We start from the raw sequence: 72,089 nt of genomic DNA, 5'->3' as shown, positions 1-72,089 counted from the left end.
CTGCCTGGTTTCTGGCACAGTTATCTAACATGCCCTCAGGCGGTTATCTGTAGTATTTACATTTTTTACCAACTTATCAAGAGGAAATCCAATTGTTCCTAATGACAGTCACACTGTGTGTCCCCCATTCTCATATACAGGAAAGTGTTTATTACCCATTTGTAGTAATTAAGGCACTGATGTTCTATGGATCCATAAAGCCAACATCATTAAGCAAACAAAGGCACTTCCCCCCACCCCAGCTTATGGCTGCAAAAAATATTTAAAAATAAAATCTTATTTATAACACATAGAAAAATTTGAAGAGCAAACCACTACTGGCTGATCTCAAGTATTCTTAGAATTGGAAAAAATAAAACAAGTCTGTAAAATAATTCTTTTTCTATCGTTAGTTGAAGAGTAAAGAAAGAAGTAAAATAATTAGCTGGCCAAAACCAGAGAGATGGTGTTTGACTATGGCTGTCTTTCTATATTTGTGCTTTTCCTGTAAAATGGTTAAGCAAACTGCTTAGCAAGTTATCTGAGCAAGGCAGAAAACCAGGATGGGAATTAAGTACCTGCATTAAACAAACATAATTAAACCCACTGCAGCCACTCAGACCAATTGAAAGCCAATGTAGACATGTCTAAATTAACTATCAAGTCAGGACCTGAAACCTCTACGAATAGGAGACACATCTTTCAACACTTGAGAGGACTATCAGGATTCCAGCACATCATCATGACAAGATCCTCAGAGAGGTCAGGTGAAATCCAAAAGCCAGGGAAGTCCACGGGAACCCTTGCACTAAACTCTGGGTTTATCCTACATCTTCACTCTCTGCAGCAGCACTGCACAACCACAGCACTTCATGCAAGCATCAGTTTTATTTCATTACTTCTTATTCCTGTGGAGGACCCCCAGCCCACCAGCATTCTCCAGCAGAAACTTGGCTCTTCACTTCTGGAAATGCTATCTTGCTCTACATCACATCTTATTATATTTTCTCTCTTGGCAGTGCTAAGCTATCCACTGCAGCACATGTTAAATCAGGACTGGAATACTTTACAAGTATTTTCTTCCCCCAGCCATGCAGTAAAACAAACTCTGTTCCTCTGCAAACCCCTCCTGTAAGTGCACATACAATTCCAAACACAACAGCCACAGTCATTTTTTGACTTGCAGAGCTGGAGAAAGTGGGAGTTCACATCTTCTCATGGTATAGGGTTTAAATGAAGTGTTGGGAAGAGGTGTCTCGCTGGAGCTGTACAAAGTTTTGAGAGAGGTGACCAAATCGTAGCAAGTTTGGGTTTCAGTGCAATATGTAAAACTTGGACTGCATTTTCTGAAGTCTGCAAATCTTCTTGGCAGATTTGAGCTTTAGCTCAAGCAGATCTGGACTGATTTATATTTTGTTTGAAATGATGCCCAAAACTACGATTAAGTAAGATTTCCACCAAACGCCTCAATTCAGCTCAGTGGAGTGGTCTCGTTTCTCCTGCAAGATGAGCCCTAATACATTCCCTCTACAAAAGCAGACAGATATGCAGAGAGCTTCTGCAGGACATGGAGATGACCAAAAAAGAGGCTCCAGAGCCAGTGATGTATCACCCAGCGCTCAGCCCAAGCGTCAAGAAGCGACACAGTAAAACAGCTTTGCACAAATTTCTCCTGATTAATAACCCAGCTGAAGAGCAGCTCTTGCTTCATCCTCCAGATTTGAGCAAAGTACAGTGGGAGAAAGAGGTTTGGTGTTTGGGAAGGCAGTTTCATAGCAACATTCTTATTTTATTTTCCCCTTTGATAACTGAGGGAGCAAAGCACAAAAAACCAGGGGCTCAGTTGGAACAAGTTAATGAAGTGAGCACTAACCTAATCCAAGAGGGAACTGCTGGCCAGGGCTTTACCCCCACTACGAAGGTGGACTTGGATCTTATAAACACTTCCCAGCTCTTCAGTCAAGGAGGTCTTAAGGAAAAGGAATATTGTAGGTGTGCAAACAATCCAGGACCCTCCAGGATGAGGAATGGCAGGGACAAATATCTCCAGGGCAGATTTTACCTTGGCAGCTTTATAATACCTTCTCTGTTAACCCCACCTGCAGCCTAATGAATGTAGACACCACAGGGAACACTGACAGGAATAAAAGAGGTATCCTGCTTTCAATTAGATTTTAGCATGTAAGTTATGGGTAATCACATGTAAAACCCTTCCAAGATAGATCCCAAAAGAGTTTAAGACCCGCCAGCAAACTTTAAGGGTGATGGTACACTTAACTTGGCTTTTAGGACTCACTCTAGTGGTGGGGTCTTCTTTAGGATGTTTAGGACTTACTGTTTCTTCATTCCCCTGCTTCATAATATGCTGCTAAAAGTCCTGGTTTGTGTTAAATTTTTTTAAAACTGGATCTGTTTGGCACTTTAATGTCATAATGCAAAGTCTACAGCAGAAGTTGAATTACTAATTATCAATTTATATCAAATTTTATTTCTATGAAAAAGGCTATTTGCATATTTATTAGATACAGTTTGCATTTGAAATTGTATGAAAAGTTATGCCTTAGAGTCCTGTAACAAAGTTGGATTTTATATTATCAATACATAGGGGGAAAAGAACTAAAATTAGTTTCTGCAATACCTAAAGGAACAGGTTATTCAATCCTGATTGAAAATATAGTTACAAAACACTATTTTACCTTCACATTTTAAAGCACTATGTTGCATTAAGAGAGTCTTTGCAGTAGAGTGAGTTTTACAAAAAGTTTCTGTGTTCCTCTCTCCACAATCTAAAGGTTAAATATGGGGGTACAACTGGGAACTAAACATCCAGCTAAGTAGTTTTCTGGATAGAAAGGTGGCTCAGAACTAAGAGCACCTCTAAGTGCATCTCAGCTTCAATATTAAGCAGGAGTTGCAATTCCAGGCAAGAATTTCTGCAGTGCTTGAAAATCATAAAATTTGGTCCCTCAAAACCTCCTCATCTCCACAGGTGAGCAAAGCTTTCAGTACCAAACAGAATCCATGTCAGAATCAATATGTTATCAAAGCTGTTGAGATACATCCAGTATAGAAATGAGCATTTATTCTTAGTTGCTTGTGCTTCCTAAAGAGCAGTCCAAGGTTCATGTGGAGAAGAGTCAATACAGTTCTAATATCCCAGTGGATGAGCATCTCTTCCCATCTCCAGTAAACCATTCAGGGGGAAAAAAATCAGTCTTATTTCGACCTGCTCCGTTTCTCAGTGGGGACTTTCCCCTCTGCAAAAGCCTCACAAGTTTATGTTCAGAGTATTATTAGTAAGCCATTACCCTAATCCCCCACCTCACTGACACCCTGGGCTGGGGCACTGTGCTGCAGGAAGGGAGATGGGAGCTTCATGTGCCACATTTTCTGCCTTTACAAACAGGCAGGTGGTTTCTATTTATTTTTTTAAACTAACCTTCACTTATCTGTATTTATCCTGACCAAGTCACATCTTTACAAATAGGAAAAGAAACACTTTTATTCTTAAACCAGAGTTAAAAAAAATCACACCTGCTTTGCTTCAAATGCTCAGCATGGTATTGCCAGTAACAGCACTTAGGAACATAACCACTCAAATTATTTGCTATAATGGTGCCACACTATAGTTCCCAGGAGAACTGGAATTGCTGGATGTTACAATCTCCACAAGGAAGGAAATGCTAGTGTGGTGCTTACGTGAAAATTCACTGGATTCCTCCTCCCAGGGGAATAGTTTCCCCCTGTGATAATGGTAAACATAAAACACATTGAATTTTAGGACTGATGAAAATAAAATCGGTGTGAATAAATTATTGTTTATGTAAAAATGCACAGTCAGGACATCAACTACATATGTAAGGCCATAAAATTTTAGTATCTCACTGTTGCTATAGCTATTGTCCATCTGTGGCCACATGTATTTATCCTCATCACCTACAAGGCTCATGCCTGAGCACTGCATTTCATTATTTAATGGAAAATGAAGTACAACTGTTTCAGGAGTAAGCTGTGGGTTGTTGTATGTGCAGTCAGCAGACCCACTCAATTCACAAGGACACTGCACAATACGTTTCCCAGTCATCACTAAGAATTTAGAACAAAGAAAACATGCTCTACCAGAAAATGGCTTCAGCTTGGTTTACAGTCATTGCCCTTCCTCTTCCTCTTCAGCTGAATCTCTCCTTCAACTGAAAAAAATCTTCAGAGGTACAGGTCATGCCAGAGATGATACACATGTGGTAAGGAAATCTACTTTGAAGACACATGGTAATGCTTTATAAGCAAGCTAATGACACAGGTTGATGCATCAACATGACAAAGGCTTAATGTTATTTTTAATAAAGGTCCTGGTTTCTTGTTGTTTCCTGGGAAAGCAGTAACAATTTGAAAGGCAGAAATGGAAAAACTAGTAGGTCTCAACAAGCGAAATACACTGTAAAACCTTCCTTCAAATTGAGAGTCACTATTAGAAAAACACACTTCACACAGAAGTTTCTGGAAGGCTTCAGATTACCATGACAGATGCGTGGATAGAGGTAAAAAATGCTTTTGACAACTTTTCTTTTCTGGAACTTGATTCAGCCAAAGCATCTCAGCACGTGCTCATGAGCTTTGCTGACCCGGAGCCCAGAAGTGACGTCCCTTTGAGAGCTTCCTTAGTCAGCCCTCCTGTGGGAGCCTCTCCCCTCCCTCAGCCCTCACACATGTCATGACATGTCCCTGCAGTGCTGGGGACAAGTGCAGGGGGCAAGATCTCTCTGCCAGTGCCCCACAGCAGCAGCTGCACCCCCTGTATTCCAAACACCGCCCTCTGAACCAACCCCCCGTTACTGCTGAACAAGGGTGATGGAGCTACTGCTTGAAAATCACTGAACAAACACCTTAGAAATAAAAGCTGTCTGATTCTTTCTTGTTGGCATTTCAGTGGCACCACCGCTGGCTCACTACCCTTCTGCGTGTGGCTGAACTGGTTATTTTGACCCGCAAAGAGAAAGTTCAGCCAGCTCTGTGGTGACTGCAAGTTCCTTGTGTTCTCTACTGTGTTACTTACTGCAAGTACACACTGAAAGAGTTCATCTGGGGGAACAGACTCACAGGAATTTCTGGTGTGCCACAGTGCTCAAATGAATCAGCCCCAGTATCTGAATTTTTCATTTAAAAAAAAAAAAATCCCCTAATGAGACAAACATTGCCTGTGAACTCCGGGCTGCTCAGGCACACAGAAAGACTCAAACTTTTCCCATCTCTCTCCCTCTCACCTCTGTCTCCCAAAAGTCAGAGTTCTCCAGTAGGTTACTTTTAAAAAAAGGAGATGATTTAGTGTGACAGGCACTTCTAGGGTTGGGAATTTTTAGTCTGGGTGGATTCAGCATTGTTGTAGGTCATAGAACTTATCTCAGAGTCTGCTTCCTAAAGAGAAAAAACCCAGGCTGTTGGAAGGTGTGCTGCACACTCCTCAAAGCAAGATTTAAAAAACCTCATTCCATTGATCAAGTAGTTAACCATCAAATAACACATTTAACAGTCTAAAGGGGTGATCCATAAAGAGATATAAAGAAACTGTAAGAGGAAATAATACCATGACCTATTGCTTAACACTGGCAAGTCAACACCCATAACACTTGTTTAAAGCCCTGGCTCAGCTGGTTCCTGACAGCAGCACTTATTGAGTGGCTGCAGCCTCATTCCCAACCACTATCCCTTAATACCTGTCCAGACACAGCCCTCTTTTTGTGCTATCATTTTAATTGAATACTAAAAACTAATAGTTCACTGAATGCAAGATTTACTATAAGACATAAAAGTAAAATGACAATAAAGTCATACACATAAATTAAGAGAGAAGCCCTGTAATCTAGTCTGTACCAACACTGTATTTTCTCTCCTGTCTCTGTCTCATTCTTCACCTTCTTTGAAGTACAGTAAGTTACCATTATTGGTAAATATTTATATATAGTTCTGCAGTGTCAAGATACTGACAGTTAATATAAGCCATCCAAAAAATGTTCCCACCTTCCCAAGGCAAAACAAATATTTATCATATATGCCTTTTGAAAGCTTATGCCTTTCTGGGAATGAGTTTTAGGATTATCTTTATTCTTGTCTCAGTAACTTCTAGCTGAGGAAACTAGAACAAATTAGGACTCTGTAGCCACGTTCACACTAGCTAAAATCAATAGCTTTAATTTTCACATTTAAACCTACAATTTTCATCTGACAGGCTCAGCAGGTTTTAACGCACACAACAATTTACTTTTACTGTTTTAATTGTTTTTAGTCAATCACTTTTATTGCTTCTCTGCATCTGACTAAACAAATTAATAGGGCTATGTTCATAAATGATTACTTTGTGAAATGACTTGATAGATACATTTGCCAGGTTCACCTTCAATTACTGCCAACATTAGTAATATTTATACCAAAATGTACATTTATCCATGTTTTATAATTAAGTGAGCAACAGAAGCAACAATAGGAGGAAAAAAAATCTATTTCATGAGCACCATAGTATCAAATTTCATCTTTCTAAGTCTTCCCCCCCAGGCCAGATGAAAACCAACAAGACCTGCCTGCACAGTTGGCTGAAAAAAGCCCTTCCTGGATCACAAAGTCAGTCTACTCCTGACTAGAGTCTGACACAATCCTCTGATTAAGGAAAACACAAAGAATATACAACTCAATGGTCAGGGTGATACTGTTACAGAGCATCAGAAACCTGGATGAAATTCTTTGTATTGTCCCTTAAACAGGGGCAGTGAGACTCCAAAAAAGGCTTTGTGCTCCCTCCTTGTCCCCACCCAGCTCTGGTGTTTGGTGAGGTCAGAGCTCACCAATAGGAATACAAGAATATTAACTTGAACACACTGCAGGGTAGGGCTATTCATGGCCAAACTTGGAATATTTGGTAATCCACTAATCAAAAACACGATATATTGCCACAAAACTGGAAATAACAAGAAGTTTATCTTTGTGAATGCTGTCAGTCCTCACTGACACTGAGCTACGAGGACCTTCACCCAGAATGCTCAAAACCCTGGACTCTGGATCTTCTTCGTCAACTCCTATTTTGTTATTTTATCTAATGAGAGAAAACACCATAAAACCAGAAGCTGAAGGGCCCACCAGATTCAGCCAAATTCAACACTCTTGGCTCTCCACATACCCAGACACAGCCCCCCAGCAGATAATTCAGTGCTTCACCTGCAGCTGACATGCCAGTTCTTCTTCCTACCCCACACCTGCTTTATCACCAGCCTGGGGATTCTGGGGGAGTCTGTCCATCCTTCTCAATGTTTCATTTTCCCATGTGAGTGAGTAAATACTTAAAGCTCTCCCCCCATCTTTACAGAGCGTGTTCTTTCTTCCAAGCAGTCACCAGAGTCCTAAACCAGCTGCTGCTTTTGTGCAAAAGCTGAAAACTATTCCACACTGGTCAAAACTGCTGACACCAAACTAGTTTTTCATTTGATATTCCTACCTAACATCATTTGTATTTGATTTAGACCTTCACTGAACACGTGCCCTCACAAGGGGTCTGGGTCTTCAGCTGTAGGAAACTGATAAACTGCATAGTGTGATCAAGTGGCTTTTTACTGTTCTTTTACAAACCTGCATAATATCTCATATGAAAGAGCCCTGATCTCTGGCTGAGGCTGCCAGGTACTTCATGAATATAAACTCAATATATTAATTGTGTTGGTCCTTAAGCTACCAAGCCTACACACTACTGTAACATGAAAAATCACGAAAAGCTTGTATGAAAAAAAAAGAAAAACAAAGAAAAGAAAAACAAAGAAAAACAAAAAAGCTGAAAAACAAAAAAAAAGGAAAAAAAAGAAAAACAACAAAAAAAAAAACCAACCTGCAAAGAAAAAGCCTGTTTATTTCCTGAGGTTTGTGCAAAATTATCATTAGGATTTGTTTCAGTATTTCCATATTACTTAAATTAGTTCCCTAGTCTAAATACACATCATTTTAGGTTGCTTGGTATTAGACAGATGCTTGATTCCCCAGCAGGTTTCACAAAGCCACCCCCTGCTCCCCTCCCTGCAGTGAGGTAACCCAGCTGTTCCATAATCCTGTCTTTTTATCATCAGGCAGGACAGCTCTCTCCAAAATGTCAAACTGGGGGCAGCCACCTTGCTTGGATGACATCCCCCAGAGCATCTCCGTTGTTCAGAACTCTTCAATAAAGAGCCAAAGATTAAAAAAAAGGCTAAATCAACCAATCTTCTGTCCCAGATTACCCAAGCTGCTGCTGCTCAGGACAGAGACGAGCAGGAAGAACAGATAAAGCCAAAGGTGGATCAGCCTCTCCACTCACAGCCAAATATTTCCATTTTTATCAAAGCCAGCCCCCTCCCACCACTATATTGCAGCAGAGAAGTGATTCACAGAACCAGTCACAAACCCGGGCACATCTCTATTCCCACAGAAAAGGACCAGCAGGATCTTAGCCCTGTGTGGCAGCTCAGCACAGCAGCAGCTTCAGCTCATTTCTCAACTTGCCTCGAAATGGTAACAAACTGCATAAAACCAGTCACTGATTTTACTGTTGGCCCACAGAACTCCTTGCAGAATGATTGAAATGGTGTCCAAGAGTGACCCTGAATTCCTTTGTACCACACACACACACACACACACACACACACACACACACACAGAGTACTGCACTGATTCATTAAAGATTTTCACATGGCCCGGTAGATTTCATATTTCTATCAACTAATGATATAATTTCACTAACACTGGTAAAGAATTAGTTATAGAGTATGATTTCAAAGGCTAATCTTCAAATAAGGGCAAGGTACCCTTGCTGCACCCATGGATTGCAACAGCAACCTGATAGAGCTGATCAGATCAGCTGGAAGCTTTCAGTGACCAAAATCTGCTGTTTCCCTCTGTGCACATCAGAGCATGATGCTCTCTCATAACTTTTGGGAGAAGTCCTTTACAAACAAATGTTGAAATGCTGTTCAAGCTCAGTTGTTCTGCAACAATACCTGAAGACCCCAATGAAGCTCAGGCCTTACTGAGCTGGCCATATTCTGCAGCAAAAGCCTGTAGGTCCCAGTCAATCCAGCCTAAATAAACAGAACAAGCAGGAAGTGGGCAAATAAAAAGATAAATTAGTTCACCCCAGATCACATAGAAAATCTGCATCAGAACTAAGAATGACACCTGATTTCCAGGGTCTTACTGTCAAGATCATCCTTTCTCACTCTAAAAAAAAAAAAAGCTTCTTTAAAAAAGCACGAGACACCAGCATTACTATCAAGACCTTCATTGTCTTTTCAGGAGGAAGAGCTACACCAAGAAACAGCCTCATCCATGTGTTCTTGTTGGGGACAGAAATCAACACTTAAGCTTGCTGAAGTTTATGAGAAGTTCACTGCTTGGCAAGATCCTTTCTTCCATCTCAACTACTAAAATGAAAAATACTTGATATTATGTACCATGACCACCCCACACACACATTCACTGCACTTTACAAAGATGTTACAGAGTGTATTCCCAACAGATATATAAATATATTAGGAATGCACCGTTTTCCTCCCTGCTCTGAACTCGTGTGCATCACACAGTTCACTTTGCAGCCACCAAAAGAGAGGAGAAAGAATCACATCCAGGCTATGAATCGTATCAGCCCTTTGCAATTAAAGACATTGAAATTCTAAATCCCCAAAAACAGACTTTGAAGTGATACAGTTGCTGACTACATCTGCTAAATACTCTTTTGCTGCCCTTCAAACGTGCTTCCCATTTACAAGCTCACAGAAGCGACTTTACTGCCAGTTCCTCCATTGATGGCACATTTTATTGACAAAATACAGCTGAGCCACCTAAAGCAATTTCAGCTGCAGAATAACCTTTCACACAAGAAGTTAACCAGCTCCTCCATCCATTTGCAGTAGATTTAGATTAGCAAACACCACACAGACACATTCAGGTCCTTTGAACAGCCAGTTGATGGCTAAGGACAGGGGAATGTTAAACAGTGTTTCATGCTCTGGGTTCCGGGAAGCAAAGCCTTCTGTGCTCAGAATTAAGAGGTCTGGATTCCCACTCTGCCACAAACTGTTTCATCTCCCTGTGCTTTTTCTACCCCATCTCCAGTTTCTCCTTTCCTTTGTCTTCCACCTCTCCTGCATTATAATTTTTCTTGTTACACTTCTACAAATATTTGCTTAGTTTAAACAATGCTGATTAAAAACAACAACAACAAAAAAAAGCTGTCCAGTCTTCCCACAAGCTTAAAAAGCACCAGATGTGCACAAGCCTGTCCAGAGTGCAACCACTGGCACTGGGGTGGTGCTTGTAACAACCAGCCAGTCAAAGGGAGGCTGTGCAGCCACGGGCTGACAATTCCCCATCATATAAATACTTTCAAAGCAGTAGACTCCAACACAAAATTACCCCTCTCTTTCAAACACAGTTGTATAAAATATTTGGTCTGTATGACTTATGGAAGAAATCACATATCTTGAAACATGCCAAGACTTGGAGCTCCCTGTTAAAGAAGCTTGCTAGGAAGTTTTAAAAGCTGCTTTTATTGTCAGGCTTAATTCTGCATTCCTGTCAAGTCTGTCTTCAAGTGAGTTTGTCTGATCAAAGATCTTACATTTGACCTCTCAGAGTTTGTCCATAGATCACTCCAAGGGCTGGTCTGCTACCAGCTGCTCCCAACATCTGTCCAGTGCTGGCTCTCATGCCCTGTTCAGTTTAGCCTGTGCTAAATAATTCCAGAGGTGGGTGGGAAAGGAGAGAGACAACAGAGAAGCCCCTCTCCCACAGGCTCACACACAAAGCACACCCCACACCAGGCAGCCTGATGGAAGGAGATAAATTGACTGACAGATCTGTCCCAGTGCAAGTCCCAGGCAGAGATTGCTCAGAAGTGCAGCAGGGTAGCATTTGGAACTGAACTGCAGCTTTCCAGAGAAAGATTGGACATGCACAAGTGAAAATCCCCCCTCCATGGGCCAAGGCCCTGCGCTGTCAGATCCCACAGCTCAGCTCCACTCTCAGCCTGAGAGCACACCCAGCACAGCAGGGTCAGAACCACAGCTCCCAGGCTGCCACCAACTGCAGGACATGGTACAGCTGAAACAGGGATGTATCCCTGAGAAGGAGGTGCTTGCAGAAACCATTTTACCCATGGGAGGCTGGCTGACTTCGCTCAGACTTTTAATTAACCCCGTGCAAAAGAATTCAGCACTCCCATCTAAGACCTTTTTATGGTTCATAGATCAAACCCAGTTTGTCCTGGGGTGCACACACAAGTTGAATCTACTTCTGTCCCAGATGAACTTTTTCCACAGCTCAGTTGGAAAGTGCAAACCTGGTCATTTATTCCTGCAGGTTGAGAACTGACCAGAATCAGAGATAAAAATAACATTAAAAAGAGATCAAAGCCAGCTCTGACAGACACCACAGAGAAATTAACAATAAATACATGACTTGCCCTGGCCACAAAAGCACACAGAGCAAGAGAAGTCCTTGTGCTCACAGGTAGCCTGCACCATCACATCTGGTGGCTGGGGGGCTTGATTCTCCTCACTATGCAGCTGTTCCAGAGAGCTCAGACACTCCTTGCACTGCTGTTTTGGAGAGCACAGCTGTGTCATCCTCTCAGGCACTTGGGAATGGTCCTGTGCAGGGCTAAGAGTTGGACTCAATGATCCCTGTGGCTCCCTTCCAGCTCAGAATATTCTGTGATCAAACAGCCTGGAGTAGGTCTCACCTGTCCATCTGCTTTTAACTTTTAACTCACCTGAATAAAATTGAATTTTTAATGCTCTGTGTTAATGACACAGTTCACACATTTCTGTGTGTGCTTCACCTCCCCCAGAGGTCACCTAATGCTTTTCTTTCTATGCAACCCAATGGCAACACAGCAGTCCTGTGTCAGCCCTGAGAAACCACTACAAAACTGCTTGCCAGTGTCTCATGAGAAGGAGATACTTCTGTTGGAAGGTGAAGTGTTATTGATTGCTTTGCTCATTAACAAAGGCTGATCAAAGCCCTGCTGGTCCCTGAAGTTGTTGCACTCTATAAAAGCTACTGCAGCTGTCTAAAAGAAGACAGTGCCTTAAGTCCAAAGAGCCAGAGCACAACAGCAACTTCTCTTCTTATCCATTTGAAAACAAGGCAGGAAGGCAGAGCAGTCTCTGGCCAGGGGTTCTCATCACTCCAGAATTGCTTAGCCCAAATTCAACTGAAGTAATTTCAAAGCTGGACTTCCCCCCTCCTTCCCCTTTGGAGGGGAGTACATCCACCACACACACTGGTCATTACACAACCTCCACAGCCCTTCCAGTTCCCACAGGGCACAAGGAAGCCTGGGCTAAAACTCCCCCCTTTGTCAGAGGGCAGCTGACTCTAGGTCCTAAAATTACAAGGCAAATTTTAAAAGAGCCCTATCACCTTCCAAAACCCACACCTTTAATTTGCTAGATCAGTATCCCAGCCATTTTTTTAATGTATCAGATGTCACCACATCACTTTCCCTCTGCTCAAAACAGATTTCCTTTAATTAAACTCAGATTCTACTAGGAGAGCCATCCTTACCTGCAGAGAAACAGCAAAACCAGCATCCTCTCACCTCTGCCACAGCCTCTTTTTATCCCACTCCTCTACTCTAGATTGGGAAGTCAGTATTGCTGCCAACTGTCAGAAATCCTCCTTGCTGAAACACATCAGCTGGGACTAGTGCAGATCCCTCCTACCCACTCATGTGAAGGGTTGATTTCAAAGTCCTCAATTTTTCATTGAGAAATTGCTTTGGGCTTTCTAGTTTCACTTGCCTTACTGCAGAAAACTCACAAGCCTATTTTATACACACCTGAGGTTTATTGCACCACAAGAGAGACACATCAATATACAGTCCCTCTTTTGGAGATTTCTTAGGAAAGTCCAAAGATTAGGTTAATGTTTTCCATAAAATTCCTAAATTGGAAGTTCATGTTATTAAGTAAAAATGCTGTAAGAATTTAACGCTGTATAAAGGTGAAGTTCCCACTGTAAACATTTTAAATGATTGGGGAAAAAATATTTATGTTTAGAAGCTGGTTGTTTAGAGTAACTCAGTTCCAAAAGGTCACACCTCTCCATACTCACACACAGACAGCTCCATGTGCCTGTGGAGGGCATTGAGCCCACCCGAGGAAGCCTGGCTGGTTCTGGGACCCCAGAGGGCTCTGCAATAATGCCCTGGTAAAGCCAAACCCCTGTGCCTAGAGAACAACCCCCTTTACAATCACAGAGCCAAGATGTGTGTTTTCCATGAGTTGTTTTAGCAGCAGCACTGCCAGCTCACTGAGCTCTGCACTTAGTCCCAGTCTTTGCCACACACGGGCCCCTTTGAATGCCCAGACTCAAACAAGGCAGGCAGGACCTGCAGTCAGAGGGAGATCTGAAGAGGAGGCCTTTGGTGAAGGGCACACGGCTCTTCCACTGAGCTGAAAGTCAAAGAGAATGCAGAAAGGAATAAATAATCAAAAGAACAGAAGTAGAAAGAGTCTTGTAAGACTCAGAGAGGCACAGATCTATTCTGATAGTCCTATAGCACTAGGAAAACAAGATGATTCTTTTGTTGTTTAAAGTCAATTTTGTTCCATTACAGGGGAAGGAGAGCCTCATAATAACCGTGGGGTTTTTATTTTCCACATTATTTTAATTTATCCCTTGTACAAGAGAAGAGACAAAGTTGTGTGTGTTCAGGAAAACAAAAAAACAGCGAGTTTGGGCATCACCCACCAGCCCAGTGATCAGAGCAGTCACCTGGTCAGGGAAAAGATGTGTCAACCTCCTGCTCACGGGATTGTTGAGGAATTTACATGGATGACTTCCCAAATAAACCGTGGAGTGCAGCAGACACTGACCAGGGATGTCCCAACAACAGAACATCCGAAGGCAAGGTCCTGGATGTGGTGACTGCCTGGAGAGAGGCCCCTGTGACAGGGACTGTCACTCCTTGGTAAGATTCCCAGGGAGATAAGTGACGCCAGTGGAAGGCAGGAGTCTCTCTGTCTCCCACATAAGCAGTCATTTAGTTGATGGAGAACCAGCATCTCCTCAGCATCTTTACAAGTTGGTAATAAAATGCCACACAGGCCCAGGAGTTCAGGAAAGAGCAACTGAAGTCACTGGGAGTCATTGTGAGCAAAGGTAAAATATGAAACACTTGAGAGAAGTGGCCCCAGAGGGAAAGGCTTGGCACTCAAAAATAGGACAGTTAAGTATATCTTGGAAAAATGGGATGGAACAGAGAGGGTTTCTGAGGAACATCAAAGGAAAATAAACAATCCTGAAAGGTAAGTACATTGGAGAGTGGAATTATCTTAAACACCTACACAACTGAGAGCTATCACCTCTGTTCTGAAACCTAGAAGTCATGTAGTCCACCCTGAACCATAGGGCTGGGCTCCATCACAGGGATGAAGTGAGGGAGAAGCGCTTTGAGAAAACTGGGTGAGCTATTCCAGCGCATCACTTATCCCTTCAGCTACCCAAACACCTGGACTATTTCCCTCTGATCATCTTAATCCGTGACTTCTTTTCCTAAGCACGATGGGCAAAGAGAACAGATCATGCAGCACACAGAGCTGAAAAGCTTCCTGTTATTCACACGGATTTCACTGAGATCTCTTTCACAATCTTGGACTTGCTACAGTGTTTTGTGAGATTTGTGGGACTGCAGAGAGAATGATCACGGGGATTAGAGGCTGGGAAGTGATGCAGGTGTGGAGCACTGCATCCCTTCCCCTGATTTCCTGACAAGCTATGCCAGCAGCACCCTCACCGTGGAATTCCAGACAGGATCAGTCCCTCTCAAGGGAACAGATATTTCACCTCCAGCCCGTCGTTCCCTGCAGATACAATAACAAAGTTATGGTGCTTTCCAACTTCGGACAGGGAAGAAGCAGAAACTTTTGCAGCTCCCATCTCTCAGGCTGATGTTCCTGTAGCATCTCAGCTCCCGTTTTCCTGCAGTGTGAGGTTTGTCTGTTCTAAAGCTCCATCTCCTGGAGCCACGGAATTAATACAGAAATGGCTCAACTTTCACTGGAACAAGGGTGTAAGTTTAAGAGGAAAGCTTGCAGAGGTGGGAAACTCAAAGGGGCAAGTTTGAAGGTTATAAAGGTATCCCTGATTTCTTTAATGTGGAAGACTATCTGATCTGTGGATTTATTCTCTGGGCCCTCAGAGCAGGGACCTGTGACAGGGGTGCTGTGGCAGCTCCTTTGATGCCTCATCACATTCCACGTTGCCGAGGCGGCCTCTGCCGGCACTTGGTTGTCACTGTCAGCTGTCCCCGACCTCTCCTCCCCTTGGCACACCGAAACACGGACCTGCCGAGCAGCCGGGTCACGTCAGTCATCGGGGTTTCCATTCCAGACCCGCAGCTCCGGCGTCTCGAGTTCTCCCTCGTGCTCTGCCCCGTGTCCGGAGGCAGCTCCGCATCTCAGGTTTCTCATCATGGGAACGAGCTGGCACACAAGTTCCTTGCCTTGCTCCCCTATCCAAGGAATCCATGTCCTTCCACTGGTGTATTGACGTGTGTGAGCTGTGTGACATCAACACCAGGACCACGCTGTGCTGGGCTCAGTCTCCATTCCTGTTATCCCAGTGCATCTGTCGGTGCCGCTGAACAGGATGGTCCAAACCCCCACTGCCGGTTGTGTCCGCAGGGAGCAGCACATCCACAGTCACCTGGAAACACAGGACTGTCTCACAGAACCACACAATGGTTCAGGGTGGGAAGGGACCTCTGGAGATCATCCAATCCCCCTGCCAAGGCAGGGTCACCTGGAGCAGGTGACACACGAACCCCCAGGTGGGTTTGGAATGTCTCCAGGGAGAGAGGCACCACGCAGCTGTTCCAGTGCTTTGCCACTCTCAATGTAAAGAAGTTCTTCCTCATGCTGAGGTGGAACTTCTTGAGCCTTTTTTTATGGCCATTGCTCCTCATCCTGTCACTGGGCACCACTGAACAGAGTCTGGCACTATCCTGGGACACCCACCTTGGAGATATTTATATGCACTGGTGAGAGCCCCTCTCACGCTCCTCTACCTAACCCAAAAACTCCAGTCTGCAGCAGACGAGTTGCTGGCATTAATGCTTTTGGGCAGGCTGTAGGAATCCTGGGAATAAGGTGCCTTGTGTCTCAGGACCTGCTCACAAACACAGAAACACAGACAAGATATTCCGTAAACTTGTCACCACTGCCAGCCTTGGGAGGGGCCCAGGAGCAGAGCAACCCCCCCCACACAGGTACAGGGAGCACAGGTGGTGGCACAGTCTCTGTGTGCCCATTCCAGAGCCAAACCTGTCAGTTAAACCATGCAGACACTAAAGCACATTATATCCAGAAGGAATTTGCTGGCATGAATGTCCTTGAAGCGAGAAAGAGGATGAAGAGCTGCCTAACAAAAGTTTACATGACAAAACATGGGTCTCCAATTGGCAACAGAGGGATATAACTGGGATGCTGCCGGCAATTCACACCTCATCCATGACTGTCTCACTGAAACACACTGATCTCAGACACACAGAGACACAAATAACCTTTAAACTCTTCCTAGAACTGCTCCATATGAATAGAAAGCCAAAGGATTGCAGAAGGGTGTTCTGTACAGTTGCAGTCAATAGAAGGCATCCATTCCGGGAAAAATCTATTTTTTTTTTAATAAATCACTGTGTTGCCACTTAACTATTGCAACAGAAAACCCATATAATTAAGGTTCTATCAGGCTTTGGCTCTGGTTTTATTCCCCTCCCCCTATACAATTAACAGAGAAGCTAAAAATTAAAGTTTGTTTCTTTTTTTGTTCCAGACCCAGGACTATCACGATGCAGCTTCTCAGAGAACTGCTCGACTAAAAACCACCACACACACAGAACTTCTCACAGGTTGAAGCAGCAGCAGAAATATTTTTCATCTGTTTCCTGCATCCCCCAGGCCAGGTGTAAACTGAAATGCAATTCCAACCTACTCTTCCGGCCTGGAGCATTTCCTGCTGACATGTTTAAAAACAAGTCAGTGCTGCAGAGGTGCCTCTGCCTTGGAAACCCACAGAACTATTCTTATATTAAAAATGAAGTTCACTTTGTTGAAGCCAGCGGTAGATCCAAGAGGATTTACAAAAGAAATGCCAAATCCATGCTGTAGTAGAAAGCTCTCCCTAGTGCAATCATCTAAGCATTTCCTGAGATTTAAAAATCAAGGCTGACTGAGCATCTTGGATACTACAAGGAAGTAATTTTTAATTTATTTTTTTTTTAAATATCGAGAGCAGAATTAAGGGCTGACTTCGAGCTTGTACTCTGAAAACTAAACTCCATTTCACTTTTTATTTATATTCTGGTCCCACATAACAGTTTTTAATAGGAAATACACCCAGGAATGGTCTAAAGCACCTGCTGCCTGGTTTTCTGGGGTTCAACCACACGTTTCCTTATGGAAGACAAGTAGGACACTGAATTCGGCTGTGTGCAGGAACACAGAATGTCTGGGCTGGAAGGGACCTGAAAGCCCACCCAGGTTCCACCCCCTTGTCCCTGCCCACAGCAGGACACCTTCCACTATCCCAGGCTGCTCCAACCTGGTCTTGGACACTTCCAGGGCTGGGGCAGCCACGGCTTCTCTGGGAAATCCATTTCAGGGCCTCACCACCACTACTCAGGAATTTCTTCCCCATATCCAATCTAAACCCGTTCTCTTGCAGTTTGAAGCCACAGGCTCTGGGGTGTGTGGGAATTTAAAGCAGATCTCATTTAATGTAGGTGCACGGTTAGGATTAAGGTCCTTACTGTGAGGTTAAAGCACGATTTCCATTTTCATCAGCCATTAAAAGAAGCTGCAGATCCATACCTCAAAGTTCTGCAGGTCTCTGCAGGAGTGGCACTAACGCTGCTAAAACAAACATCTGGAAAGGTCACAGGTGCTTAAAGAACAAGTTTATTGACAATATCGTCACAAATAAACAATCTAAAAGAAAATTTCAGAAATCTCCGAACTTAGAAATCTTAAAATTTTCTCATTGGCAAAATATTTAAAAAAAAAAAAAAAAAAGAACTGTAAAGATGTCACTATAGTCTTAAACTTTCCTAATTTCATCATTTTGGTTCAGTCCTTTAGTTTGATAACACACATCCAACCCTTCAGCACAATGAAAATGAGTCAAAGTACAACTTTCCTTCTTTAAGGGGATCTCGATCAATACGATTTTTGGTTTTTTGCAAGCATCTCCCTGAATCCTGTCTGCTCACAACTTGATAGGTAACATCAGCAAGAAATAACTTTATAAATATTCCAACTGAGCCAAATTAATTCTGGTGTTAATCAAAAGCTAAATTTCCCCCAAACGATACAAAGCAGACCATGTAGTACAAGAATCTATCAGCATGCATTTTAGAGGTCATTTTTGTACTTCAGGTACGTGAACTTAAAACCAAAGAGGGACAATTGTGATAAAAATGTACTCAGATATTTCATAACATTAATATTTATTGCTTTATATGAATACTGTATTGAAAGCCCAAGCATTCAGTTTACACACAGAAATTATACAATTATATACCGTTTCACAATGGCAGTGAGCACTCATTACAATCTACAAAAAATCTACTTTACAGAAATTTAAAAATTCTAAATATCAAAAAGGTACAGTTGAAGAAACAGGTATAAATTTGGCAGCCAGTAATTGTGACTGGGAGGTTGCAGCTTGCATGTCTTTAAATATGGGAACTGGAAAATATTGAGTTTAAAGCAGTAGTTTGTGCTTTGAGCTGGTTTGAAAAAAACGTAACACTGGCTGTCAAAGTAGCATGTTCAAAAATATTTAGTTCACTTCCAAAATGTTATACAAATCATGGTGAGTTCTATGCACCCCTAAACCTTGTAGCTCAGGTACATGACCAGGGTCACGTATCCATCCTTCCAATCCAGTGGTGTGATCAGACCGATGCCATCTGCAAACCTTAGAGTAATTCTGAGACTCCTCTACAATATTCACAAAGCTCCAAGAAGCTCAAAAAAGGCAAGTACCTGCTCATTTCTTCCCAGATATTTTCTTATTTTCAAACATTTCTTCTACAAAAGTTTAAGCTAATGTTTTAATTACGACGTTCTCAACATAAAGCACATTTTCTCATAAATAAACGAACTCCTTTCACTCAGGCACCTCAGAAGTGTACAAAAATGTTGTCATTGGAACAGTTCTCTTGGAATGTGTTTACTCTGGTGTTTTCGACAATGTTAGTATTTCCAGGGTTTCATATGGGCCAGATTTCATTTGTTTCGTTTTTTCCAGAGGCAAAACAAAGTGCCTTGAGAGGTGAACTCAGTCTTTTCCCATAGAAAAAGTATTTGCTGTATTTATCTTTTATAGAAACAGAAAAATATACCCTTTCCCCCTTAGAACAGCGAGGGTACACACAGGTGTGCATGCGTGCATACAGATGTGTGTGTGAAATGTAACACATTTTAAACACACAACAGAAGGTTCCATAGTGTGTATTCAAATAAAAATCTGGAAACCAGCCTGAAACCCCATTATTTCATATGTCAAATGTTGAAACTGTAACCAAAATATGAAGTAACTGCTATAGCTGTCAGAAAAAGACAAGACAAAAAGCTTTCTTGCTTACATACAACTAGGTGTGGTGATCTCCAAAAAAGTTGTCAAAATTATAATTAATTACCTTCCAGTTTAAAAACTTTTATTCTAAATAAAAAAAACTATACACAAACCACTGATTTGACCAAACGAAAGTTCAGCGGTAAGCAGGACCTGAAGGAGCTGGTATTCACAGTTCTTATCATGTACAACTCTTTCAAGGTTCAATCCATGGAGAAGTTTATTTTACAACCTGCTTCTTTTTGTAAAACTAAAGGTCCACTTTATTACATAAAATTATTTATACAGTGTAAAACCGGAGCCTTATGGAAAATACTGCATCTAAGTTTATTTAAATTAGTCTTGCTCCATAGGTTCATCTGCAGCTTCTGTGGCTTCATCACTGTTTTCCATCGGGCTCTCTGAGGAATTTTCTGGAGTTTCACTAGCATAGGACCCCAGCTCTTCTGTTTCACTGCAGTCAGCTCCATTACTGGCAGACCCACTAATTTCACTGTCATCCGAGTGTAAATCCTTCTCTGCCCTCGACTGGTCGGACTCCTCCATCCGACTGTTCTCCTCAGAGCTCTCTTCGGTCACACCCGAGGATTCAGTGTCTTTGTCTTGATCTTTTCTGTCTGGACCAACATTTCTGGGAGACATGAAGGACTCTAGAAATAGGGAAAGCACAGTATTATTGAAGCATTTTTAAACATACCTTAATCCTGCTACTTTCCATTCCCAGCTGTGCTGAGCAACACTTCCACAACACAGCCAAGGACAGGAAAAACAGACAAACGCAGACTTCATCAGGAGATGTAAAACATGAGCCACCTTTGTCAGGACATCCAAACTATGCTAATATACCATAAAACAAAAGCCAGTTACTTTATTTAACAGGAAGCATCACTTAATTAAGCTTCAGTGGGTAAAGACACATCTAACAAGTGACTTTTTCTTGCTTCCTTCCTTTGCCTTCAGAAACAGTCTTCTGGAAATGATGAAAACATGACTGTTTCAAGTCTACAGCCATTATGATCTAAAGGGAAATTTTACAAATGTATGAGTCGCCATAAAAAAAAGGAAAAAAGAAAAAGTGAAATTTGCAGAATATGTAAAAACCTAAATTAGTCTCTTAATTACAGTTCTTTTTTAATTTAGGTGCTTAGAGTGAGGTAATTTTTGTAATAGGATGCGGAGAGATTGTTACTCAGTCTCCTCAGTGAAAGAACATAACTTTTTACCTGTATTTCAGTAATTTATATTATTATTAAAGACAGTCAAACACAGGTATGACACACCCCACTCCTGGGGAAGGGATGAGAACCCCTGATGATTCCCTAAAGGAGGGATTCTTGAATTCTTGGTACACTATTGTCACCCTGATTTAATTTACTGCCATTTTTACCATTTTGTAAGTTTTAAATTGAGTTGTAGGAAAAAGGAAACAGAAATAACAGGAATTCTCCATTATGCAAAACTGAAGAACAAAAAGCTCATCCTTATGCACAACTGGAGGCACTCAGCAATCCCACAGTACCAGTCTCCAGCAAAGAAAATCCCAATTCCTTGGAAAATGCACAAAGACAATAAATCTGAAGTACCTTCCTCCTCTTCCTCTGTACAGTGCTGTCTGGCACAAGTAGCATCTTTTTCTTTATCCTGAGATGTGGAGGATGCTTCTGTCTCTTCCCCCATGCCTGAAGAGACTTCACTGGAGGCAGTTTGGTTTGGTGTATCTCTGGCTTCCCCTTCCTTCTCAAATTTAAGTCTTTTTACCTCATGTCCTTCTGCTTCTGCGGGATCATCCTCAGAGTGCTTATTTTTTACTGGGGTGCTCTGAGCACCTTCTGGTTCAGCTGCTGGTGATTCACTGTAAGCAAGAAAAGCAGTTGTAGCTTTTACTGAAGAAAAACATTCTCTATCTTGTCAGACTTTAAAAAATAGTAGCAGCTACTTCAATTTAAACCCTCTATAAGAGATAACAGTAGAACTCATTTGTAACAAAACTCCAAAGCCATCACTTCTGATTTAAGACTCCATTATGCATCCCTTGGATGGCCAGTCTCTTTTAAACTATTTTAAAAATGTAAGTTAAAAAACCTGAGAATAATAAAAACTCCAAACACATTTCTCCTGACCAACCTGTGTTTCTTCTCTTCTGTTTGCTGCAAGCTTGGCTCTTTATGTTCTGTGCTGTCTGGCAAACCGTTTGTTGTCATTGGAGTCGACAACGAAACCTTCGTTCGATTTACTGGTCTGGGGGTTCCAGGGCCATTTACATTAGATCTTTAAAAATAAAAATGAAAAGTTAACCCAGCCTTCAATAAAGTAATCTGTTCCTATTTGGCAGAAAGCAGTTATACCCTTGTTTAAAAGATTCAACAGAACAAAACAAAGAGATCGGGTGCTTTGCTGTTTTACATTGAACAAAACATTCCTTGCGTACAATGATAAAGAATTTGCATAACAAAAAAAATTCTCAACAACGAGGTTACAAAGAGATCCAAATACAGAGTACATAGTGTGCATGTTCATGCCTCCTCTACCTCATTCCCCCATTATTCCATGTAACATGTCATTTTTAAGGCTACCTATTTGGGATCAGGTAATAAGGGATCTGAACCACCTGTTTTCAGAACTCCCCTGCTCTGATCCAGAAAAAGTTATCTCCTGGAACTAAACTTACCTGTCAGAGTACCCTGGTGAGTTTCCTGGGAACATAACACCATTCATCCGATTTAAACTACTGGAATTATTTTTCCTAAGAAACAAAACAACCAAAATGTTAGGAACAAATTACTTTAAGCTTGTTTGCACAAAATTCCCCACCCCTCGAACTTTAACAGCCCCCACGGGGTTCTCCACTTAACCATTTCCAAATTACTGCACTTGCAGACGCCATCCCTGCTGCTGACTCAGCTACTGATAACCAAATCTGAACTCTGTATGTCTGTCTTTGAGATACAACTGCTGCCAACAAGAGAAATACATCAGACACACACACACATTCTCCCTGTTACTAACACAAACTTGAAGTTTCACGGAAAAGGAGATTATACTCACTCTGAAGATGGATATACACAGCTGACAACCATGACATTCTGTAACACACAAACAATAAACACATCAAGAGTTCAGAAACAGAAGCTTCAGCTCTTGACAACATCCCAAAACTTAAGAGTTACAGGATTTTGGTCATATCTGTTAAAGTATCTCTGCTCCTTCTTACCAGGTCAGGCCATAATTACACTAAAATTCAGTATTTTTTGAAGTGGGTTACTGTCTTAACAAGACCAGCACATCAAGCCTCAGGCCCAGGTGTTTGTAATTTTTAACTGAAGGATCTCTGGAAAACAAAGGATTCAGAAATGCTAAAAAATCCTACGTGGAAGCACATCCTGAAAGTCTGTAACTGACTTTTGAACAATCCCACATTCTGACATAGGTTATAAAATACATGACATCTGTGTGCTTCTCTGAAGGCACAGTCCTCTACTGTGGGATTTAAATACTGAAACAGAAGACACTGTGGGGAAGGGGCCCCCCTTCTCCTTCACCTCTGGGTCTACTCTGAACTCAAACGTGGAAGGAAATGCCTGATCAAAAAATTCACATTATTTCAGCTGATTCTTTCTAACTAGGACTCAGTACAAAAAGTGGCAATACACCCTCCACAAACTACAGCTGGAGTACTGCACAGTGATTAGGAAACACAACAGTTGCAGCCCTGAGATTTATTTTTGTGTCTTAAGTTATTTTAGAACTGCTTTTCGATGCTGAAAGGTACAAAAACTCGTACACTTAAGAGCAGCCACTGGCTGTACTCTGAGCCACAGTGAAACCACGAGACCGTGGGGAGCAGTTGGGAAGTTATTCAGTGGGGGCTGGGACCGTGGAGCTGTGTTCTCTCAGAAAAGTACATACCTTTTCCACACCTCTTAGAAATTTGTCTGTTCCTGTGTAATTCCTCCTAGGATCTGTCAGCAACTCACAGAGTCGCTGAATAGTGAAGGGGATGCTGCAATGAAATAGATTTACAACAATTTAGTTTTATTTTCACAAGTATGACTGTTAAGAAGCAACAACATTACTGCTTTCTCTCCCTAATTGAGAAGGTGGAACAAAAACAGCAGTGAAATTTGTTACTATTAGCAATACAGGGAGGTAATTTAAGGCTTTATTTTTTCCTGTCTCATACACAAAGCTCTGTCTTCTGTGCTCAGCAGCACAAAACACAGGCAGAATCCTAAATGCATCATCCCACAACTCAAAGGATTCAATAAAACAACAAAAAGGAAATCAGGTCATGAACAGTGAAGTTTCTGACTGTATTATTCCAATACACAGAGCAGAAATGGTAAGTGATTCAAAACAAATTTGAGTCATACACACTAGAGCTAAAAAAGTCTCAACTCGTAGTTTATTTCATGTTTTACAAAACACAGTTACAGATAAAGCATTAAATGTTGAAATCAGCACAACCATTATACTTCAGCTGTTACAAACACTCTATTTTGCCACAACTGGACAGTGCACTTATCTATCAGGGAACAGACCAGGAAAAATTTAATAAATAAAATTTAATTAAAAAATTTAATAATTAAACTCAGAGTGATGTATAAACTCACAAGAACCACATTCACACATTTTGGGTTTTGATAATTCTGCACTGAATTTCATCCCTGACCTTTCAGACAGGCAATGCTTTACAGACATTTACCTGAGATGTCACACACCTTCATCCCAAGTTCAGTGTCACATTTTAACAAACTTCTGACAAAAATATTTCAGTAAACCAATAAAGAATCATGCATTTTTACAGTTCAAGATGAAGCCGTAAGCATTTTAAAAATTTATCTAAGAGGAATATTTGGCACAATACAATATTTAAGAACCATTTCTTGAATGGCAATACAACAGATCCAGAGCAGTATCAATACAGACTTACATATGTGTGTGTGTATATATCCCTATACTGTCGATTTTTTGTCAAAATTCACCTTTTATTATTTCCTGAGGAACTCAGTACATGGTGTTTTCAGCCTGTTTCATTAGCTAACATAGTCTGTATCTCCAGCTTTGTTCATTAGCTAAAAAGCCACATCTTAGAGATGCACAGACCTGCCCCCAGCTCAGCACAAACAGGTCAGCACAGCTACGATTAATCATCCCACATGACACTTCACTTTAACTAAAAGCAAGTAGTAATCAGAGAGTGACTAAGTATCAACAATTTAATTATGTTTTTCAGAACTGCCTGTACATGATGTTACTGAGGAAATTCTAATCCTCAACAAAACAGAAGAAAACACAGGAACAAGTGTTCCTTTTAATTCAGTTTATTACACAAAGGCTCTGAAGCCTGACAATGGTTCTGTCACCTTTAATTTCCCCTCCCTTGGTCTTCAGCAACTCTTGGTCAACCAGCAATCTTTGACAACCAAATTCTTCATGGAATCATAGAATCATCAAGGTTGGAAGAGACCCTTAAGATCATCAAGTCCAACCATATTTATAATATTGAGCTTCTGTGCAGTGCCTTCTTTTAACAAAGTTCTCAACTCTAAGTCACAAAGAATTCACTTGATCTGTTAACTTTTCCACATAGATACAACACTAATTTGATCTACTGTTTCTTGTGATGGCCATTTTGGGTTTGGGTTGAGAAGTCCATAATTAAAGAGATTTTGCTATTTTTAAATTCAAAATTGATTTATTCTTCAGAAAGAAAATATACACTGAATTTCAAATTATTTTCCATCAGCCAGATCTATAAGACATCCTGGGGAAACACTGCCTGGCCAATTTGGATTTAGCTGTACCTCATGTAATTCAGGAATGCTGTGACATGAAGTATTTTGGAACATCAATGCAGTTCTGTCTTACTTGGGAATAAGCAAATTCAGGAGTGTGCAGCCTGCATTTAACTCCAGAAGTAAAAGCTGCCTTTTTTACTCTCAACTATAAAAAGTTCAAACAAAAGCAAAAGCCAGTTCATTTCCCTCCAAAATTTTCCAGAGCAGACTGAACTTCGTGTTCTGAGCAGCAGATGGCACCCGGTGTCACATTATCACAATCTTTGCAGGGAACTCCTTCAGCATTTGTAAATGTTTTCAGTTGGCAAAACCCAAAGTAAACTTTACCTCAGGAACTCTTTTTGGTGAAATTATTGCTTTAAAATACTTTAACAAAGTGATCTTAAAATAGAAGTAACTTAAACCGGTGCAAATCTGTACAGGAACACCAATGTAGAAGTTTGTGAGCAGTATGAGAATTGACTGTAAATGCTCAGAAATCTAATTAGTTCAGCACATGAGCTGCATGAATAGTCCTGATGTGCCTACTTAAGGTAACCACTTAAAATTCTATACAAACACACTCAAAACTGCACTTCCAGCACTACAGTTCAGAATGAATTACAAACCAAAAATTCATTGCATAGATAGGATTCAGAAGACATCTAGGAAAATTACTTACAACTATATTATAAGCTATAATAAATTGTAGCAAAAAAATATACTTAAAAGAAAATTTGGATTATGATCTATTTTATTCATGCTGTGAAGACTTCTTTGTCACCACATGTCCTCAATAACTTATATTGGAACTTTGTTTTACTAACATAGGATAAAAAAAATGGCAAGTCTTGAAAAGTCCCTACTCCAAAGCAGTTGTAAAGAACAGCATGAGAATCTGGCTCTGAAAGCCTCTGACAACATGCCAAGTAAGATACAGACAGGTTAAAAAGCCAGTCTGTGCTTTCTTTGAAAGACACTTCAGCTACAAAGACCCTGAAACAGTGGTCATTCCTTATTTGTTACTTCTTCAACTCTAAACAGAAAAGTTGTTCAAAAACTTGCTCATTTTAATGAACTCTTTCCTTCACTCTTTTAAACAAACACTAATAAAAACATTCCAATAATAAGGTCACACCAAGGAGCCTCCTTCTCTGCTCTGGTACCCTGAAGTGATACCCATAACTCTAAAGATGCTGAATATACCTGAGGACACCACCCAGAACCTGCTGCTGTTACTTTTTGGTAAGTAACAGATTGAGATTTCCCAACCATACCCTCCCGGGGGGGGTCACAGGATTTGCTGAATGAACCACTCTACAACCTCAGAGCTGAAACATCTTTACTTTCTTTAAGGTAATTAATGGGTGCAGTTTGCTGCCTCAGAGCCTGGGAGCTGCAAGATAGGAGGAAGTTGAGCTCCCTGAGAGCTCCAGCGGGGGATGAAAACAGCACAGGGCAAGCTCCAGACTCGGCCATCCAGAGGTTTGTTCGGTACACTTGGGAACAACAGCAGATAACAGCAGCCCATTCATTAGCTGTCCCTGGGAGAACATTACCCATTCTGTGGGCAACGGAGCATTAACAAAAAGCTGGGGGAGGCGGGAGAGAGGCAGACTTGAGCATAAAGGATAGGTTTGTTTTTAAATTCCTGCAGTGAAGTAGCCCGGTATAAATATTGGGTGGCTGAGAACAAGCTGAATTTCACATTCTTAGAAGTCTCCTACACGAGAGCAACTGCAGGGGGAAGAGGAGATCTGACTCGTGAGACACTTAAACTGCAAATAAATGAAGTAGTATGGAAATGACAGTGTAAATTATCAACACAGAGTCAAAATACAACACTAAGGATGTGTTAGTAGCAACTCCAAAGCTGAAATTTCAGTGTAACAGGGAGGCAAGATTAGGAACATCCCCATTTATTAACATGCTGAGAAAGCCTTCCAGCATTTTTCTTAACAAGCACCAAGCCTCACAAAGAGGATGACTCAGCTTATGGCAAGTATTTAATCCAGTTTAGAAACAACAAAAATACTATGCAAGGTATTAAAAAAGACACACCAAATAAGACAAAAAAAAATCAGGAGCTTTATTTGAAAGGAAATAAAAACTTCCAAAATAATGAAAGCAGCAAAGGGCACAGATACACTTTAATCTAGGACACTGTCAGCACAGATAAACACCCCAAGTCCCTCATTAATAAGTACCACCCCAGCTATAAATCTGAATCTGCAATAATTCAACAATTGCAAACCAGGTACACTTTTGCCTCCTGGTCCCACCCTGTTTATCAGAGCAGGAGTTCTTCAAAAGCCACTGAACCTCCACAAAACAATTGAGAACTCAAGACCAGAAGACTTCTTTCCATTAGGTATTTCAAAATATACTGAAAGAAATCTGACATTACTATCTATTTAACCTCTTAAATGCACACAGTAATATGATGAACTGCATTGTTTAAAAACTAACTGCACATTGAAAAAACCCAAGTGAATGACGTCACAGGATGTCATCATTTTCAAAGACAAAATAATAAGGTTCTGGAACTACTGTAATGTATCCAAGGTGCATATTTGCTTCTGCTCAGCTATTTCAGGAAGCAAAATGAACAATCACAGACAGATAATATAAACTACTATGTTAAAAACTGGGAAAAAAGTTTTTTATCCTGATTTTAGAAAACAAAGGATACATACCCATTAAATCCAGTGACAATTTTCAGGATTCTTTCTTTCATCTCTTCGAAGGGAATATATTCCACGTTTGGATTGGGAGGCCCTCTTGGTTCAGGAGCTGAGGTTCTGAAATCATCCATGACTTTCTCCAGTTTGAAAATAAAATAGCCTTTAAACTGAGACCACTGAACCCTGCAAAAAACACAAGAATTAAGACATTAAGACATATGCAAGTCAGTCCCAAACCCAAAGAAAAACAGTGTAAGTTTATGTTTGCATAACAACATTCACTCTGGTATGCCAGTTCTAAGATAAACAAGGCAACTAATGCACTATTATTTTCCTTCCTGAATTTAAAGCACGATAACTATTTAAACAATTATAGTACAACAATGTAACACAAGTCATTAACAGCAGGGTAAACCATTTCCTTGAAGAACCAATATCCACTGACAATGCAAACCTGAATGTGACACGTGCATGTGTTCTATACAGTGTAAAGTGAACCTACAGACTGCTTCAAGTTTTCACTGAGCTCACAACAGGTCGAGGAAAAAAAGAAAAATAAAAGAAAAACCCCACCACACCAAAACAAGAAGCCCATACAGTAACTGTACACAGCATTATCTCCTTCCTTTACAAAACACTACTAAAAGCCTTCTGTAACTCTGTGCACCTTAGAAGCATTTATTAGTACCTCTTCTTCTCAAAAAAGCAAATATATTTTGTATCACAGCACTTGTTGATGAGTAACTCGGCAAAACAACTTTGACTCCCGATAAACATTCCCACGACAGTAAGTAATCTATTAAGATGTTTCCAAATTACCTTCTGCCTTTCAGCTTCAAGTTTTATCATTTACAGAATTCTATACATTGAAATTTTCAAGAAAAGGTCTTTCCCTGCAACAGACAAGGTGGGACAGTGCTTCCTTCTACAGCCACTGCCTCACACAACAGCCACAGGAGACGCCTGGGGCCTCCTCCAGCTTGTTCATGTCTCAGCAGCACAGGGAGCAACTTGAAAACAACTGATTTAGTTCACTATCGATTTTATTCTATTATTGTTGATGCAGGAGCTTTCACAGGATGGAGATGCTAGTAGAGAAAAAGCAGTAACAGGGAATAACAAGCCAACAATAAAGAAAGAGAGAAAATGATCTTTGACATTGATCTGTAACATATACAGTCTGGTAGGAACAGACTCAAATCAAACAGGCATAAAATGTGAGCCCCTGGACAGCCCTTCAGCTCCTGCTCAAAGAAATATTAAACTAGATATAAAACTATTTTGCCAAAGGCTTTATTTCAACAGGCTGCCTTTGGTAGCCTAACCATTTTCAATCCTACAAAACACCTGACCTTCTGTGGGGCTGATACCACGATCTGTGTTGTGAATGACCCAAGCAAATGGTGACATTTGTTTCTCCAGCACCAGTACAACCAAATCTCAAACTACAGGCCAAAGAAGTCATATCAACCTCCTTTTACCAGAAAAGCAGTGCCATGTGATCTTTGCCCTAATTTTCTCCTTTGTATCAGAGTAGCAATTATGAGATGAAAAGGGGGAAAACATAGCTCAGGTTTATCTACAGAGACCCAAACACAAAGCCCCCATCTTTTATTAGGAATGATAAATTTCTGAGAATGGGAGAAATATGAAGAGGAAAGCAAACCTCTGTTCTCCTTCATGGGGGACCATTAAGCACCTCACAACAGACAGGACTGAAGGACTTAGTGAATAATAATAATAATAATAAATTAATAAATAAATACCAAGGTGCCAAAAGGGAATGGCCTGGATAGGTTAAACACCACCACTGACTCTCACTGGATTATGTCTCCAATCAGCCTTCTACACCCAAAGCTGAATGCTATAATGGTCCAATATACAATATTAGGCATTACTACCACAAATGCTAAATTAAAAAAGCTGCCCAACTCTGCAGTGCTCTTACCATGAAACCAAAGTGTTTATAACAAATCACAGATTTAATACACAAACACATCACAACCCACAGTAAATAACCCCATGACAGAGTGGGATTACACCCCACAGAGCATCCCAAGAGCTTTATTTGCCTCATGAAAAGGGATTCCACTATAATTCTAAACATTCTTTGACAACCCCATTTAGATATATTTCCACACTCCAAAAACTGAGCTGTTCTTTGTTTTCATTGTTACTTATTTCTTGCTAAACAGTAACACTTATCTTTTCATAGTCTATTAACCCATCAGTGTTGTGTTGCTGAAATAAATCAACAACAAAGTTAAAAATGTCCATCTACTGCCCAAAAGCAGCACCCACAGCTCCTTTACAATGCTGAAGCTACAGAAAACAAAGAACGTAACATTTTGCCCCTACACAGAAGTCTAGAAAACTATCACTTGGATTTTAAACTGAAGTATTTTTAATTAGTATTTCTTCTTTTATAAAAAGGCTAAGAACTCGTATCTGCAACACACTGAACTACTGACATAAAAAGCATCTTTTGCCCTGTATTCCAAAACATTTCCTAATTGTCTGCTGACCAGGTGACACAGGACAGGCTACAGACAGAGGCAGCAGAGTTTAAGGACAAACTCAGCCTGCAGTCACAAGCCTGACTACGCCTAATCCAGATATAGCAACACCAGCTTAAATCAACTCAGCAAGCTGTTGCTAGAAGCAGTGTAACCACAGCAGCAGGGGCTCAGCACAGCCTTGCTGTGTTTCTCAAGCAGTTTTTTCAGCACTGGTGAATTCCTGCTGCTGTGGCTGCACTGGCAGCTGTGTGAAAGCTAAACTGGTCAAAGGCAAGGGGGACAGTCATAGTGCAATCTCAGATGTAAGTGCAGTTCCAACTGCAAACTGCTTCCAAGCCACAGACTGTCTCGTGCTTCCCCTGCCCTCAGGGTTGTTAAAATAATAAACCCACTTCTGACCAAAAATATAAAATCGTTTCTGCAGGGACAGTAAGATTTTTCTCAGTTCCCATTTACTTCGTGGAAGTGATCAAAAGTGAGTGTCACAAGATCAAAGTCACCTTTCCTGTTTCACCAGTCCATGAAAATGCCATGTCGAAGTTGGATCAGTTGAACTCTACAAACTCACTTGTATCTCATCCATAGAGAAAACCAACTAGTTCATAAACCACGGGTAGAACTGTTGGCCCATACAGAAAAAATTAAGATTAAAACCAGCATATCCTCCTAGTTATCAAAGCAATCTATATGTACATTAGTATAAATTTTAAGTTATCCCCATACACTGAAAGACTGGTCGCTTAGGAAGCCAGACAACAAAAGAGACAAACAAGTGCCAAATATCTGTTTTCAGGAAAAGAAAAAACTTCCATATGTATCACAAGCTCCCTGAGAACAACTTCAGCATTAAGATGAAAAATCTCTATTTTGGCTGCTTTGTTACAAAATGTGAGACCCCAAAACTAATAAAAGTTTGGTCAATACCTTCTTTAGTTAAATCAAGAGCCAAACAGAAGCAAAAGAAAACTCTTCTAACACAGCTTTATGAATAAACTCATTAAGTTTTATACACTGGAAAATAACTGAAACATTTTAAGTTCTTAAAAGAAACAAACTGAAGAAATGCCATGGAGAAAATACTGTTTGTGCTTTCTTCTGAGCAAGCTTGTTTATAAATACTTGCTCTTCCCACTCAGCATTGTACATAATCAGCCTTTTCTTCCAAACCATGCTCTTCCTGTCCACTACAGCAGCTTGGGAATTCGTACCAGCAACTTTGAGAGCTTTTACAGCCACTCGAAGAAAAAAGTTCCTGAGAGCACTGTGTGATCTGTAAAAATACCTTCAGAAACAATACTACCATGCCCTAGATTTAACACCTGCTAATAACGTGCTTTGAAGTATGAAAAGATGTTTTACACCATAATATTGTACCCCTGTGCAGACCCTGACCTTGCAATTTGAGTAAAAATTAAGACTATAACAGAGAAACTCAGTTGTGTTCTACAGAAATCAAACAGGAAAGCAGGCAGCACCTGACCAAACAGCCAATTGCATGAGAAACATAAGCAAGTTCTGAGAAGATTTACATGTAATTAGAGAGGCAGCATGACAAAAGGCTAAAAAAGGGTGGGGAAGACATGAAATGAGCAAGCAGAGATTACATGAAATGACAGGCTGTGGAAAAAAAAATCACAAATAAATAATTGTTTTTTAAGAAGTTCCCCAAACAACTACACAAAGCCCCAGGATGGGGTCAAAATTACTGGGTGAAGACAAGACAGTGAAGCCCTGTGACAAAACCACAAAGGAGTGTAAGGGAATTCTACAGTTAGAACAATTCTACAATATCACTGAGACACTGAAAGTTGATGAGGCAGCAAAAATATCTCCACTGCACAGGGAAGAATAATAAAAAACAACAACAAAAAGAGATACTAATTTAGACAAGGGGTGCAACCTAACACTGCCAAGGCAGAAACACAGAAGAACACGATCCTAAATAATTCTGTTCTCTGATAAAAGCAAACTATTTCACATCTGTACATGAACTACATGATTTTCTGCTGAAACTAATCCATCTGCAGATGAATCAAAGTTTGCCAAGCAACACCAACCAAGTTTAGAAATCCACCAATTCTATTTGATGAATGGTATCTTCAACAAGGGACAAGGGTCACCTTAGAAAGCAGGTCAAGCAATCTGATGCAATGCTTTGATTTAAAAGAATTACCAGCACAAAGTTGCCTGCAAGGAATGACTGTGTCTGTACTAACACAATTTGCATAGAATTCATCCTTCCAAACATGCATATCAAAACAAAATTGCATTTTACATGGAAATAATCTCATCATATCACTCCCAGAGTGCAAAAGACATTCTCCCATTCCCTTATCTCCTGCTTATTCAAAATGTTTGTACTGGTGGAACTGAGGGAGCAGCTTTCTCGCTCACCACAGTGGTTACTGGGGAGGAGGAGAAGCCTCTGCCAATATCTGCACTAGTTTTGTATATCAGAGATAACTGATATTTTATTCTGACCATGGGACAAGTTTTTATATTTGATTCTTTTGCCACTTTGGTATCTTCACTTTGGGAGATGAGATTTCAACAAGAAGAGCAAAAAGCCTGAAACATCTAACAAAGTTGTTTGGGCAAGACCTGATGAACATGAAAATCCCTACTATTTTTAAGGGAAAACTATCCATGTTGGACTAGCAACATAGGTCTCTCGTGCATTTAGTGCTCCACTGGAAGGCTTTGCTACAACACTGCTCTCAACACCACCCCAGGGCTTGGACATGAAGGGGAGGTTGGACTGCAAGTCTCCCCATGTGCCTGAGACAACCAGACTGAGTTATCCATCTCCCTTTTTAGCAACTGCAATAAAACATCAGACATAACCCTAAGATAGCACATATGGCTTACACACTTCAGACAAACTCTACAGATTTCAAGGTGCAAACTCCAGTAAGACCCATGGAAGCAAAGCAGGATAAAACCTAAAATTAACTGATGAACAGGAAGAAGAATTCAGAGTGCCTGAAACAAGGCTACCTCCTGAAATGAAAGTACTGCAATTATTTCATAAATCTTTCTGGAATTGCTTCACAGATTACAGGTTTAATTAAGAAAAACATTATATTGAAGAGATGTTAAGCTCCTACAGACCCAGCTATGTACTTAAAACATGAAGAGTCCCAGGAGTCCTGGTGGAATGTCTGTCTTCAGATTTCACAGTGTTTAAGTTCATTACAAAATTACTTGATTTAAATTTTAAGAGGATGCCATCTGTTTTGGAGACATGCTACACACCACACAGAACATAAAATGAAAACAAGTAGATCTACTATTGATTCTGTTCATTGAACAGGCCATAAAAAGTATCAGAACTTAGTACAAGGGAGTACTTCCCTCTCTACTCTTCTGCTGTTGGCTCTCTGACAGCAGAAATTAAAAAAACCCATAAATTAGTATATTTAGGATGCAAATAATTCATGTTCAGCTGAACTGATTTTAAGGCAATGTCCTCAGAATACAGAAGGAAAGAACCAGAGGACAACCCCTGAGGGATTTAAGTAACATGTAACAGGAGATATGAGTCACTTGTATTACCTTTGCCCCCCCAATTACTGTTCACTTAGATTACACTCCCACAGAGACCTGCTAGGAGGAAACAGGTGTTTTAAAGTGAAATAACTTGCCAACTTTAATAACTGTTTCTTCTCTTTCCTGCCTTGTTCTAGAGCTCACAGAAGATGAAGATATACTCCAAGACACAGTAATTTCCCTAGGCTGTCAAAAGCAAAATTAAAGTTTCATCCAAAACAAGTTAATTCCTTTTCTATTCTGGTCTATCAATGGGATCTCCAGAATAATTTGGAAAGTGAAAAGGCAGAGAAAATGAAGAGCACTCAGCAATCACACATCCAATTCAAACTCCTGGCAAGGCAGCAAACTTTGCAGCATGCTCTTCCACAGCAAGATGTATCCAAACAGGAACATTGTGGACTACACTGAATACGCCACTTCCCAGATCAAAGGCCCATCTCTGCCACCAGGGAGCACAGGATTTATCCCAGGCAGGAGAGGCCCCAGCATGGTTCCCTTCCCCCAGGCTGTGAAAGAGCAGCAGCAGGCAGCGAGCACCGGGAGCCTGCCCAGGACGGCCTGTCCCGCTCCCTGACTCCCTGGCAGCGGCACAGCACACGGAACACACATCCATGGGATACTCTCCAGCAGCCTGTGTGGCTAGAGATGCACAGAGAACTGATGGATTGCAGCTCTGGGGGAGAAAGGAGACAGAGGACGCTCATCTCTTCCCTCGGATATCTCTGTTCTTTGGGCTGGAAGGCAAAGCCTACTCCCTCCACCTTTTTTATGCCATTGTTCTGTATCAAACCCTCCCTTCTCTAGCACAGCCTAATTGCAGATCTATACACCGGGTACAACCAAGGATACCTGGAATACACAGTTACACAGAAGGGGTGCACAAGCTAAAAATCTTGTTAAGGACTGCCTGTAAAACACAATTCCCAGAGTTCCCACACCAACAGATAAGAAAACCCAAACCTGTTGCCATTTGATATTTTTTGTTCAGGAATTACTATTTCGTTATTTATGATATAAACAAAGATTGCTTCTTTAACCAGGAGTGCTTAAGGGTAACAAAATGGCTTTGAATTTTTTCAGAAAATACCTCTGAAAACTTCTGGGATAAAAAGCACAGAACTCCCACTAACGGGAGTTGAGCCGTGCTGAGGTTCCGCAGGGATCTCATCCCAGTGAGGAGCAGGAGGTGCTGCCACATCCCGTCCTAACCTAACCTTGTCCTTGGTCTACACCAAAAGGGGCAAGCCAGCTCTGCTGCTCCCACACATTGCTGTGATCCCACACACAGGGTGGTGAAGTAGATCACTAATCTAACCACAAAATTAATGCTGCAGATAAGGCAGAATAAGATGTGTGATGTGACTGGTAGGGAGCGGAGCCATTCCTTTAAGCACTGCACTCAGGTACCAGGTAGAAGAACATACCTTACTTAATTCCACTCTTGCTTCAAATATTCTCTGAATTTTAAACTTATTTTTTTACATCCTGTGCTTTATTTTAATACTATTTTGATGCAATTCATTTTAGCCTCATGATTTTGCACACCGTTGCTATTTTCACCATCCACACGGTGCAGATTAATATGGGAAATTCCAAACAATGACAACAGATTTACACAGTAAAATCCCTTGTGCACCAATGCAGGCTGGTTTCTCACATGCTTCTGGCAAGCAGACATTAAAGCCATAAGCAAGTGCTAGAACCTTTATGGGTGTTTCTGAATGAGCAATCAATTTTAAAACTTGAGATGCTACAGCAGGGTGAATTTACTGAACGCTGTGCCTTGCTGTAAACAGTGTGCTCCTGTTAGGAAAACACTGGCAAACACTCTTCCTGGGGGAGTGTCCGGTTCCCTTTCACCTGATAACTCATGGAAAATTAAAATGCTCTCACGTTTTATCTTCAGTACGATTTGACCTCATGTTACCTTTCACTTTAATTAAAAATATATTGAAGGGCTCCAAAGAGGAAAAACTGGTATTTCCCACAAGCACAGAAGGCGTTTTTCCATTTCCACTCACTGATTGTTGTCAGCCTAAATTAAGTCTTTGCTCTCCTTGAGGAGCCACAGAAACTGTCAGACATAAGAACTTCATCTACTTCAGTAGTGAGTGTTCATCTCTCTACTGCTTGCAAATTACTACGGCTACCGCCAGGAACAACAAAGATTAGGACTTAGTTATGGAAACACACAGCTGAAGAACACGTTAAAGTACTATCTGTAATCATCAAGGGACTAATTCTGATCTCTGCTGATAAATATTCAGCTGACTCCAACAGAACGCAGCTGTCCCACAGAACAGAAAAGGTTTTCCCTCCAAAATTTTCTAGAAAGTACATTTCTTAATATAGTTGTCTAAAGCCAAATTCAAGTACCTTTCATTTTCTTTTCTTTTCAAGGCAAAAACTGACCACAGAACAAAAAAGTACAAGATTACAACATTCTTCATTCAAGAATTAGCTTTCACAGAGCAGAGCAGAAAACAATGCACACAAAGAAACACCATCTACTTTTACTTTTGGCTTTCAGTTTTCATTCACTTTCCCTCTTCCATTTGAAAATTTACTTAGTCACCTTTAGCTGGTAAGAATAAACTGGTTATTTACTGAACTATTCCACTTATATGTTTCTGCAGTGTACCAATATCTAAATTTTTCCCTTACTGATTTTTTTATTCTCCATATAATTTCACTTATGCACATACTCAAAATTTCTTATAAATCTCAAGTCTTATTAAAAGTAGAATGGTCACCCCAGATATTGACTTTCCTATAAAGTGCACAGCAACTACAAAGGTCTCCAAGTCTTACAAACACAAACTATCTAATAAATATCAGCCAAGTCTTCCTAGTTGAGCACTACTAACTAACCTTATTTACAATTTAGTTACCTTTTTTTTTCTATTATGCAGGAAAATCACTGGCTCAGGCAAGCACACTAAACTTATGCCACAATATATGCAGACTTAGTACCTTCCTGCTGACACATATTTTACAGGACACTTTACCCCAAAGTGTATTTCTCTAGTCCAGACAATATTTTACCAATATTCTGTGTAATTATTACATTTATCTTTGTAAAAAAAATTGTTAACACGCTTTGTACTAGATTTTCTTGAGTTTCGTGCACTTTTTAATGCGATTGACAATTTTCTAAACAATATTTCCTGCGTAACTGAATTGTAAAACACAATTGTTCAGAACTGTAATCAGAACTGTAATCACTTCGGGTACAGCAACTGTTTTCCCAGCCCACATCTGCCTCATTTCTGTAGAAATTTCAGTGTGCCATGATTTCAGTAACCATACTCTTGAAATTCCATTTTGAATCTTTAAACTTCAATTCAAGGCCATTCACATTAACCTTAGAACTGCAAACTATCTCACTTAAGTGGTTGGCACAAAAAGCCCACGGGGGAGGAAGGTACCTGACTTCTCTCCCAAGTTACAACCACAAAAGCCCTAAGAACATTTGTAGCCCTCTGCTCTACCAAAGGCAACTGCAGCTGCATTTCAGCAGACTCACCACAGATCATCAATAGCAGATAGGCATTGTCTGTGCCAAAATACCTCCCCAAAACCACTGACAGAGTTCAGATCTGCCTTTAACACGACTGAACATTTTGTTGAACTTTAGACAGCCGTACTGACTTCTACTCTAACAGTTCTGGGGATTGTTCTTAGCTTTTATTTATTTCCATTTCAGATCAAATTTGACAGAACAGTTCACCAAGTTTCAAGAGCGATGCTGTGCACTCTGTAGTGGAAATCCTGCAGGAATTCCACACCACAGTTCAGAGTGATCTGATTCAACAGATACTGCACAGAAAAATAACCCATCAGGCAAAGGTGTGATATCATTCCATAGTACTCTGGAGTTGATGCAGATAGAATACAGGAATATTAAAGAGATGACACTTCCTCAATAAACCTGTATAACAGAAGTCCAGGAATCAACATTTTTTAAAAGTATTCTGAAATAAATGAAGCACATTTAAGAGTCTTCCTGAACTTGCAGCAAGTTAAAATTACTCTCTCTATAAGAGGCTACCCATAGAAAAATTACCCCAAGTACTATAAAATTAGTGTTTGAATAATTGCATTTCTGAATACATCAGCTCTTCCATAAGCAAACTGAATTCCACATATCTACTAATACAGGACACCAGTGCTGCTCGAGGTATCACCAGTTTGTGCAGAATAATCAAATACACACGAGAAGTGCTGTAACTCCTCTGGTAAGTGTAACTATCACTGTTAAATGACCTGGTTACCTCAGAGGAGCAGCAGAGCACACTTAGATAATACAGTCAGATCTTCACTGCATCAAGCAATAAAGCTGGGAAACCAGATTAGGAAAGTGCACCCTGTGCAGCTCCTTCTGGATCTGTATTGGCATTGTATCCCTACACCTGCCAGCTTAGGCACTGTCCTGCAAAATCCACAGCCCTCACTCAGGTCTCTCAGCAGCACCACTGGGATCAGGTAAATCGCAATTCTGTTACTAATTCATTCCAAAACCAGAAACAAAAGCCACTCAAACTGGCTTCTACACACAGACACATGCTAAGCTTGGGCTGACGAGGTGTACCCTACCTCAGTGACCTCAGACACAGGCATTAAGTGTTTGTGCATCATCACACTCCCTTACCACTCCCAAACCAAGCCTCACCAGCTGTAGCCATCTTGGAAACCTTGTAATTGTCTTCAAGCAGTTTTATTTCTAAAACTGATCATCAGAAACGTGTTTAACTGTATTAACTGCTACAGCACGAACAGTGGGGTGGTTTTCCGTGCACAGTGACATGAACTGGCTGAAAAAATAGTACCAGGCAGTGTGCTTACACAAACAGCTGTGTATAGCAACAGGGAAGGGAGATGTACTTACAAACTGAAGTCTGAATGCACAAACAGCTACATTTGTGGGTAACACGGCCCAATTACCCTGAGAAGTTACTGCTGCGATCAGTTTGCCTTTCATCTTTCCTTACATGTGTATTGTACAGAGAGACTAAAGTTTATTAGGATCAGTTCATCACACACATTTTATAATGGCAGTTAAAGTCTGACCTTTACACCATAAACCCCACTCCCAACAGATATGAAGTGGCAGCACTTAAAATAAAACACTACAACAGTGTGTTTCCCAAAGGAGCAAGTGATTTCATCAGTATCACAACTGGTTCCTCTGAAGTACTACTGCTACACATTTGATACATACACAAATTTGGTTTTATAATTTAGGTAAAGGAGCAAGGAAGTTAAACCAGCTTTGACAAAGATACATCACTGGCTTTTTAGCCCAGATTCCTCTCCTTTGCAGGCATCAGTGGATTATGAGACAGAACACAGCGTCAGTGGAATGGGAATTAGTGGGGAATCATTCCAGACACTTAGTGGAATGGAGTTAGTGAGGAATAATAGTGGGAAACAACACAAGGAAGTTTACTCATATCTCTTGCTTCACTAAGAACATGGTAATGAAAGGCTTATACTAAAAAAAGCACACACACTTCTTCCAGAAAAATATTATCCTGCTTATTATGGCAGAAACTTGAGAATTGTTTTATTTCATTGTTGAAAAAAATAATAAGGAATTAATATTCTCCAAACAGGTGCTAAGATCTCCATGTAACTACTTGTCTCCAAATCAGAAAAAATACTAGCATACACATGTTGAGCAAGAAAATCAGCAGTTAAATAAAATCAGAGAACATAATTTAGAGAAGAAAGTAGACAAATTTAAGCATGTGAAACATGCTGAAGGATATACAGCTAAAAAATCTATCCATCTGTAACATGAGAAAGGATATTTACACAAGAGTTCAGAGTACATGGTTAAAACACCTAAGCTGAGAATGCAAACTTATTCTTGTACAAGTTCATGGCTACTGTATCCTCACTCAGATCTCTCCTACAACTGACAAACTATTTCACTCCTGCAACAACCTAATATAAAAGTTAAACTGATTCAGAAAGCATTAAAAATGTGGTAAGACAAGAGTTCACTGCTACACAAAGTACAGGAATCAGAAAAGGGTTAAAAGTGTTTTTTACCATTATCTTTGGTAGAACTACAGTTATGTAACTTACATTTACAGTTATGTAATTTACCAAAGGCAAATTGTCCCTGATCCACCTGACTGACCGATGGGGAGGGAAGATCAGCAGACGCTAAATTCAGCTTGAGCGAGACACACAGCCCAGTCTGCCATGGCAGAGCTGGGCAGCTGCAGGCTCAGGGGAGCATCAGCCCCACACTGCAGAGCTCCTCCAAGTCCCACTGCAGCCAGTTCCAAATGACGGTGCCCAGAGCCAGCGCTGGGGCAGAGGGGATGCTGAGCACCTGTCAGACCAGGCTGTGACCACGTCCAAGCGAACAGACCCCTCTGCCAGCACTGCCAAGTCAACACCTGCAAGAGTGTGTCTGATTTGGGCTCACACAACACCAAAGGGAGCAGGCAGGCAGGGGAGAAAAGGTCACTGAGCTGGTTATGGAGCCGCAGCACACAACTCCAGTGGGAAGTGTCTGCTTCTGGAAAACAGGCCATGGAGGGGGAATCAAACTCCTTTCATCACTGAAGGGCTCAGTGCATACAGGGAAGATGAAAGATTCCTTTCTGAGGTGCACAAGAGAGGGGTAAGAGGCACCAGGATGCTCCAAAGGAAATGTTCTTCCCATTCACATGGTTGAGCAGTGAAACAGGGAGCCAAACTGAGGCTATGGAATTGCCATCACTGGAGATTTCCAGAAATGCTGCACAAAGCCCTAAGCAATTTGAACTAGCTTTGGAACTAGCTCCCCCTGAGCACAGGGTCTGCCTGGATCACCTCCAGAAGCCCCTTCCAGCTATTCTCTGATTGATGTCCCTATTTGCTCTGCAACCACATGTATTAAACTTGACTCGAGAAACTTTGCAGAAAAACACTTCAGCTGGTCCTCAAGGAAGCAAGCAAAAAGACAACCTCCTTCTGTCTTCAGGCTCAGAGGAGATTCAAATTAACATTTCAGATCTTCCAGTGGAACTCTGAGGAAAGAATTTCACTACATGAAGAAATAAAACCAGGATGTATTTTAATGGCTGTTTATGTTGTATTCAAGGCAAGAACTGGTATAACTGCATCACATCTTGCCCAGGTCAGGATCTCAACTTAAGCCTAAAAGTATTTTACAGTTAATCACTTCTGCCTATATACCTTATTTCTTCAGATTTTGGTACTTCACCACTTATTTCTGGATTCCTTCACTGTCAGTAAGCATCTGTATTATATTTTCCACTACAGTAAGCCATGAAAACTGCATTTTATAGGTTCCCTGCCCCAGGGCAGGAGTGGGGGAAATGTAGAGAAAACCAACAAAATTTTTGATTGCTTTTGTTTTCTAAGTTTTATTTTCCACTTTAGAAAATCCTAATTTTCCTTTCCAGTCCAACAAATTGGATTTTCTTGGTGAAGTACCTAAATAAATAGTTTAAAAACATTTTTGCTATTGAAGGGGCAGTGTGATTCTAAAACCAAGAATATTTCCTAAGAGGTAAGAGAAAATATATTTTAAATACAGGACAACATCACAATTGATAATTCAATTTCACATCTATTTTTAAGAATTCTTCAGAAACAAAAAAAACTTCACTGCTGCATTTCACTTCTAGCATTGCTGTGCTGTGACTTCCATCCTATCTTTTAAAACCATTTCTGCTTCAGAAAAAAGTAGATAAGTGGCTTTCTTATGCAAAGCACAAAAACATATCCTGTTTTTAAAGGTCTTTCAGATAAAGTATTAAGACTAACAAATTTCCTCTCTTCACTTTCCTCAGTTTTGCAAGTCACACTGATCTGTTACAGACTAGAGACAAGGAGGTTATAACAATCCTCTCTGACTATACTTGATCTCACTAAGGAAGTTCCATGGCAGTATCTCAATAAAGGTCAATTAAGGAGTGTGTCACTCCTCTGAAAAAAAAAAAAACAAGTCCTAATACTCAAGACAAGTTTAGAAAAGGTTGAACCATAAACTTTATACTTCACCTAAGGCTAAGTCTTACCATAGCAACTGTTGAGAAAGAAAAATATTTTGAAGCAGCCAAGCAATCAGACTTTTGCTTCTGTCACCTCTAATGTAGGAAGTTCAGACTGGCTTTTGCAAACGTAGGCCATAATCTCACAAGCAATGAAGTGAATGGTTAACTTTGCACAGGAGGAAAGCTCCAGCTTCAAAAAGATGAAGTTAATGCACATGACTGTACCATCAGGATTTTACTGCCCAGCACCGATAACACAACTAAGCTTACACTGATAATACAACCAAAATTAGCAGCGTTTTTATTCCACTCCTTCCTTGGAAATGAGAAGACCTTTAACGACAGTAAAGACACATTCTAGGAGCCTTATCAGAACTGCAGTGGCTTTAATATCTCTCATCCTTTGTTCCTCCCCTTCACCACCTCTTCAGCTGCGCTGGAGTCTGACATCCCAGTTACCAGGGACAGAACAGGCCAGATCCATGAACTGAACCTTGTCAAAGAGAGTCCCAACCGGGAGCAATTTCCTGCTCCGGGTTCCCAGGCAGCCCCAGAAACAGCTGAACCAGATGGAGTGAAACAGTAACACACAGGCTGCGCCAGCCCAGGCTGCTGCCAAGAGGAATCCCAGGAAGATCAGAGCCTCACCTAAACCTGCACCTACCTGTTCCCAGCTCCCTCAGATGAATAAGCACTTTGGAGCAAGTGGGGGCAGGGAGGTACCACACGACCTTGCATGAGCCCGTGCTTCCCATCTGTTGAACAAGCTACATGTGTCACCACCACGCTTTGAGGAGAACCTGAAGAGTCATTTTAATTGGCTTTATTAGGATCTCTTCAAACTAAGTTTACTAATTGTTGGCAGGGGCTGCTGCAACTGTGTCCATAAGAGGTACAGAGGGTGAGAACATTTAACCCAGGAGGTAGATTGCAGTATATCCTCTAAAAATCAGCATTCATCATGAAGTTAAAAAGCTGGCAGAACCCCTGTGAACACTATAAAACTGTCCTATAATAATAACTCAAAGCAAAAATACTTCACATTTCACTTATCCTGATTTGCCTCAGTCCTCACTTCCACGGTACTCTTTGGTTGTTACTTTAGGAACAGGCTGTGACTGAGTAAGATCCATTGCTTTTCAATAATCAAGTCTGCAAACCATTGGTGCAATTACCTCTGACTTAACCATCCTCTTTTTTTTTAAGCTATACTCTGAACTTTGTAAAAATCCTAATAAATGTCACTGTAAACCATTATTTTAACTTCTCATGCCAAGGTATCTACTTATTATTGGTTTAGATTTCTATTAAACAAAGTTACTTTTGCATAAGAGGAAATAAAGAATATCTAGCTCATTTTAAATTTATATGTATTTGGTAGGTTTGTATATTCAAGAACACTTTTACAGTGGTCAAGTTGTACCAGCTTAAAATTATGTTAAGTTCTTAAAATGCACATTACCAATCTTTACATGAATGATTCCCAGGAGATTTCAGTTTTTTCTCATTTTTTCCTGATATTTCTATACATAACACAGCAGTGAAAACACAAGCATGTTTGATGAAGAAATACAGACTTTGGTAGGCAATGGGAAGCAAATTTAACATTACAGAACAATATTTCCATGTCTGTCTCCAGATTATATTAGATACCTCTGATGTTCATATCTAACATTTTTTTTAAAATAATTTAATTCAACTGAAAGGTTTAAGAATGTTGAAAAGAGCTACAGACCTCAAAAAAAAGCCCAAGGAAAACCTGGAAACATAGAGGGCAGGGTCTGTATTGTTTCAGATGACAGATTCCAGTTCAGGTTTAAGTTTGTAAAAATAAAAAATAATAAAAAAATAAATGTAGATTTCCTAAGTGAAAATAAAAATCATTCTCCAAATTTCAGATAGGCAATAATTTTCCCCAAGAACTTACCCCAATAAAATAATTTTTTAAAATAACTTCGGAATATATGTAATAGTGGCAGAAACAATAAAAACAACCTGAAAAATATCTCAGAACAGGATATTTTAAACATATTTTAGTATGGGCTTACTGTGGCGTGTTTTTTCTCTATAATAAGCACTACACCAAAATATTAAGCATTACAGCTGTGTATGTCTGCTGAGCCTGAGCCTTCTATTCAAAGAGCAAAGTACATTTCAGAACTTGTTTTTTTTTCTAAACCATTAATCCAAACAGTACTTGCAAGCTACCAAAAAAAAAAAAAAAAAAAAAAAAAAACATAAAAACCTACAAACCTCTCACAACTTGAAGGGACTCTAGAAACCCGAACAAAGCCCCTGTGGTCACTGCTTGCTCACAAAACACTCGTAAAAGCACATCCCTCCTGCTGGAGCCGTAGTCTGGCACTAGGCCTCAAAAACAAGGAGACAGCCTGGGAGCCAGAAAGTGAGCAAAGCTACAGCAACGCAGCCGGGGAAGCCTTTCCCCTTCCTGCCAAATAGTGATCCACGAGGAAGTCACCCAGCACCAGCGCTCATCCCTGACCAGGAGCGCGGCTCCTTCCTGCTGCCTCACACCTCCGGACGGCAGGGAACAAAGTCCGGGAAAAGGGAAACTCCCGTGCGAGCTGAACAGCGAGGGGAATTCAGGCGAGTTCCCACACACCTCCTCTGCAGGAAGCACCTCCCGGTTCTCCTCTCCTCACCAAGAACACCCAGACACAATCACAGCACGGTTACAGAGCCCACAGAGAAATACTCTGAGCCACTGATATCTTCATGTAAATGATACAATTAGATACTGCAAACACAGTTATTACAACAGTTTACAACAGAAACTGCAACAGGGCGAACTTGCCATTTAAAAAACCTGATCTCACGTAAAATGAAGAAAAAGCAACAGGTTTTTACTGCGCTGAGCAGGATCAGTAAGACCTGACAGATACCCCTGGGCAAAGCCTATAAAAGAAGTCTCCCCCCGTTAGTTAAAACTACCAGCAAACAAAAGTAATCAGCCCAAAATTATGGGTACTAAGGAAAGCTTGTTTAGCTCACTGAAGCAACCCAAAGGCAAAAAGAGAATCCTGGTAGAATCTCACTGACTTAAAGTGCAGAATTGTTATAAGCCACAACTGAGGACCACCAAAACAGTCACACTTACATCGTCTCTCCAGTCTTAGCCACATGACAAAGAAACTGATCCAGTATTGGACACACTTCCTTCTTCCCTCTCTTCTCAAAATCTGTTGGCATGAGAAGGACACAAAAGAAATGGTAAAAGAAGACGGGACAGAACAACAATTCACAATAGTTAGCTATTTGCTTTAGCTATCAGTTCCCACACAAACACTGTCGCACTCTCACAACGCTCCGGCTGTTCCCAAGAGCTCCACCAGCTTTCCCAGCCCTGTAAAACACAATATTTTTCCAGCGGAGAAACTGCATGCACCGGAGTATCAGAAGTTGATTTGCAACTTCTTTTGAGCAGCTATAGCACAGAAAGAGGCCGATTTCCTCAGGCTGAGCCCAGCACAGGGTGGGCTGGAGAGGGAGAAGGGGACAGGTCCGGGCAGGCCCAGGATGCGGGGAAGGGGCCGGGACAAGGGGGGGAAGGGGCCTGGATGCGGGGGGAAAGGGCAGGAACACAGGGGAAGGGGGCGGGATGCGGGGAGAGCGGGCAGGAACGCGGGGGAAGGGGTCGGGACGCGGGGGAAGGGGCGGGCAGGCCGGGCAGCCCCGGTCCCGGAGCCGGGGGTCACTGACGGCCCACACTCAGCTCTGAGGGTCGCTGGGCAGCGGCACCGGGGGCTCTGTCCTCCCCTTCCCCACAGCGACCCCCGCGCTCTCCCCGCTCCGCGGGACCCCTCACAGTGAGCAGCCCCCTCCCCACGGCGCGGGGACCCCGGCAGGGGCCAGGAGGGAGGGACCCGCCGCCCTCAGCGCGGGGCGCTCCCCCCACAGAGTCTAAGGAACCCCACGTCTGCCCTGAGCGCGGGGACACCGCTCCCCAGCACCCCGCCGCCAGCCCCCGCCCGCCACCTTTCAGCGCCTCCTGCAGCCTCTCGACGTCCATGGTCCGCCCGGGCGACTCCCCCGCGGCTCCGCGCGGCTCCCCCGCCCCAGCCCCGCGCAGACCGGGCCGCGCTCGCAGCGAGACCCCGCGCTCAGCGACGCTCCAACATGGCGCCCGCGCCGTGCCCGTGCGCGGCCCCGCGGCCCCGCCCGCCGGGGGCGGGGACACGGGGCGGGGCCAATGGGCGGGGCGGGGCCGAGTGAGGGGTGGTGGCAGCGCGAGGGGCGGGGCCGCCCCGAGGGGAGGTGGTGGCGCGTGAGGGGGCGTGGCCGTGGGGCCGTGAGGGAGGAGGCGGGAAAGGCGCGGGAAAGGCGCCGCTGCAGCGCCCGCCCGACTGACCGCCAGGGAGGCTCTGCCCTTCTCTTGGCCGCGGGTTATCGCTCTCCCCGTGCCGCCTCAGCCAGGCAGATCCTCGGGGAAGGAGATGGGAACGCGGAGCCTCCCCCGCGCCAGTCTCTCAGGAAGCTCTTGCGCCTTCCTCCCCCCTCAGTGACTACGCTTCCCCCACGCTTACCAACCAAATCCCTGTTTGTGCGGGGACGTGCCTGTCTCCCTTTTATTGTTCAAGAAGATCACAGAATATCCCAAGTTGGAAGGGACAGACAAGGATCATCCAGTCCAACCCCTGGCCCTGCACACCCCAACAATCCCACCCTGTCCCTGAGAGCGTTGTCCGAACACTCCCTGAGCTCTGTCAGCCTTGGTGCTGTGATCATTGCCCTGGGGAGCCTGTTCAATGCCCGACCACCCTCTGGGGGGAAGAACCTTTGCCCAATATTTAATCTATACCTCCCCTGACACAGCTCCAGCCGTTTCCTGGGGCCCTGTCCCGGTCGCGGAGCTGCCCCTCTGGAGGACACTGCAGACCCCGATGAGGTCTGACCTGTCTCCTCCAGGCCGAACAGACCAAGTGCCCTCAGAGACTCCAGCCCAGCCCTCTCAACTAACTGGAAAAAATTTCAATTCACAGCAAATCATCTTTTCCTTCCATTTTCAAAGGTGAAACATTTAAATATAATCCTAGAATACAAAAAGCTTGTAGGTAGTTTCATCACCAATTTGTTGTGTGATCTCGGGCAAAGGGGTGAGGCAATCACACCTCAGCTTCTTCATTAATGAAAGGTATTTGACACACCTTGTAATAACAACATACACAGAGAGGATGATTTCATTTTGTGTCAGTTCCCAACCTGCTTGTATTCACTGAGATCCAACAATGAGAAAAATCACCTTCTTGGAGAAGATGTGGTGGTTTAAACACTTAACTAAAGAACAATGAGAAACTGTTTTACAATCTAGATTTTGGGTTTCTTCTTCTGTTAAACTCACACAAAGCCCCATTCGCATTTACACTTTAGATTTCTTTTAAGCTTCTGCAAAACGTATCTTTTGAGAGTGATAAGCTGTCCAACCCCTGGGCACGGATCAATAATTAAAATGATGTGGGGTGTTGGACCAGCAGATACTTCTGCTCCCAGTAATGCAGCTTAGATTAGGCATCTAGAGGTCCCTGACCCAACCTTTCATTCACTGATGTGTGACAGCAATTTGTAAGGTATTTCCACCCAGTTTGAACCAAAATTGATTGTTGTGCTTTGAAAAAATCTGTAGCCATTCAATACAGCATCAAGCAAGTGAGATGCAGCAGAATCCAGTGAGAACAATAAGAAAATGAGAACAATCATGTTTTAAGTCCCGCTTAGGTCTTCAGAAAATATTGTACATCGATACACATCAAAGGATTTACAAAAGGAGTATAGGGATTTTGTTTGGTTTTAATTTACAGCTGCAGAAATTTGAGCATGGTACAATAAAATGACCCAAAAAGTTGTGTCTCTGCTTTCCATTCAGAATGGAAGTTTTTTGTTTTTTTTCTTTGAAGTATATCACAGCCACTTCGAGACAAATTATGCCCCTCCTCTAAAAAAATCACTACAAATCTTTAATGCGCTTTTAAAAACTCTGGAGGACTTGGGAGTATTGAAAGATCCGAACAGCTCACGTGCAGTACCTTACAAAGAGGCTGAAAACAGAAAAATGGTATTTGTGGGAGTTAGTATTTATTTTGAGAGTACCCACAGGAACAAGGAACAGTGGGATGTGATAAACATTCCTGGCTTTACCTGGGTCAGCCACTGACACAGAGTCCCCATGGATTGTCTCCTATTAATCCAAGAGCCCATGGCAAACTAGTGCCAGGGCAGTTTTCTTTCCAAGCTGCTTTCTCACACCTTTCTTCCAGTATATCCCTGGGACAGGAGCTTCCTGCAGATCACTCCACAAACTACAAGACCTGTTAGACTAAAACCAGACCTGTTTTTTCACCTGGAGCCTCAGGTGTGAGGAAGCTGTATTCAAACCACAGCACCTTTTGGAAGCACTGAGCAGAACGGGAATGTTTTTTTAAAGGTGTGTACCCTGAGAAGGCACCTGCTTTGCACAGTTCTAACCCCCACAGCAGGAAGTTAACCTGTTTCAGAAGGGTTAGGGAAAGATATTTCTGCAAGAATAGGTCTTTAAAAAAAAAGGGCTGTGTCATTTCTGTGTCATTATTTCAGCATTACCAAAATATTTTAGTTCCAAGACAGTGTTCCACATTTTAGGACTATATTGTAGTTTTCACAAAGTAACAGCAGAAATTAAGGTACTTTTATAGAAACATAAAAGGCAACACAAAATATTTTACCTCGAAAGAAAACATTAACAAAGTCCTTTGTTCACCTTCAATGCTGATTCTTATTTTGGTGTTTTGTCTCCATTTTCATTTCAAAGGAAGTGTTGACAGTTTGGTTTTCATTCTAGTCCAGAATGAAAGCAAAATTTCCAAACATTGCTCTTTCTTTTGAAGCCCAAACAGCAATTCCTTATCTGGTGCCAGCGGGAGGTGCAGCTGTATGGATCCCATCGTAGTTGCCTCAAGAGCAGCGGGGGAATGTTTCCAGCCTCCAGAGGGACAATCCATGGACCTGTCCTGTCCCATTCCACCTCTGGAGGGGTGCTCAGTTTTTTTACTGCTGTTGTATTTGACTGTACCTGATGGAGAGGAGAAAAACATTCCCTGACAGTTGGCTCTGACAGCTGACAAAGTGTCAAGATTTATCCTCGTATTGCAGTCTCATGGTTTTTTCAGTTTATTTACTTTATTCCCAGCTTGGAAAAACTGTCTTCTCCCCACAGCAATACTGACTGGAGCCACGTTTGCAAGGGAAAAACCTTGGGTCACCGGACAGTGTGATGGTGGAGGGTGTAACACACACCACCCAGATCAGAACAATGTCAGCACCAGGCAGGCAACTGGTTTGGCTGAACAGACAACCTGGAAGCTTCTGTCACACAGAGATGTCACAGCACAGTGCCAAAAAAATACAAGGAGGGAAGGGAAATGCTGCTAAATGAAATGGAGAAACAGTAAAGAGTAAAACCATTTCCTTTGAGACCAGGTTCTGATCTACGCTCACCATAACACAACTGGAGCTGCAGCATGACACACGAGCACTCTGGGGAAAGTTAAATGTATTTGTCTCTATATCCAATATCACGCTCTCTCACTACAGTAAAATTGTAAAAGAGGAACATTTATCTCTGTTCCATGCTGTCATACCCTGTACACATAGGCTGTAACATCACTTCTAAACTCTATCACAACCAGACCCAGCACACACACACACAGTTTTGTATTTAAAAGAAAACTAGCAAATTACAGAGCTTGCTTAAAACTTCAGTTATTTGAACTGTAAGCCAAAGGAGTGTCCTCAGCCCAGAGATGCACTGCTTGGCCTCCTTGGGAACTACAGCAGTCAGTGCACTTGTCAAAGGAAAACACACAAGCAATTCAACGACAGAGAAAGGTACATTTTTTACACACACACACACACACACACACACACACACACACACACAGAGCAGTTTCCAGTCTCCGCTGCAGGTGAAATGCTGATGAGCTCTATCCAAGCCCACCTTATATCACCAAACAGGTAAAACCCTTCCCCTTACAGAAATGATGCCACAGCCCTTTGCTGTACAACGTGCCTGGCCCTGGGCTCAGGGGAGGGGCTCAGCAGCTCCTCACAGAAAGCCCCTGTCTATCTGTCTTCAGCAAGTTCAAGTGAAATACAGCCAAGTGAAACCCCGAATATTTGGGGCTGGTAGAGCAAGGATGAGGGGACACCCTGAGCTCTGCTCTGCACAGGCAGAATGGACAGTGTCAAACACTGCTGGGTCAGGGCTCAGGCTCAGCTGACCCGGGCTCAGGGCTCGGGGCTGTACCTGCTCTTCCCATCACAGTGAGAAAGGTGATGCTTTTCCTCTGCTGCCAACACGTCCCATGTGCTGCCCATGGAAAGAAATGATGACACTGCTCAAGGTGTTACATTAGTGACGGTGTTTACCTTATACCATTGGAAATAACCAAAATACAGGAGAGGAAGGGGAAATGAGGACATAAAGTCTTTATGAGTATTTACACATCCCATTATTAAGATAAATGAAGGCTAATTAACAAGGAATTAGCCACAAGTATGAAATACAAAATGAATTAAAACTGGCTTCTAAATAAGATGAATATTACAACCAACTACTGTTAAAACTAAAATATAACATGGTTTTGGAAGATGCAATAAAATATAAATTAATAATTCTAACAACAAGAAGAAACAAAATTACATAATTGTTTTAAAACACTTTGGAGAGCTGAAATTATTGCTTTTTTCCTCAGAAAAAGCCCAGCAGGGGGGAAACTCCCCATTCTTCCTGCCAGCCGATATTACATTAACAAAAGTCTTCATGTAAAGCAAATACTTTATATATTTAATAGCTGTTGAGAACATAACACAGTTCTTCCTAAACAAAATGTAGCACCTCCTGTAAACATTAAAAGCACTGCTTTAATCTCTAACCAGTTCATATGCAATAATGCCTTTGTTTTGTAATGAATTCCACTCCCTCATTTGAATGTGCCCGTGGTTGCAGGGTTCTGCTGAATCACAGCTTACACAACCACAGCCTCCGAAACTCCAGAGCCTCAGCGCTGGGGCTGCGACTGTCTGGGCAGCAAGACTTTGCTCTGCAGCTTTCTGTGGCTTGGAGACACCATGGAAATGAGGAACTCGGCATTCCCAGCATGTGGCTCCTCCAGCCTCATCTGACCTGCCGTCAGCTTTACCCTGATATGTGAAAATAAAGACCAAAAAGCAAGCTAATACTTTTTACGAGCTCTCAGAACTGCTGGCCTAAAGGTTTTCCTGTCATATTATCTTAACCTTCTTAAACCAGCATGCTCAACCTTCCTTACTCTGCCTTCTGGTTCTGAATTCTTGAATGCTATTTGGGTTACATTTCAAACTTCTCTCTATAGGTAGAAGTGTAGTGTTCTTTAAAGTGGCAACTTAAACTTCAGTCGAATAAAACATCCTAAGCAAAGTTGGAGAGACAGCAACATCTACAACTCAGAGCTGCCTCTGTTCTTCCCACATCAATTTACACTGTGGGGGCAAACACGGGGAGATAAGAGATGGAGTCAGAACGACATTGTGTAATCAAACCGGTGGATTACACTTTGCAGCACACAGAGGTGCAAACACACATTTCTGTTCCCCTGCCGTGCCTGTGAGGACTGGCACAGGCACAGGCCAGCACAGAACTGCCAGACCAACTGTCCCTTACTCCAAAGCCCTGTCCCTGCTCTCTGCCTGGCTGTCACACACCCAGCACGCTCACAGATGTGTCACAGCCACCTTCACACTCCGGTGTTTGGGAAAAGCTTGTCTGCACTCCATCTCGTGTACAGGCTGGTATCTGGCCGCCTGGGATGCCAACAGGGCCATGTTTTCCCTCCTTTTGGGAGCTGCCACACAAGGAGAAAGGATGTGTGAGATAAAAGGGCTTTCTCTCGGAGTCTGTGCATCCTGACTTGATAGAGTAGAACCCCCAAAACTGCAATTCTTCAGAAATGCTATTTTAACTTTGGAAACATCCTTTCCCTCTTTCACACACCTCAAACATTTACCTCTAATAAATGTATGTTACATGTAGAGGATGTCAATCTGTGCCAGTTTTCCTGTAATTAGGGGAAAGCTTAATTCTCTCACCCTCCTCACCCCTCTCCTACTTTGCCTGTTAGACACAAGAGCGAGCAGTTCTGAGTTATGCCTAATGTTTTTTTGCTGAACAGACTTGAAAAGTAAGATCATTTTCTCTGCTGCTTTCTTCAATCACTCGCCCACACACACCCTTGGGGCTTACACCTAGAAAATGCCCTCTGGGAGTCTGCTCTTGGATCACTGCTCTTTAGGAGTGAGTCTGCTCTTGGATCGCTGCTCTTTAGGAGTGTCCTCACTTCCAGTTCCCCAGGGACTGGTTCCAAGCACCTTTCAGCTACTGCAATTTTAATAAGCTCTTTGTGCATATCCTAAGATGATCATACTTTGGAAAGCTAGGCTAAATACATCATTTTAAATAAACATCAAATGCTCTTTCATTTTGAGGCTATTCATTATGATCCCAGCATAAACCTCTGGACTTCCCTATCCCTGGAAGTGTTCAAGGCCAGGCTGGATGGGGCTTGGAGCAACCTGGGCTAGTGGAAAATGTCCCTGCTCATGGCAGGGGGTGAACTGATGGGCTTTAAGGTCCCTTTCAACCCAAATCATTCTAGAATTCTGTGATTATGATTCCAGGAGTGGAAGTGCCAAGCAGAAATTCATTTCCATGCCCCAGGTTTCTGGCAAAGCAGGAGAAGGGAGTCAGAGGCAGCACTGGCCATCTCCCAAGGCAGGGATGGGACAGCTGTTGGTGGAATACCACTGTTCCTGTGCAGTGAATAGTACTTCTAGAGGAAAATGGATCCACAGTCCCTGATCTTGTCCTCTTCGTTCACAATATTCTTAGACTGAACCTAATGCAATTCACGTTACCAAGCCAGAGAATACACTCCTAAACTGTAAGGGACTGAGGGAGCAGGACCATGACTGTACTCCATTCAGGAAAGGATTCTCCTGCTCTTCTCTGTCAGCCGAGCAGGTGCCACAGCTTCCCCTGCAGTCACCTCCCACTTCTTGTACGTGGTTGTCTTATGCTTTAAGTATTTTCCTTCTACTTCCTCATGAGGAGCCCTCACAAAACTCCTGAAGAGCAGATGGGAAAAATGGCAATCGCTAGACAAAAAGTGCTGTAAAACACAAAGGAAACAGGCACTTCTATTCCCCTAATCTTTTTAAGTACAGGAAATCTCAGGTCCTACACGTGAAGAACAACAGGTAATACACCTTCAGACAGAAGTACCCTTTTAAGCAAATACTTTCCTCTTACTACAGTAAATTTTAACTCATCCTGTCACAGGAGTGATCTTTTCTGTAATTCAGAATTCTCATGTCACTCAAGAATATTTGCCCCATCATTTCAAGAGTCATCACGTTACAAAGCTCCAACCATAAACTTCTTTGTCAAGCCTCAGAGCAGCACAACCTTTTGCACAGTTTCAGGAATACAGCCGTACTTAAATACCCAAACTAAACCCAAATTAAAGTAAGAATCATCACCTCTCCCTGTTGCAACAAGAGTAAACATAGGAAGAGAAAAAAGGCCCAAGAAATAACACTTTAGGTAGGCTTCTAGGATTTCCTGCTTTTTGTAACTTCAGGAGTTATTAGGAAATTGGATATGGAAATATCTTAAATCTGAGTTTCGGTAAAGGAGTTCATATTCTTCATTTATATCCTTCATTAGATGGAGTGCAAGAATTAAAAACTCTGTAAAAACAGAGCTACAATTAGTATCTGTGATTGGCCCCCAAGTAGACAATGACACGATTTTCATACACCTTCTTCATAGTTTTCTCAATTTGCTTCAAAAATACTTGTGGAATTCTCCCACATAAAGTGTGCACTGTATCCAGAAATTTCGACTGCAGAGGGTAGTACAAGGACTGGAAGAGATTGTCTTCAAATGGAAACTAAAGAAAAGGAAAAAAATGAATTATTAGTTTTCACTGGATGAGAAATGGCATTTTAGAAGTTTCTGTAAGAGAAAACCTTCTGTGGGTAGGGAATGACTTGTCCCTCACCTGTCCAAGGTGTTACCAAGCCCATCACTTCAAACCCTGCTTGGGAGCATCTGCTTTCAGAGAAGTTTGTCTCGGCATATTCCCTGAAACAGCCAACTCCCAGAAACTGCACTTCCAGAGTGTGCATTTGCAGGAGCTTTACTGATGTAGGGACACTGTAAGGAAACAGTGTTTTGGGGTGTGGAGCTGTACACACACCACGTTCCAAGTGGACACATGCACTGTGTCTGCATGCAAGCCTCTGCCTTCCATGTGCCTGGAGGCTCGAGGTGCTCAGGGAGGACAAACTTGCACCAGGTATTTGTAGACCAGAGCTGCTTCCCAGCAGGAAGAGCTCCATTCCAAAACCTTTTTCCTAGCTTCAATATTACAGAAAAGTAGTTCATCAGCCTTTCTGATTGGAAGTTTACTATAATATGGAGAAGTGTTTAAATCACCTCAAATACACGAGAAGCCAAAGCAGCTGTGTCCCGTTGTGTCTGATGGGTTTACACAAAACACAACCACGCTCAGCCTGATCGGCTGGAAGAGCAATCCCAGTAAAGCAGGAATCTACACTGAAACACAAGGAGTGCCTGTGTGGAGGCAGCAGACTCACATCACGGATCACCTCGTAGAGTGCCTTGAACGTGGGCTGCTTGTCATCGTGGTAGACGCCCCTGTTCCCGTGCAGGATGGAGACCCCCTCCTCCTCCGCCCCTCGGCAGTTGCTGCCGTACATGCAGTGGTCGGGCCGGTAGTTCCACTGGCAGGGGAACACATAGAGACACTCTGCCCACATCAGTCAGGGGAGAGAGAAGGGAAAAGACAAGTCAAACAAGAGTTAGAACAAATTAAACCATATTTCTGTGAAAAGCTGGGACTGATGACCAGGAAACGTTTGGTTACTTCCTCTGCAATTATCCCAAGCAGCAGCTCAATGGAGATGCTTCCTTCCCTCAGAGGATGACTACACACACCTCAGATGTTGGTCCTGAACCAACAGACAGGGTAACACAAAGTCTGGGAGCAAACACAACCCAAGGGAGCCCTTCACAGAGCTGAAAGTGGCAGAATCAAACCCAGTGAGTACACATCAGGCAGCACTATCCAGTGTCCTCTGCCAGAGGAAAGAGTTTCTGGAGTGACAGGAAGGACTAGGGAAGCACACACAGCAGTTATGGTTACTTAAAATCCTGACTCCTTTGGAGACAGCATGAGAAAACTTGCAAAGTACATCCAGTGTTTGCTGCTGAAGCAGAGCATGAGGAGTCGTGTATTTTATTCACAGCCCTCCTAAGAGTTATCACCCATTAATTTCACAGGTCTGGTTTTATTTAAAGATGAGCCTAATTCCTCAAAAGGGCTCGTAACTCGCTTTCTCCTACTGATTTTTTTTACACTCTCTCTGTGCACACAGAACTCGCAATCTGCTTGTCATAAATCACACCAGTCCCTGCGACCTTTCTGCCTCGGCTCTGGAGAACAATGAATCATGTCTGGTGCCAGCAGGTCATGGCAGAAGTGCTGAAGATTGAATTCTTCACTTGGCCTTTCCCAGCTTCCCAGAAGTCTGCAGCTGGTCCCATGTGGTTGTTGAAGAGTAGGAGAATAAGCTTCTGAACCATTTCTTCCCTTAAGGCCTCTGTAGCAGGAGAACTCTCCAGAAAGGGAGAACAGCCCTCAGAGATGGGAAAAGGGAGCAGCTCCTCAGGCCCCATGTAGCACAGTCCTGTGTGGTTTTAACTTGCATCTATAAAAAGGTACCTGCAGCATCTTGGCCGATTCCTTCGCAGGCCAGTTTCAACAACCCAGAGTTTAAAACCTCAGAGAGTTCAGTTTTCTGTGTTATTTGTATCCAGCTCTCTTGTTCTCTTTTCTTGAGCAGTCTGATGTTACATAATTCACAAAAAATTATTTACCAGTTACAAGGAAAGGACTGTGGTGCAGAGGAGTCCCAACATGTGGCTTTGATAGAGAACACTCATCTCAAAATTAAGATATTCTTGCAATCTTTGGTTTTTGCTGCACACTTCAGTTAGCAGCCTGAGTTTGACTTCATGACTAATCTGGCCTAATTTCTTTTTTTCTTCCAGGAGACCCTATTCCCATAACATTAATTTCTTTTGGAAATTAATTCCCACTCTATTTTTCCCTAGGTCTAAGGGTAATGTGTGGTGTACCAGGAACACTGATGTTTGACATCTGTCTGCAGTAAACAGATGTTCTGCTTATTGCTTTGCTTCTGCTCACTCCTCTTATTTGCCTGGATTTGGGTATAACCAATTACCTACCCTGTGACTCCTTAGAGAAAAAGAAAAGGGAACAGAATAAATAAAGATAAATCCAAACTTGTTTCATTCTTAAGATCACTCGAGGAAATACTGGATCACACAGAAAACAGGAAAAGCAGTAACAATGAACACTCAGCATCCATTCAAAGCATGAAATAAGGTTCTCAGCTTCTTTGGGAAGCTTGTACTATGCTCCAGTGTTTAAATCCCTGCATTTTTCACCAGCAGGATATCTATGACTATCCTGGTGCCTGCTGAGACTGATCACTTGGCTCAGAGGCTGGAAGCATCTTCCTCCAATAGTAACTTCTAGTGAAGGAGCAGAAGCAGGGAGGGCACAGCAGTTTTAGACAAGATATTCCAGTGGCTGTGTTCACTTTCTGTCTATATTATCTTTGTCACTCATTTGTTACTCAAAATTCTGAACTTCAGAAAAACAGGGCATAGCTTCGGAGAAAGTTTGGCAATTTCACATTCGGGAAAACATCTGAAACAAAAACATTTTTGCACCTACACCCTGGTCCAGTGATGCCCTTAAGCACACATACAACCTGAACTCCATTCCTGCATTTGATCATTAATCCTATACTTCACTGTTTTCTCAAAATCCAGAAGACGAATTTACACATTCAATGGAACCTAGTCCAAGTCTCACTACCTGCAGCAATGTCAGAAGTATATTCATGGTTTGTAAATCCAAGGTGCATTTACACAGTAACTTCATGCCAGAGTATTCATGCAACTTATAAATAACAAATAGCACCTAAGAGAAAAATCAAGTTCAGGAGATTTTCCTAGCACAGATAATCACAACTCCAAGAATCATTACTTACCTGGGTTAAAGTAAAAAATTATATTTAGTAAATCCTGGTCTCCCCACGTAATGTAATTTTTGTACTTCTGGTACAATGGATATAACATTTCCTCCCAAGTCAAACCACCTGGTATGATGCTGTTCTGCAGGGCAGAAAAACAGAAGCAAGGGGTTAATCCTGTGACCAGTGCTGTGATACCTGACTCAGAGTGGGGCACACACAGATCTGTAAGTCTGCTAAGCCATATCAGACACCAGGTGAAAAATGAAGAACTGCCAGGAAATGTCAGACCTGGACAGGGCTGGAACAGCAGAGCTGACTGTGCTCCTCTTTGCCTAAACAGGAAAACAAGGTCTCCTGGGTCCAGCTCTGATGTCAGCTCCTGCTGGTCACAATCTTCCTATTCTGAGCAACAGGAGGGGAAAAATGTGGAAAAGTGGAAAAATGCAGAGACGAGGTGAAAACCAAGTTATAAAACCAAGGAAAAACACAGTCTAAGGATCATCTTCCCTGGGAATTATGGTATTAAGAGCAATGTGGGTTTTTTCACTCCAGCTGTTCTTGCAATGGTGTGTGAAACCCCTGGCCTTGCATGAGGAACCACTTGGGGTGAGCAGAGTTTTAGTGATTTCAGAATACGTGCTCAATGAAACCAAAACCTCTTTCACAGAGGAGGGGAGATGTCAATGAAAATGCTCCCTTCTCACATCAGTTCATGGAGCCACTTATCTTCAGCAGGATACAAAAGTCTATTTACAACAGATGCAAAAATTACCAGTTTCTCTGGATTTTCACATCAAGCTTTCCAATTTTAAAAACAATACAGCAACTGCACTGAAGATCCTTGAGTTTATTCTTTCATATGTTCTCAAGGGAAGACAAGATGTTGAAGAAGCCATTTTGCTTCAGCTGCAGGTTCTCACTGCTCCATCCCCTTGAGGAAGTTTCACATGTTTTAATAACCCCGTTCACTAGTTGCTTTTAGCATGCAATTATACAAATTCCATATTTCTCTGATTCTTTATATTACAAACCTTATATAATTTCACACTGAGTTTTCCAAGATGTGAAAAATACATAAATCCCGAGTTCCTGCAACAGCTGCATTCCTTCTCACCTTGAACTGTGTGCTGCGGATCCGCGTTAAATTCATCAGCATCACCCCGGAGTTGACTCCGGTTGTCCCGTAATAAGGGTGACGTGCAAAGCGGCTGTACCAGCCAATCTTTGGGATCTCGTGTTCCGGGGCCATGGCAGCCAGCTGTGTGGAGTTGAACTCCTTCAGGACGTGCCAGATGTCATCGATGGGCCTCAGGAAGAGAACATCAGTGTCCACGTAAAGGAGGGAATCCACATCCTTCAAGATGACCTTTTGGGTTTGCGCAGCGGGGAGAGGAAGAGACGGGAAAGAAATCAAAGAGGCAACAAACAGGGAGGTTATTAGCAAAAAGTACTTTTTCTTTTAAATCAATAACCTCTTCCAAATTATCCGTTTATCAGCTAAATGTAATTACACAGAGGAACAACAGTTATCAGGTTATTGTCTTGTCGTTTGTTGTGGCTTGTTTTTTCTTTAATCTGCACAGTAAAACAGCTACCAGAGCACAAAGGTTGGATTAACCTTCTTATGAAACAGCAACACACAGAGCTCTCAAAAATACCTGCAAGGACTATTTAGTATCAGTTCAGAAATAGGATGTAAATAATGTCTATATACAGAGCTTTGTCAGCGCTTTTCAAGATGTGTAAGTGGTGAAGCATAGAGTGTTCTCCACAGACCAAAAGGGTAACCCAGGAGAGCAGAATACTTTCCATCTCCATTTTGTATCACGTTTCCTTATGCCTTTCTAGAGACTGTTTTTCCTCTTCCAACCTTGTGCTACCGACAGACTTGCATTCAGTATTAATATATACCAGTGTTTCACATTAATTAAGACAACCCCATCAATCACAGAGTATGTGCATCCCCCTGAAGAGCAAAATTTGCTTGCTGAACAGAAGTGTCACATGAAAACTCACCAGGTCAGGTTCTGACCTCTGCTACCAGACTCCATCAGGAAAAACCACAGTGAGGTTGGTCAGGTGAGAAGGGTGTGAACTGCAGATTGGAGCCAGGACATTTAATCTATTCCTGCTGACCATGTTCCCCCTTGTGGCTACCGAAATCCTTACACACTCGTTCATGAATGCCAGTGGGGCAAATCAGGAGGTGCTTCAACAGTCCAAGGAAACTGTCTGGATGTTTGCACCCGCTATTGGTAAGGTCATTTGACAAATAATAAAGGTCATTACCTACAGCTGACCACCAGTTCAACTGCACGTTTGCTGCTCTTATTTGCTAAAACTGTCCAAAAATTCCTGAAGGACTGAAATTTTCTTAATTTGGTCTCAGCCAAAAGCCCTATTTCTCTCTCTCTCTTTTGCTCTGAAAAGAAAACCCAAAAGGCTTTGGATTTTCACCAGGTTGTGGAACACAACAATCACTCTCTTCTCCAACTGCAATGATATTAATCACAAGCCCTCCTATTTATGCAGGTTACAATAAATTCTACCAAAGGAATTGGATTTTACATAAATTCAAACTATTGTAACCAAGGATTACCTCTGAAATAGAGAGAACAACGCTAAGATTTTCAACAAGTGGGTGAAACGTATCACCTCCAAGAACACTCAACAGGCATCCACTGAGATGCCAAATCCGTGAGGATGGACTTAAATGAGATTTTTCACCTGACTAAACACTTGAGGATTCAGACTGACATTTAGTCAAGTTTAACAAATCCCTGACCTGTATTTCTGACAGGATAACAACATGTTCTTCCTACAGAACAGGACAAGCAGGAGAAGGAAGTGTCTCTGCATTTTAAACCAAAGTTACACTTACAGCAAACTCCAAGTAAACACATCCCACACAATTCAGATCACTCTGCTGGCTGGAATGTTATAGCAATACACCATTTTCCCACGGAAAAACACAAACCAGCACGTGGAGGTATCAATAAATGAATGACACAAAGAGTTCAATAACACACTAAGAGCTCAGAGTAAATATTTGCAGATGTTAAGTATCCCAGAGTCCAGTCCTAAAGACAAAACCAATAAAAAAGACAGCTACTGTAAATCAATAGAAGACAAACAGTTGAAAAGAAGAAAGAGTTTTCAGTTTAAGGATATCCTGGATATTGTGTATTAATTATTCTGCAACACCTGCAAGCCCTAATTCATAGGGACCTACTATATGAAATCACATAAAATAAAAATATATTAAAAAAAGAAAAATCACCCCAAAATTTAGTCTGAGACAGGAGATTACACAAGAACACACAGAGAGCAGAAGCTATTAGACTTTGGCTGTGGGATCCACACTGTAGACCATGTAAGATTTTTTTCTAATGGAGGAGCTGGTAGAGAGACAAGTTCAGGTATTTTCCAGCAGGAAAAGCTTCCCCCAGTTAAGGGAAAAGTTTAACAGGTGCCTATAGACACCCCTAACTCCTGCCATGCAAAACTGACAACCCAGGCACTGCTTCTTCCAGCAGAAAAATGCTCTTTCAGCAGCCTTCAAGATATAAATCAATGTAAGTCTGTGGAAGTCAATGGACTGTAATAATTTTCCTATGGATTCAAGCAGGTATTTCAGTTCTTGGTGCAGTGGGTGCCCACCAGCACCTGACCCCAGCTTGTATAATCCTCCTCTCAGGGTTCACACACTCTCCTTGCTGGTTCATAAAAAGACTCTTCCCTGTCCTGTGTCGGAGGTGTTCCCCTGCAGCAACACCCAACAGGCTGAAAAAAAAAAAAAAGCTGTACTACCTCCTTTAAGACTTTCACACTTTTCTCTTTCACATGGGGAGTGTTAAGACTCATTTAAAACCTGGAGATGTGAATTTGAATTGCCTCCTGGCTGTGCCTTGGGGAAGGGGGGGATTTAATGTCCCCGACTGGGGTTGTGACAGTTCCTCACCTCGCAGGAACTGCAGTGCAGCTTAAAAATGACACACAGCTGACCTGGAGCAGGAGCCACACCAGACTGTGTCTGCAGGTCTGAGCTCACTCAAACCATGCAGACACACCTGACAGACCAGGATTTTGGGAAGGAATGGCCAGGAACACGCCTTGGCTGTGCTTGTCTTCCCCCTCGCTCTGCAGGCACTTACAGCTTAAAGAAGTGTGATTTTTTTTTTGCTTTGCAGCTATATAGAGTATTCTTGAAAAATCTGTCAAAAAGTTCTGCACAGAACTGGCTATATTTAGCCTGGCACTTCACTTAAATACTCAATTATCTGTAATTTGATTTCACAACTTCTGTCTCCATAGATTCTCCCTGTGTTAGCAAGGTTAGCAAGGAATAACACACTCCTGGGTAAACATGCTGGTGTACTGTGAAGCTGTACAAACCCAAGGGTTTGTGAGGGCTGGCATGGCAGCCTATCCCAGCTTTATCCAAAATTAGGGACAAATCACAAAGCTGGATGCTAATGTAACAGTACCACACAGCTGAGTTAGTAAACTTAGCTGTAGTAAGCAATTAACTCAAACTACAACAGAGACCTTTGTATAGATAATGCCCTGGTATCTATTCCCAGTGCTGCCACCAATCCACAGAGTTGGATACTTGAGCACCCTCAAGAGGAAAGCTATAACACAGGGATATTGCTAATCTACCTTAAAAGCTCTCTAAGTAGATTAAGTGTTTTGAGAAGGGTTCTAAATGTTCATCCAAAAATCATCTGACAATCCCTTAAGCATTTCAGGATACTTTAGCTGATTGTTTTGGTAGCTCCAGACCAGCAGCAGGGTGACAGCTGCTGCCAGCTCTGCAGGGCCCACATCCCTGGGAGCAGAGGATGTTCTTCACCCGCTGTCTTAACATCCATGTCAGCAGAACAAACCAGTTTCAGGTGACTGGTGAGAGCAGCATAAACTCCTAGTTTATTGTTACAAGTTTCATTTTGTGCTCATGCAATGATTTCCATCCTCCTAACTTTGTCTTTACAAACGCCCTGGATGGTTTTACTGCAGCAAACTGCAGCAAAAGATTGGGGCTTGTGAGATTACACGGAGGCTCAACCTGCATTATCTGCATCTAAGTGGCTAAACGTGATCAGATGTCACAGAATGCCTCAAAAAATGCAGGATGCTGCACAATCTTCCTTAGTATTTTAGCATCCAAGGTAGATTTAACAAGCTGAGAATGTGCACCTCAACCTGTTACCCAGGACAGAAGAGTTTCTTACTGCAAATGCAGGGTCACCTCCCACAGCTCCAGATTTATCAGTGAGTAAAACCACTGAAAGGTTCTTACCCAATTTTCCCTTAACACATTCCTCATACCCTCCTGTCCACTTTCACACGCCTGCTGGTGCTGCAGCAGAGATTTCTTTGGCAGGAGAGGCACTTGTGAATCAAAGACTCACATTCCACTCGGGCTTAGCATTATCAGGAGCAAGACAATTTGCACAACTGAGAGCTAAACAGCTGATAAACTCAACTACTGCTCCCCTGGGGTCCTCCCTAAATCCAGGCACATTTTATGCCGCTGCAGGGGAAATGCTCAGTACAGGGAAGGATAAGAAAAAAATTACACTGACATCCTGCTGGTATTTATTTAAAATAAAATAAAAATAGTTATCTAAAGAATAACACTTGGAACCCTCTGCTCCTGCTGTGTGCAGGCAGTTCAACTGGGATGTCAGAACCCAGTTAGCAAGCACCAAAACAAAAATAATGATGGCTGAAATTGCCCAGAAACAGCCCAAGGTTCTGTCAGCCTGCAAGCTCGAGTACCAAAGCCCAACTGGACACTTGCCACCTCAGCCTGTTTTCTTTACTATATCCACATCGACTCGGTGTCAGCTGCAGCTCCTCCAGGGCAACCCCTCCTATTCAAAGACATAAACCTCAGCCTGACCACACACAACATTTTGCAACTGCCCCAAGAGACACAAACATTTACAGTCCAAGCCACCTCCTTGTTTTGCTAAGACAACGTGCAACAGTCTAATATTCTTCGCAAAAACTTATTGGAGAACTTCGGCAACATGTGAGTGACAAAAAGGAATCCATAAAAGCACTGCCCAGCCTGAAGGAATCAGCATAAACCCCTTTCTCTCATCAAAAGGGTGATGACAAACGAAAGTGAAATCATAACCATTCTTGTGTTAGTCCACCAAAATAACAGAAAATACCACAGAAATAAGAAGAGCAGAGATTTGTGTTTACCCAGCACATCCTGACAAACACTCTGTATTGAACAAGCGAACGCTCAGGGATTATTTCCCAGGTGATACAAATATTTACTCAGGGAATAGAGGATCCCTGCTGAAGTTGGAGTTACTTTCAGCCCATCTGGCCTTTGTGCAGTTGATAGTCTGCCCCTAAATGGCAGATCAACAGAACTGCTGACAGCACATATTTTCTCACATATGTATTCATAGGCTACGTATCTGGACGTGCAGCTGTCTCCTGATTGCTTCCATCTGACAGAGTAAAGACTTTTTTGTCCCCCCCCACGTCTCATAAGACAGTAATGAAGAAATCTGGACCATATGAACAGCTTGTCACTTCACTGGAGTCACCCCAATAAACAGCAACACACGAAATACTTTTGATAGATGTTCTCAGTTCCACAGAAACTGCTTTATGCAGAAGTTCTTTCCATTTCTGAGATGCAAAATTGTTATCAACACTTTCCTTCTCTCCAGCAACCTTCACTATTTTCCAAGTTTCTGACACTAGGTATTATACAGTAAATAACACAACTTTTCAGTGAACTTGAAGATCCCAGGACACACAAAGCTCTTGCACAAAATCTAACTTTGAGCACATTGGAATTACTACCTTAAGGGTAATTCTGACAGTCTTGGAAAAAGAAATAAAACTCAGGGAAAAGGGATTGCTGAGAGCATCAGTTTAAGGGCTAACATATGGAAAGGAAGATGGTGTGAGAAGAGGACATGTTGAAAAGAATGTTATTTAACAAGGCATGCAGCATCTACCCCAGAAGATCTGCCCTGAGAGAGCTCTCACACTTTCTCTGGAGGATCTGGAGAGCCCGAGAGGCTCATGGAACCGGAGACAAATAAGAAACACACATCCTTTGTTAGCCGAGAAACAGCCAGGCTGGGTTTCTGTGTTGTTTTTTACAGAGTCTAAAGCACAAACCAAAATATCTTGAAGCAGCTGTTTTGGCCTGAAAACGGTTTTAATGTTGCACCAGCAAAGCTTCCTTTCTGTGGAATCAACCTTTTCCTGAAGCAACCTCCTCAGAAATCCAGGTGCCTTACCGGAAGAAACAGGCGCTGGGCAGCACATGGTTTGAATAACTTCTTCCATTCCTGAGCATTTCCTACTGAGAAGGTTATTGGGTAAATGGTGGATTCAAACTTCTTTGTGTATGAGGAAGGCCACTCCTTTAACTGAAAGACACAATGGGAGGAATCAGACAGTACATATTATGCAGCTTTTTAAAAAAACTGAGCATGCACAAGGAATTTATAACTGTGTACAGTAAACAATGAGCTTGGCTGCTACTTGTTGATGTCTGTGTAATTCTTCTCAGAGATTTGCAACTCATAACTAGCACGTTCATTTATTTATTTTTTTACCAAATGACAAAGAAACTCACCTTCCTCTCAAATTCAGGCTTAAGGGAATCCTCAGCAAAAATGTGAAAGCAGAGTCTCCTGTTGCTGAAGAGAACCGCTGATTTCAGCATGATCAGCGTCTCCTCCAGCCGGTCCCCACATGCCACCACTGCCAGATGCATGCACTGCAAGGATGAAGGCTCCTTTGGATGCTTCTGTTCCCCAGGCTTCCTGAAAATTCAGAAATAGGCATATAAAAATTACTGAGGCAAACATGAAGAGAATCCCGCATTAACAGACAGCAGGGTTTTTTCTTGCCCTTCCCTGTGTAAGGGGTCAGGAGTTTTTTGTGGTTAGATATGCACAGAACATGCACTGGCACACTCATTTTTGTCAACGGTACAGATCAACAGCGTTACAATTATAACACAAAGGAATTTGCTGTTTTCAGAAATTTCCCGTTATTCCTACATTTCTGGATTTGCATAAATCACTGCACTACAGACACAGATGAAACGAATTCCACAGCACCTCAAACCAGACACCACCTTGCTCTGTGCAAGTGACAGCTCCTTTCCCAGCTCAGAGGTCAGGAAGCCAGAATGGAGTTACTACTACCCAGCCAACTTTCTAACACATTGCAGATCACACAGCTTCATTCCCAGGCTTATAATGGCTAGACTGGAAGAAGACATCCATACTTTAAAAAAAAAAAAACAACACACTATCCATATGTAAATTGTTCTAACAGTTAATTAATTTTGCTATTAAAGATGCATGCCTTAATCCTGGCCTGAAGGCACTGGCACAGTTTCAAAGGACTGCTCTCTATTTCACCCCATGGAATCGCTGAGATTTTGCTAAAATAGAGAATTTTGAAAACAAACATATTCCCATGTCCCAGATGAGTCAGACTATACTCCACAAGTGGTCAAGGGGCAAACTATGGGGTTTTCACTTAGCACCCACCTGTGTGGGATTTATATACATTTCAGCCAGACTACAGGGGAATATGCTCATAAAAGGCACATTGCACCTGCTGGCCACAAAAATCAGGGCTCTCCTGGGGAGTTGAAGATGATTTGAAAACACAGCCTTTTGGTTCTGTGTGTCCCCCAATTCAGTGTGGAGCTAAAAATTGCATCCTCCATGAATGTTTCTACCATGTTGCATTCACATTCTAACACAGATGGCACTTATATTACACGGGATGAGCTGACCAAGGAACTAAATTAGAAGCACAGTAATCACTCTTGGAGAGTTCAAAAGGCAAATCATAGATCACTGCCCTTTCTGGACATGTCTCTGAGCAGAGGACATCAATCCCGGCCCCTTCACAGCACACATAATTACATACACACAATTAATCAGTAAAGTTAATAGTACAAACAGAAGTTCTAAATAAAGAGGAAAAATTACAGTTTTAAAGCTGTTATTCTTTTTTACAGACATTAGAATGCTGCTTTGTGAAACAACAGAGTTCTGTCTTACAGAGTAACTCACCTCTGTGTAAAGGAACACCATCTACTGGCACTTTACTGACTATCCAAAGCAACATATTTTATTAAGGGTTTAAAGTCTTCTGCTTTAGTCTTAATTAACCCCCAATTTCATCAATGTATAAATAATGGAATACTACATCTATGTGAAGTGGTATTTACTTTCCAACCCATTAGTGTAAAATCTGCTGAATTATTGAAGTGAATAATTAGCTGCTCACACAGATCACCTTTTCCCCCTTCTCCCTATCTGTTTAATGTTTCCTCTTAATTGAGTCTCTAAATCAAGCCATAGGCAGGCTGGGAGCTGCTTTGATGTAGCTTGTGGCAACGGAATTCACTGGGAGAGGGACTAAACTACACTTTTATTGCAAGATTTCAAAACCCAACACCAAAGCACTCAGCTTGGCTGTGCAGTTTTAGCCACGAGCTCTCCATTATGCAGCTGTTTTGCAGTGAAAAATCCAGTGTGTGTAGACAAGCACTTCCAGTGGACAGACTCAGCAGAAGCAACCCTTGACAAAAGCAGAATTCCCAGTAAGCCCATGGGAGTAGGGATAACAAGAGACAGCAAGTGGAGGAGAAAGCTGAACCTTGGAGGTAAGGAATTATCAGTTGCAAAGGGGGTCAGGAGCATGTAATGGCTTAGGGGGGAATAAAAATCTCTGAGAAAAGGGGCACGAGGTAGTACTTGAACTATGTCAGTAACAGTCTGGGACACTGAGGGCAACAGTTAGTGAGGAAAGTCACGACAAGGTACAGAAGAATTTTGGAACACAGCATTTTGCATATTTTTTATAAGTACACAAAGAAAACTAGAGGATTGTGGAAACAAAGGTGAGCTGGAACGGGAGATAAAGTGTCACAGCAGGATGCATTTGACTACAATTTTAACCTAGCCCTTAAAAAAATAACAATTATCATCCATAAGTCTGAGGAGAGGAAGGTGTAAAGGCAAAGTTGAACTGCCAGGAAGGCAAATGAGCAGATCACAGCAAAGGACATCACAGCTCCCCTTCCCTCCTCTGTTCATCCACACACCTATACACAGTGCAAGGAGCAATGGAAGGGACAGGGAGAAATATCAGCTGGATGAAAGGATATTCCCTAAAGATGTGCAGGATACAGCCACGTTGTCCTACCTGTACAACAGGAACAGCTGTTAGAGCAGTAAGAGCTCCCCACCTCAAGAGAGTCCCAAGCACATTAAAAAGCCCATAGATCCACATTAGCCAATTCTTCCTAACATTTATATGCACATTCATCCATCTATACTCCAAGTTGTTGGTTATGAATAGAGCCTATAATCAGATTTTATAACATAAATTAAAGGTTTAAATGCATCTAAATCAATACAGTGACCTGGGCCTTGAAGTTTAATGTGTTTGACAGGAACAAATAAAGAAACTAAGATTAAGCTCTACAGAAAGCATCACAAAATACAGACTTGATAAGATGGAGCACAATAAAATATTTATGGTAAAGACCTCCCAACAATACAGAGCAGCTCCCATCCAGTTGTTCACTGGTATTTTATTTACTGCCTACATTTTTTTCAGGCAGGCACTGACACAGCAGGAGCAGCCTGAGTGCTCAAGCACAACAGTGTACATTTCTAGGTCTTAAAGTTTAGATTACATGTAATTTTCTTATTAGTCACAGTCAAAGTGTCTCAAACATAATTAACCCAAAACCTGTCTAAATCAATCCAAATCCATTCAAAATAATGCATTCCCATCTCATTACAGAGCCTGCTAATCTATTCAAGCCTTCAAATTTATTCCTGAGAGGAAGATAATGCATGCAGATTCTTACAAAATGCAATATAGTTGTTAATTTTTGAAACCTTCTTCATATTATGATCTCATTTACTGTTGCAGCACAAGCAAGGTTCGATTTAGGCGTTGTATCCAAACTGGTGATTCACTGAACAGGCTCCTTCCCTGACAGTCACCCCTGAGTCAATGTCCCAACAGCAGCTCCATGATATGAAACACATTTTCTTACACACTTTAAAACATAAATTAGAAAGGCTCTAAATGTTTTGAAACAAAGTTTTCTCACTTCAGTGGAGTTGCACAAAACCAACTGTAGCTGCTGATAATCAAAAAATCGAAGTTTCAACCTCCTCTTACTGCTCAGAGAAAGGGGAAAATGACACTCAAAACCAGAATGGGTGTTTCTGCCTCCTGTTATCAAGTGAGTTCTTTGTGAAACAAGTATTAAATACTTGAGGCTTCAGCATGTTATTATCAAACTCAAGCCAAACTTGTATGTGTGTGTACACAGGCTGCAAAAGGAGAAAAAGTGTCTTGAGAGGTTGCCATGCAAGAGATGTTTTGCTTTGGAAAAGTTACTTTCAGGGAACTAAATGTGCTGGCAAAGGTTCCCTTCCTGAGCCTTGCCACGCTGGTTTAATAGAGAGCATGGTCACATCTGCCCCTCAAATGTAAAATAACCCTTCTGCTTTTGGATACTTTGCACACACTGGTTTGGCACATATTTAAAATTCCTCATATAAAAAAAAGTCTTACTGAAAGCCTAGGACTTGCTACTTCCTATATGAAGGAGCAGTAAAACCACCATCAAAAATCAGTTTTCAAAGCTAACCAGAAACTTAAATGCAATGCTCACCTAGATTTGCCAAAATTATCTAAAGGCCAAAGCAGGACCCATAAACGTCACTGATAACATTTGCTAAGTACCAGCCAGTTAATTATATGGGCATACATGAAGCTTTTATCATGTATAACTACTTATGGTAGAAGAAATCTGTACTTAAAACCTAAAAACTGATGTGTTCTGTCATTATGTGAACTACAGAAAGCAGTATTACAAATCCCAGCTAAAATACAATTCACCTTCCCTACAAGGTGCTGATTCTCTTAAAGCAAACCCGTCCTAGAAAATGCCTTTGTTTCTGAGCTCAGCCCCAAAACCTGCATCCTCTGACCAAACTACACAAACCAACTTGGCAAAACTGAATTGAAACAACTTTTCACATTCACACAGACAAAACTTCACTAAGGTTCTGTGAATTGATTATGCAGTCTCATATAAGCACGTACAGTGTGATCACATCACAGGATCTTGGCCTGTCTCTTATGCTCCAAGTTCAAGATCCTCACACTTCCTTTCAGTCTCGCCTGGATCAGGATTTTTAAGCCCAGTAGATCCTACCACCTGCTGCCTTCCCAAGAATTCAGGCACCACCTCCACTTGGACCAGGTTATGCCACACCTGCCTCACAAAAATTCCTTTTATGGAGACTCTTACTCAAATAAATTAAATCAACCTTCAGCAAGGGGCAGAACTGGACCCACAGAATTGTGCTTCTCAGTTATACAAACTGCTGGGGCCAATGGTGCAGGATTATGAGGGAAAAAACAACAATCAAACCTCTAAACAAACAATATTTTGAAGAAAAGGCATGGTCTGAATACAGAATTCCTCTTTTGTTGTTTGTTGCTGTGTTGCAGACCTTGTAAAAAGTACTTGCAAAGTCAATAAATAATCGAAAAGTTAGATAATGTCAAAGTTTGAAACATGGAGATGCTTCTGAGAAGCTCATTGAAATGGAACAGTTGTTTACACTCTCTGGCAGTTCCATACTTTCAGGGCTCCCTCCTTCAGTGTTCGTCTTGATTTCCATGATAATCGCAGAGATATGCCTTAAAGAAAAATGACTTCAGGAGGTACAGTTGCTAGTGGAAATAATCCTGCTTTAATACAGGCATTTGGATTCTGCCCGTGACCCATTCTCAGCCCCAGTAAACATCTCCTGCATTCAGTGGGGTAACAATGCTGGTGAGAAACCAACTGCCTTAATAAGTTAAGGAGTAAGAGCTCAAAAAACAGGAATAGTCTTTCATTCAGAACATCCCTGTGAAATCATGAATCAAAGACACAAAGACATACCAAGTTAATTAGATATATGAGGTCACACTGACCATAATATAATTGGAATGCAAAGGGGAAAACAGTCCTCCACCCACCGAAAGCTGCCAGGGTCTCTTTCTGAACTAATTGGGGTTTTTTAAATACTCTGCCTGTAAGGTGCTGGGAGAGGAAATACAACACACCAGGACTGCAAACTTTTTTTAAAAGCTATGCATAATGAATTTACATAGAAAAAGCATTCAAAACAAAAAGCTCGAGAGCTCAAAATGCACTGGTGCCTCCGCAGTTTGGAACCCAATGGTATCACACAGCAACAACCAGACACCTTCCCTGATGGGAAATCCGCAGAAGCGAAGCTCCCGAGGTGTGACAGCAGCTCCTCATTCCAGCCAGCGAGTACCTCATTGCCCCCGTCAGCCTTCGAAACAAGGCCAAAACTAATGGAAAAGCAGCTATTTCAGAAGCTGTGCTCGCACAGCCCCGCAAAGGAGGGGACCCGCCGCTCGGACCGAGGGACCGGCGGCGGAGCGAAACCCTCCACGCACCTTCGCGGCGTCTCTGGCAACTGCGCTGCCAGTGGAAACTACGCGGGGAGAAGTTCATACTTCCAAACCAGCGCAGTTTGCACAAGGGTCTCCCATCACCGGCCACTCGCGGAGGCGACGGGAAAACACCTGGGAGAGGGAAGTGCTGGAAGCGCCGGCGGCAGCGAGAAGGGACCAGCCGGGGGGACCCGCGGGTCACGCGTGGGGCTGGGCACGGCCGGCACAGGGGGGGTTCCGCGGGCAGGGGCCGGGGGACGGGGCCGCCCCCGTTACCTGTGGCCGGCGGTGCCGCCGCTCCGGCGCGGGGGGCTCCGGCCGAGGCGCGGCGGGCGGCGGGCGGGCGCGGAGGGCGCGGGCGGCGGGGCCGCGCTGCCCGCCAGCAGGTACAGCAGCAGCAGCACGGCGAGGCACAGCAGGGCCGCCGCCACCTTGCAGGGCCGCCGCATGGCCGGTCAGCGCGGCCGCATGGCCGGGTCCCCGCGCCGGTCCCGCCGCCCCAGCCCGGCCCGAGCGGGGACGTGGCCGCCCAGCCCGGCCCGGCGGGGCGGGGCCGCTACCGTACTGTCCTACCGTACTGTCTGGAGTAGCCGCCGCACGCTTGGGAAAGTCTCGTCACTTACCAGCGACGAGACCAATAAAGCTTATTATTAATTAATAACTCCAACAAGGAACGCCAGGCAGGGCTCCGCGCCCCGCTGTTACTCCGAGGTACCTCTGATTTCACGCCTGTGCAGGTGCGCGGTGCTGGAAGGAGTCAGTGTGCACAGCAAGGTGAGCAGGAGGGAAAGGGGAGAGAGGGAACTGGCCTCTGAAGCGCCTTTCGTCTGTCTGTGCGAACATCAAACTGGTGCCGAGCTTCCCTCCGCCTTGCAGACACAGTTCATCACCTTCATACACGCTGTTCTCATCCCACCTGCTACGAAGGCAGGTTGTATGGCAATAAACTGCAATACTTGTAGGACAGCGAAGAAACGAAACATTCACTCCCTTCTGTGCAGCTTTGGACTTGTCCCCGTGTGACCCACCTTAGCTGGTCTTCTGTGCAACATCATCAGAGATTACCACACTGTGAATTTCATAGAAATAAATCCTACTTGGGTTCACAATCTGATTTATGACCTTTAAATGAAAAGAATGACAGAAATGCAAGGATTCTTGTTGCCCCATGGATCTGGAGCATAAACTTTGCATGGAATGGAAATG

General features: G+C 42.3%; 2 protein-coding genes across 3 annotated transcripts; both read right to left on the bottom strand.

The window, feature by feature from the left end:
- Positions 1-17,927: 17,927 nt before the first annotated feature.
- PPP4R2 (protein phosphatase 4 regulatory subunit 2) lies at positions 17,928-46,301 on the bottom strand. Its single transcript, XM_017829881.1, has 9 exons — positions 46,176-46,301; positions 45,298-45,379; positions 28,100-28,270; positions 23,533-23,626; positions 22,672-22,709; positions 22,295-22,369; positions 21,751-21,894; positions 21,210-21,478; positions 17,928-20,276 (listed from the first exon to the last, which is right to left on the bottom strand). Exons 1-9 carry the CDS (start codon positions 46,207-46,209, stop codon positions 19,963-19,965), a joined length of 1,221 nt encoding a protein of 406 aa, XP_017685370.1. The 5' UTR covers positions 46,210-46,301; the 3' UTR covers positions 17,928-19,962.
- A 3,614-nt stretch (positions 46,302-49,915) lies between these two features.
- On the bottom strand, positions 49,916-70,914 carry GXYLT2 (glucoside xylosyltransferase 2). Of its 2 annotated transcripts, none has more exons than XM_017829883.1 (7): positions 70,887-70,914; positions 64,984-65,173; positions 64,643-64,774; positions 58,474-58,725; positions 57,375-57,498; positions 54,867-55,039; positions 49,916-54,157 (listed from the first exon to the last, which is right to left on the bottom strand). In XM_017829883.1, exons 2-7 carry the CDS (start codon positions 65,122-65,124, stop codon positions 53,975-53,977), a joined length of 1,005 nt encoding a protein of 334 aa, XP_017685372.1. In that variant the 5' UTR covers positions 65,125-65,173; positions 70,887-70,914; the 3' UTR covers positions 49,916-53,974. The 2 variants fall into 2 exon arrangements, with proteins under 2 accessions (XP_017685372.1, XP_017685371.1); XM_017829882.1 differs by lacking the exon at positions 70,887-70,914 and adding an exon at positions 70,667-70,796.
- Positions 70,915-72,089: the final 1,175 nt, after the last annotated feature.

Source organism: Lepidothrix coronata, unplaced genomic scaffold, assembly GCF_001604755.1.
Source record: "Lepidothrix coronata isolate B3197 unplaced genomic scaffold, Lepidothrix_coronata-1.0 Scaffold170, whole genome shotgun sequence".
Taxonomy (NCBI): domain Eukaryota; kingdom Metazoa; phylum Chordata; class Aves; order Passeriformes; family Pipridae; genus Lepidothrix; species Lepidothrix coronata.
The sequence above is the reverse complement of the archived record's forward strand: the minus strand, read 5'-3'. Positions and strand labels throughout refer to the sequence as shown.

What these genes read in the sequence shown, in the direction of transcription:
- PPP4R2 (XM_017829881.1), bottom strand. Translation starts at nt 46,209, where the DNA reads ATGGACGTCGAGAGGCTGCAGGAGGCGCTGAAAG. An exon ending in TCACCAGGGTACTCTGACAG is followed by an intron (nt 21,895 to 22,294) that starts GTAAGTTTAGTT and finishes TTATTTTTAAAG; the next exon opens with ATCTAATGTAAATGGCCCTG. An exon ending in TACAGAGGAAGAGGAGGAAG is followed by an intron (nt 20,277 to 21,209) that starts GTACTTCAGATT and finishes CCCTATTTCTAG; the next exon opens with AGTCCTTCATGTCTCCCAGA.
- GXYLT2 (XM_017829882.1), bottom strand. Translation starts at nt 70,746, where the DNA reads ATGAGGTACTCGCTGGCTGGAATGAGGAGCTGCTGTCACACCTCGGGA. An exon ending in CGGATTTCCCATCAGGGAAG is followed by an intron (nt 65,174 to 70,666) that starts GTGTCTGGTTGT and finishes CTGAATTTTCAG; the next exon opens with GAAGCCTGGGGAACAGAAGC. An exon ending in TCCGCAGCACACAGTTCAAG is followed by an intron (nt 57,499 to 58,473) that starts GTGAGAAGGAAT and finishes TCTGCCCTGCAG; the next exon opens with AACAGCATCATACCAGGTGG.